The following is a 62,841-nucleotide window of genomic DNA, read 5'->3' as shown; positions in this document are numbered from 1 at the left end:
CGTTGGCCTGCGCAGAGGGGATGAGTCTAAGCCTCGGCACTACGGGGTAGACATGATAGTCAGAAATCATTTAACGGCAATATCTACGGAGTAGTCAAGAAAGCCAAGTCCAGAATGGGTTGTATACAGGAGTTATCTACTATCTACACGTGACAAACTTTCCGGTCATTTCAAATCGGTTTCAATTCAATATATTAGAACAGGATACATATATATTTCTGAACCTAGAATATATTTTGAACTCTATCTAATAGAAGGAGCAAGGGTATCTATCTATCTATCCTAAGAGAAAAATTCATAAAGCAAAAAAGTAATGAGGGACGGGCCGGGATCGAACCGGCGACCTAAAGATAGTTTGCAATGTTAAGCGACCAATGATAAGTCATATATTGCAATCTTCCACTCTATCCACTGAGCTACCGCCCCAGGACTGTGGCAATATTGGCTTTCTATAGATATATAAGTCTGAGCTGTACACATATCACTTTCTTCTCCACGACCATGGTTCTTTCTATACTAAGACAGCCACATCCCTGGCTTTCAAGTCGCCTAGTGTTAGGTTTTGGAACACCTACGCTACAGGCAAGCGCCCCTTGAAACGAACGAAGTAACATCTCCCACATACAGTCCCTTTGCCTCGTATAGAAAACTTCTATAGCATATCTGCACGTGATCACGCGTACCACAAACGCGGTTGCGAGCCCGTACTTTCAATAAGGCGAAGGCGACGATTGGATTCCTGTATCAGGCAGGATATAGCTCTCCTGGGACAAAAGTCAGGGAGCAGTGACATGGGCAGGAAAAGCTCTATGGATCATCCTGTACTACTTTTCCAGGGGAAACAATTCTGGTTATCACACAACATTCCCCAACGAAGTAGATTCAAAGACCTCATTCAGGTAATTACCTTCAGTTGCAATTATAGGGCGTTTCTCATCTGATGGATACATATAGCAATATGGTGGTGTTGTGAGGCTCCATGAGAAGGATGCGGATATCAAGTTGGTTGACCATGCCAGAAAGAATCTTCCACCGGGCACGTAAGTTGACAGTATATTTCTTGAGCTTTTCCTATCCTAACCTTTTTTCTCTTTGAAGTTCCCTACTTATGCTGACCATCTGCCAGGTATTCGTATCGGTACGTTGAATGGTCCGTTCGTAATGGAAAGCTGGAGGAACTTGAGGATCATAGAGCTGGACCATCCGCAGCTCGCCCTGTTGGGGCCACAAATATTCCGACTAGAAGCTGTCCGACCCCATACACTCTGGAAGATGACCAGTGGCTATGGGATCAGATGGCACCGTATGAGAAAGACCCCAAGGCCTTCGTAGGAGGCAATAAAATATATCAGGAACTAGCTACACAGGTAATTTACCCTTGATACCATACCCATGTGAATCCCATCTTTGCAGTCTTACATTTCATCCTGTACAGAACCCCCGCCACACCTATCAGTCATATCGTGACCGATATCTAAGAAGGCTTCGTGGGCGCCCCCGTCCGGGGGGTATGCCGAAACCAAATCCTCCCACGTCCACTGAGAAGGACGACCATCAGAAAGTCACACAGAGAGAGCAATCCCAGGACGATAATCTAGTCATCCATGAGCTAGGCGATAAGAAACGAAAACGCCCACCGGAACACAACTCTGATCTCGAGTTGAACGGAGCGCACCTTGCGAGTCAAAAGAGGAGAGCGATTGACAAGACACCCAAAGATTTAATTCCTATGATACATGCACATCAAAATAAATCTCCACATATTGAAAGGACTCCAACACCCGCAACTTCAGTTGATAATGAGGCACATATCACTCACAGCCCTGCCACGAACATATCAGAACCTGCACAACCTCAAGAAACAGAGTCGCCAGATCACGATCCAGAAACCGCCATTGATCCTTTGTTTCTAGAACTGCCTTTCCTACCTTCAAGCCCCGACCCCGAACCCGAAGAGCCGCCAGAGCAAGACATCGACACTTGGATTGATCATCGTCTCCAAACAGGAAGAGCAGAAAACGAGGAGCAAATAATCGAAGCTTTACGCTGCACTAGCATGGACCCGTATCTTGCCGATAAGGTCCTAGACTATCTGACTGCAGGAAAAGGCATTCCCAACAATATGCCTGGAGTGTGGACGGCCGAAGACGACAGGTGTTTTGAGGCGAAAGAGACACGAACCATCGAACAAGTCTTGAAGAAGCATGGCTCGGATGCCTTTAACAGTCGGTGGGAATATTTTGGAATGGCAAGAGCTGCTGGCCTCGATGAGACAGACAGCTAAATTCTGACAGCATACATACATCGAGCAGGCTTAAAAAGTACAATAATCGTCGACGGTGGAATAAAGCGTTGCTAGTTCGGAGTGATGTGAAGATATTGGGGGGAACCCTGAAGTGTTATGATGACTTTTTTTGCTTTCTTTTCCCCTCTCTTTTCCCTTCATGTTATTTTCCGTTTCCCAGAGATACCAATTTCCAACAGACTTCATAGATAAATTGAAAACACCAACGGAACACCCATTTATGCACTGTGATCAAACAGTACTATCTAGAAAAGATACTGTCTCTCACCACCGGACGATATTAGACAGGGATCTTAAATTAAACCAATTACACCGAGGCTAGAAAGCACGAAAAAAAAAAAGTTGGCGAAGAATGTTAGTACAAAATCAACCTTCCTTAAAAACCCTAATAACGGTTAGAATTAGGCGGATTTTCTCATAACCTGGATTAGACAACTTACAAATGCTCTTCGTAAAATTTAAGCATCTTTAAAAACATTAGTATTTCAAAGTATATATAAGACCAGTAAACTTTACCTTTCTGGGGCATTTCTCATAACAGGTCTCAAGGGAGACCTTGGACTTCTTTCCGTTCTTCCAGTGGAGATATGCGATTAAACTCGAAGTTTCCGCATCACGCAAGATTGTGTCAACAGTTTGCACCTCGTTCTCCCAGTTCTTGGACCGGGGAACCCAATCAGGCAAATCTCCATCATCGTCATCTGGAGTTTCGGTGGCAGCTTCCGCTCGGGACTTTCTTCGCCTTTTAGGTTCACTTCTCTCTGGTGTCTGCTTTGGCCCAGTCATGGACTTGCGCTTCCCCCGTTGAGGTTTCTCAGGCCGACCACCTTGGACACGGTAGTATTCTTCTACCAGATCTTTTGCGCCCTCCCTAGTAGGGATCAATTGGTATATAAGCCGAACTTCAGGAATCACGTAGAAACATACAGCAGGTTCTCCTCCGGTTCCATGGTCTCATCTGCAGGGTCATCGTATCCTTTCCATTTCACTTGCAGGAGGAGAGTTCCCTATCTCAGCATTAGCCATGGCAACTCCATTTGGGACAATGCGATATGAGAAGGTATGATTGTGCGCACATTCTTCGCGAAGTCATGACCGAGGATCTTTTCAACGACATAGCTGCTCCTGTCAGCGCTGATCGTCAGTGGTCGCTGCGCATAGTAACTCACACACCCTCCTCTTCATCCTCCTCCTCCTCATCATCATTGTCTTCCTGGTTTTCGGGGCCTGAGTTATGGTCTTCTTTCGCGTCGTTATAAGGAATAGATTCTCCGGTCGACTCGTCGTCGGAAAGGTTCTCCACGGGTGCTATGCGACTGTCAACTCCACGGGGTATCTCAAGTGCGACTAAACCAACCTATCACTTACGCGGCATTGTCTGGCGAAACGAAGATGTGAGTGCGAGAATTCGAGAAAACAGCTTGGCAAATTTGATTCACAGTGTGCTAGAGTAGATTGCTATCCCAACCTTACGGAAACTGGCGCTCAAGAGTAATTGGTGATAATTATTGCTTTCAGTGCTACTTAGAACGGGCGAGTCGCGCAGTCGCGTGAATGTGAATTGGCGCTATACCCGATATGGAAAGCAGCTCACTAGCCCGACTGGGACATCAGAACATCTCCAGAATTTCTAAAAAAGACCCCGTTCAGTGTGAAAGAGTGTCCAGGCCCCTGAACTCCCCACGTCGCTTTGATAACGTGCTTTGGGGATCCCTTTTTATATTACCGTTGTGTTCCTTGCATTTTCCAAATTTTTGAATTTGGACTCCTGCCGTGTGGCAGACCGACAAAATGGCGATGCGTATGTCTTCCGTGCCCCTCATTGGAAGTCGATGTACTAACATTTTCAATCTCTTCTATATAGAGCTTGATTTGTCTCAAGGTAGGATCTTGCCGTGATATCCATAATTGTAAGCCTTCGGAGCCTCCGCTGACAGTCCGATAGCTTCTGTGATGAAAGATGAACAGGGCAGGCCGTTCATTGTCGTTCGAGAGTACGTTGCGGATCAAGACATTTATTATGCGGGGGGTTACGATCCTCTCAGGGCAAATAGCTGATATGATGGATCTTGATAGCCAGGGAAAGAAGAAGAGACAACATGGCACCGATGCTGTGAAATCACATATTGTTGCGGCCAAAACTGTTGCAAACATTGTCAAGACTTCTCTGGTATGATTTGGACGTGGTCTTGCCTTTTGACAGCATCTAAGAACGATTCTAGGGTCCTCGTGGTCTCGACAAGATCCTCATCTCCCCAGATGGTGATATCACCGTGACCAACGACGGCGCAACCATTCTGTCCCAGGTTCGTCCGCAATGCCGCCGCCGTCCACTGGAACATGGCTAACTTGGAGTTTTTGAAGATGGAAATCACAAACAATGTTGCTAAGCTGCTAGTGGAACTTTCGAAGTCTCAAGATGAAGAAATTGGTGATGGAACAACGGGTGTTGTTGTCCTAGCGGCAGCCATGTTGGAGCAGGCGTCTGATCTGATCGATAAGGGCATTCACCCAATTCGAATCGCAGATGGCTATGATCAAGCGTGTGAGATTGCTGTTGCACAGCTCGATAAGATTAGTGACGAGATCACTTTCAGCAAGGAAGACACTTCCAACCTACTGAAGGTTGCTAAGACTAGTCTGGGTAGCAAAATGTACGACGGTGATTCCAGCTTTGTTATACTGCCTATCTCCGGTACTAATGGTCATCAGTGTCTCCAAGTCTCACGATCAGTTCGCCAAGATCGCTATCGATGCCGTCCTCTCCGTTGCAGATCTCGAACGTAGAGATGTCGATTTCGAGTTGATCAAGGTCGACGGAAAAGTGGGCGGAGCTCTCGAAGATTCTCTGCTCGTCAAGGGTGTCATTGTCGATAAGGACTTCTCTCACCCTCAGATGCCTGATGAAGTCAAGGATGCCAAATTGGCAATCTTGACCTGCCCGTTCGAGCCCCCCAAGCCGAAGACGAAGCATAAGCTTGACATTACATCGGTCGAGGAGTTCAAGAAGCTGCAAGATTACGAAAGAGAGAAGTTCACAGAGATGATCCAACACCTGAAAGACTCGGGAGCCAACTTGGTCATCTGTCAATGGGGTTTCGATGATGAAGCAAACCATCTCCTTCTCCAGAACAATCTTCCAGCCGTCCGCTGGGTTGGTGGTCCTGAAATTGAGCTCATTGCTATTGCCACGAACGGTCGTATCGTTCCTCGATTTGAGGACTTGAATGCAGAGAAGCTGGGAACAGCAGGTAGTGTCCGGGAGATGACATTCGGTACCACCCGCGAGAAGATGCTTGTCATTGAAGATTGCGCCAACAGCCGTGCTGTCACCGTCTTTGTGCGTGGTAGCAACAAGATGGTCAGTTCACTGTACTATTACCTACACTTCATATATACTAACGTTCTCTCAGATCATTGATGAAGCTAAGCGATCACTACACGATGCCCTCTGCGTTGTGCGTAACCTGGTGCGAGACAACCGCGTTGTATATGGTGGTGGTGCTGCTGAAATTGCCTGCTCTATTGCCGTGGAAGATGCCGCCGTCAAGGTATGTCACTCACACATCGACTTGGGTTACGTCTAGACTAATAAATTCTACAGAGCCCTGGAATCGAGCAGTATGCCATGCGCGCTTTTGCTGATGCCCTGGATGCCGTGCCATTGGCACTGGCCGAGAACTCCGGTCTGAGCCCGATTGAGACGCTTGCCTCGATCAAATCTCGCCAGGTTAAGGAGAACAACTCGAGGTTGGGAGTTGACTGCATGATGACCGGCAACAACGGTACGCTTCCCGATCGTTTGGAAGTAGGAATGATACTAATGCCCTGGTCTTAGATATGCGGGAACATTTTGCTATTGATCCCCTGATTGGAAAGAGGCAACAGCTTTTGCTCGCAACTCAGCTCTGCCGTATGGTCCTTAAGGTGAGTTCTGTGTCTCTACAGCATGCACAACAGCTCAAGAACTAACGAAAAGCAGATTAACAACGTCATCATTTCCGGTGATGACGAGCAGGAGTTCTAGATTTCTTGTATACAATTCGATTTTGATGGCCAAAAGTGAGACTTTCAGTTGTGGTTGTTGATATCACACAATTCATGCCATGGGTAATTAGTTGGTTGGTGTCTATGTAAAACATGGCAAATACATAGAGGGTCCGTTGCAACGAATGAAAGAAATGAACTTAAATGATGCTCCTCGCTTGTGCTATATACCCTGGGTCCATCAGATCCTACCGACTTCGCAATATGCACTTACCAGCCAGCGCCCTTCACTTGCCCCGAGAAAGAAGGCACCCATCTAATCGTATCCTACTCACTGCACTATTCTAGGAGTGAAGCATTCGAAACCACCTGTCCCAATTCAGATGCCACAGCCACCGCGAGTCATAGCCAATCCAAGTCAATGATCCTCATAAAGTTCCAATGTCCATCACCTGAACCTTTCTAGATGCCTAACAAGGATCCAGCAGCCTCCACAGCATCACCAATAACCATCATTACTAACTACCCTTATCAAAACCATCGGCTAACACCAAAACCTCCTAAACCTCCTAGACACCCCCACACCATCCCCCCAACTCACTGACGATCGACCGAGAGTGCTTACCACCGCCCATGAATCTCAGCGACATGCAATAAAGTAAGATAGATAGAGGCATTCTTGGCCCCAGCAGAGTCATCCGACTCCCCTACGCCCCACACTACAGTACTTCACTCGCGTCCCAGCATCTCGGGTACCGTCACCTCGGAGAATTAACTAGGACTGCTGTCCCTTTTTCTTTTCGCTCTATTTCTTTTTTTGGCAATCCAGGAGTCAGATGATGGTTCGGTAGTAGTTTTCGCTGTAGTCGGTACCGTGTAGTACAACGCGCCGACGCAGGGGGACCAGGTCTATGAGCTGAGGTAATAGCTCATGTTCATTGTCGACCGGGGATCTCCGATGCTTACATTTCACGTAGTTTCTAGGTGCAGGGTACGTACATCTACCTTTATTGTATGCGACGTCATACTCCGATGCGGTAGATTCCGGGTCGGGCCCCTGAACTTTGGATACCCTACCACTTAGTAAGGATGAGGGCGCTAAATTTACTTCTGAATGGGGAAGGACGGGGCGGGCCGGGATGGAAGTCTCTTCTTTATCACGATACTGTGTATATGATAGCATAACTCATGGCTCCAAGCACTAGCTATTTGGCGATGGCGATGACTGTTTAGAAAACATAATCATGGGGTAACGTGATTCAGGGGCAGTCAGGTCACATGGAGTGCTGCTTCCTTTCATTCCGCTTGTCTCGGCTTTTCCGGTGTGAGGGGAGAAAAAAAGTACCTTTTCTCTTTTTTTTTTTTCTTTTCTTTTCTTTTCTTTTTTTTGCCTTTTGTATTCAGGTTGGTATCTATTGTTTAGCTTGTCCCGCCATCGAGGTTTTGCGTCGCGTGGAATTGTACACCCTGTCCCGCGGACTCGTGGTCTTGATCCACTAGGGACATGTGAAGGGGTATCACAATATGTGGAGGTAAAAGAAAAGGTTCATATTTTGGGAAAGAGGGGAAAGGGGGGGGGGGGGGGGGGGGGGGGAAGGCAATACGATGTTGCATACGGAGTACTACTGTACAGATAGACGGACATGTTAGTGGGATCACTTGTCACGATGGACAGATCCGCTGTACCATATCCTCGGGTAGATTGTCAGTCGATTCGTCTTTGTGAGAAACGAATTGACAGCTCAGAATCCCGGTAAGTCATTTGAGGACTTTGTTGTCCGAAGTATTCGTTCTCAGAATAGTAGTGGATAATGAATGATTATGCAGGAGAGAGTTGTGTAACAGAACTGATGACTGTATATACGAGTTGTGCTATTCTAATCTTCTTTTTCTACTACGAATATTCACTGGACGGATAAAAAGGACGGTACTAAATAACACAGACATCAATATATTTAGCTGTAATCTACACACCACCCAATCAAACCCACATGGTCAATCAGGACGGACGGATTTCATTTCCTGGTCCGAATCCTGAGCCTAAGATAAGCCTATTATTAGTCTAGCCCGGGAAGATTTGAGAGGAAAAGCGGTACTAATCATGATCATCATCTATGAAACAGCGAGTGAGAACGACCCCTGGGGACAAAGTCAAAGATTCAGATGACCCGACGTTGGCTGATGCGGCGGCTTACCATGTGGTAAGAACAACAATTTGACACCTCTCAACTCATTCTACGACTTGCCCCCTCCCCATCCCCACCGCCTGACTGGACTTGCATGATACTTAGACGCCAATTTTCATTCTAGACCCAGCCGATCCATAATAAACGCAGCTGATTCATGTCCTTCCCCCAACACAGTACCGAAATCTCCACCCGATCAGCGCAGTTCCTTTCTCCCCCAGATATCCTGCGCCTGCCTGCTGGTAAGCCTCGCTCCATAGCTGCCTATCTGGCGCTGCTAGCACCGCCTTTAGCCCCCCTTGAAAATAGCCCTCCGTGATTTATTTTTGCTTCCCCCATATCACATGGATTGGGGAGGAGCATTGACGTGGCCGGAATCTGTTCGCGGTGCTTAAGACCTGATCCCGTCCCGCGGCACAATAAAGAGTCCTTTGCGCTTTCTCGTGACAGCAAGAAGACAAAGGCGTCAAACGACGCTGTGCGCAGGGCAATCGACAGGCGAAACAGTCGGGCATATTATCAGCAATGCTGGTGCCATTCTATACCGCTACTTCTTATGTTGGTTGATCGCTGTTATCACACGACTGCGGTGAGTTATTCTATCGGATGCATCTCGTCAGCATTCTGATTTACTTTTTTTCTAATGGTGTCCGCCCCTTTGAAAGTCTGCTATCGTAGTTTACTCGGTATGAAATGTTTGGTACATAGAATACAGCTTTTCTAGTTTCTTGTGTCTTGTATGTTTTGTTACTGGCCAAAAGTACGTGGTAAGATTGGGTTGTTCTAGTTCTCATGATCAACGTTTAGTATCTCGATGGAAACGCATGAGCTTATCCATGCATTTCCAGATATAGACCTGGACGTTAAATATAATGGATCAATATCAGCATATATTGGCTAAATAAAAGGAGTTCTAAGTCGTAGCTAACCAACACCCTTTCTATGTTTATCGGTACGATATATTCATTGATCTCTAATGACAAGACCAATTTGTAGCATCAAAAAAAATAAACCAAGCTCTACGGGGGTATTCTACTTCTATGATTGGCGAATCTAGCCCCCATACTAGTGGACAAGCGCTTATCGAGTGAACTGGGAATCAAAGTTGGTCATTGCTATTTGCCCTTTATTTCCCTCGATTATATCTACATATCCAATGAAGAACTGAAATGCCGAAACAGGCAATGGTATCAGATCCAATCACAGCAACCTCCTAGCTTTTGACCTGAGATGCTGCTATAGTCATTGGTACATAGATACTAGATACTAGCATTTGCGCCATTCGATGATGGATGACGTCCGTCAGTAAACAGATACATAGGTAGATATACACTTCTGGGAAAAGTCTCATATCGTCATTAGTGCATTAGTGAGTCCAAGACTTCGTCATCTAACAAGAAAAAAAAAAAAAAAGTTTCGGCCACAGTATCCACTCGATCTAATGCTTATCGAACTTCGCTCAGCCCAGTGCTTATAAAACTAAATGCCGAGTCATCTCCACATGATTTCAACGAACAAGGACCTGACTCATCGGCAGTACCATTCGTACGACCCAAAGAACTCATAGACCCTGGTTATCGAATATTCCAGGCCTATTAGATGGCAGGTAAATCTACGACTCTGACCATGAAAGACGACGCTACCCAAGCATAAGCTCTACGGACAGGGACAAGGTATCTCTAAGGTTGGAATACGTGGTATACTACTGAGTCATTCGTACAACCTCCAATATATGTTTAGTCCAATAATCGACAATCCTCCCTGCATAAACATACGAACCTCCAACAGATCATTACCCACTGACCTCATAGACTCACCCGGCAACACTGTAGTATAACTATAAACCCGGAAATGACTCTTGAACCTGCATATAATATATTGAATAAAATGCATAGGAAACCCCTTACTATTCAATTCCGTAAACGTACATATGATCGACACGGCGGGTCTATCAAATCGACCGACAAATCGGTAGGTACTCGGGAGGTAACAGAGCATTCCTGTGTTCCCAAAGACCAGGACACAGTTCAATGCAACGAAGTTAAGTTCGTCTTTCGGACAAATGAGCCTCCCAATGAGGCGCCTAGAATTAGATATGTGGCATGTATGTATGTATGGTTGTACGTATCATGTATGGATACACAACCGTCATTTTCTGCTCTGCTTTGGTGGTCGTTCCTGATCCCGCAGAAAGATCGAATGAATCAAGGGATTTTTTTCCCATCCCACCATACCTACGCCGATATTTGATTTACTCGCCGACCAGCCAGCTAAATTTCCCATGAACCAGGACGAGGACTTGTCCTACATGCGCCATTTATGGGATGCATGCTCGTGCATTTTACGTCCGCTTTCTCCAGACTCTGTAGGTTGTAAGCGGTGTGAGACTATCGTGGGATCCATTTAGCTTCATCGAAAAAAGAAACCTGGGGTAATTATTTTAAATTGTCCGTTAACGTGCAGCACATATAATTACACCGACCAACAGCTCTTACCTAATTTACCAGCCTATGCATTATTAGCTGAGAGACCGGCAATTGGGAAAAAAAAAATAAAAATAAACAATCCTTGCGGTCATCGATGTCCGTGCCATTCATCAAGGAGTGAATGAGATACGTTAGTTACGACGAACGCGGCATGGCAAAACGAGGACACGGCCCTCGATAGTGTGCAAGGAGCAGAGCACGACACAATACTACGTAGTACCTAACCTTACTATTGCGGAATATCAAACAGTCGTCCCGAAAATTTCTTCCCCATTTCTACAACCCTATCCCTGTTTCAAGGATCATGGAAGTTACAGACCAACGGCTCCCCTGACTAAGATCGGACCTTCGTTCGGGGTTTAGCCCGCGATCCGCGTAACCCTTACATCCGCCTTAAGGGAGGAGACGAGGGTTAGAGCGAACCTGCAAGATCGCATAGTTGACCACTAGTCCATTTTCTCGAACAAAGGACAGGTTGCCAATCGGTCTATTTGCTATGTGCTAAGACCTTTTGGGGTGTGGGAGTGAGCTACATAGTTGATGTTGATCATCGCAAAAAAAAGTTGGCCGGGGATGCGGGCCCGAGGGCAAATATGTGGAATGTGACTGCTCGAAGGTACACAGCTGCTTTTGTTGTTTTTGTTCGGTCCTATTTTGACTTTGGACGTTACGCTTGGGTGTTTCTGAAGGGATCCAGACCATTTGTGAATAAGGCGAAACACATCTAGCGTTTTGGATAATGAAGATCTACGTACGTAGCCCTTTATTGTTGTTGTTGAATATCTGAGAATTGGGGTACCTGACACAAGTATCCTTCTCCTTGTCACGCTTGTATCCCTTCGGTGCTGAAGACGGTTAGACCCCTTAGAGCTAATGACACTGCTACCTGTGCGCCAATTCAAGCTTTAAGCTATGCATATCAGGAATGCGAAGAGAAGGGGCATCTGAAACCTCTTTTATATATATGTAGGGCTAGACTAGCCGGGATCAACATGAGAATGGATGTACGTACGCGCATTCATGCCTTCTTCTGATTCCGGTTCCCTCGATGCTACCTCGTCGATCAAAGATACACCAGTTGGTTTATGTTCTATTCAACTAGAGTAATGGTGGCTATCAAGCTCCTTTGTTCAAGTCCCGAATCCTGCCCAGCCACAACAATACCAAATTGGCCGGCGCGGTCCAGACAAATTCTCTGACCGACCTGTCGAGAGCACCTGATGCTGCAGCTGTATATGGGTACTCTGCACGGAATACCTTGTTTAGTATACTGCGTTCTAGAGGTGCACTATGTATGCAAGTATGCAAGTGTGCACACGAGTTCGTAAGAAGGTCGGACTGAAGTCCTCCGTTATCTATACAGGTACTATTGTCCATCCCTCTGCTGCAATTGGGATGTCATTGAGGATGGCTATTGAGAATACCGGTGAACATATCGGGACTATCACCTGTTTGAACGATAGCCTACATCGGTCTCCTTACTCTTCCGTACAACACCATCGTTCAAGATATCCTGGAACACCTGACTCTTGAGCGAGCGAGCGAGTGAGACAGAGAGAAGATACTCCGTTCCCTCAACCGCGCCGCGGCTATGATGAAAGGGGGGTGAAAAAATATTGACGTCTTGTCAACAGGGATAATGCACCTGTCTTCAAAAGCAAACGTCATCAACTCTCTCCCGTCGCCATAAGTCTAATTGATCATCTACCGTCCCGGTGACAGGCGCTTTTGCCTCCTTCTCTCTCGTAATGCCGCGGACCGACCCCACATCATGTGACAGGGACCTGTTCTTGTGACTTTCTTAAATTTTTTGCCACTAAGCCTCTTCAATCCTTCGACCTTTGCCCCCACGTTAAAGGGGCAGGCAATAGAGACGAAGAAGTAGGATCATGGACACAAAAAGTCGTACGGGTTACGCGGTACTAATGTACCTGTACCGAGTAGTTACCGTCTGGTGAAGAGGTAATCCATGTATGTATACCTGGGCCTACATGACCCGTTGTTAATTGCCAGGTTACTTCCCCCCCAATATTGACTCCGCCCCTTCGCCACATCGATAGTCGTCTCCATTCGGACCAGAATTACACTCTATATCTCTTAGTGAGGCTGGATTTGGTTGAGGGTTAACTTAGGGATAGCTAAGTTTTGAGACCGTTTCTCTCATACAGAGCGAATTGAAGAGGGTTCCAATTTTTATTATCAAATCAAGAGAAAATACCTCTAACCGTTGAGTTTTCGGCAACTTTCCTCGGATCAATGGGAGATGAAATATTCAGTAGAACCCATGCAAGCGATTACTCGATTTAATTATTTTTACCTCGGATCTAAAACAAATCATAAACATTCAGTTGTACCATGAAAACCCACCCCATCGGGCGCAACTAGGGCAGTCAATGGGTAGAACTTATTCCCTCAGGACGAAACAACCTTCTACATAGACTCTACACCGGACACATGGAAAAAAAAAAAACCATGTCATGGAAGGGTCACCTGAAGCCCGAAGAGTGGTTGGTTGAGGAAGCCCGACTCTGCTTTGGTCACCGAGTTCCAATTGTATTCTCGAAGGTTGCCTTTTCCCCTTTGTCCAGACCCTTGGGGTTATGGGGACTTGTCCGGTCGGGGGTTTCGACTTGTTTAGGTTATGATAGAAGTTAAACTGTGTGAACTTTGCTTTTACCTTCCCTCTCTCCATTTCGTGGTACGGAGTCGAGGAAGAGTATATCTATATTTTCGAGGGATTGAGACATAAAGTAAAATAAAGTACGGATTTAAGAAATACGGGGTCGCCGAACATCCCCATACTTTCTCCATCTAAGCTTAACTAGGTTCTATAGTACTCATCATGACTACTGCTATCCGGACCATTAGTCCATTAACCCAATAGTCCAACGTAATAAATCATATCCCCCCAAAAGGGCGAAACAAATAAAATTAAAACAAAAAGCTAGATTGACGAAGAGGTAAAAGACAAAGTGCTCAACCGAAGTACCTGGAAACGCACCAAGAATGTCAAATGTAACCATCATACGTATACTACTAATTCTTCTGGAAGAGAGGGAAAAAAAAAAATCTTGCTTGATTCTACACTTCCCGGTAGACCCTGCAGCATACACTACACCTGATACCCTTTGAACCTGCTCAGCGGATTAAGGCGCAGCTACGTGGCTCGCTCTCTCTCGTCACCGTGGAACGATTACGTGCATGGATGATGGGCAGCTGAACAGCTTTTCCCGACATCATCTTCATCACCCATTCTTCTGTCGACCGTCCCACGAGTCTGGTTGCATGTATGTAAACAGTTGGAAGAGGCGAATGTCCACAAAACGGGAAGTTTAAGATCCTGTCCTTGGTTGAAAATGGCAGTGAGGTAAATTCTAATTTATTTTATTTGATTTAAATTTTTGCTTTCGGAGGTCTATTCTCTTTGGATTTGCTAACTGCAAGGTTTGAAGTCTAGTGATGTCGACGCTACTTTGGCAAGAATGGTGTGCATGGGATATGCATGACAGACGTGGAGATTTTAATTGTGGATTCAGGAGTTAGCACTAGTAGTTGATGGTAGGTACTACCGACTACTACGTTGATAGTAATACTTGGGATGAAGCCAACTATCAAGCTTCGAAACATGACAATGCGTATGTACGCCCGTAACTGCTGTACTTACTACCTATAATAATTGACGAACGCGACTATTGGTTTCCATTTCCGGTAATTTCGAAGGGACAGGATGTGCTATACGAAAAGCGGCATTAATATGAGCCCATTAGCATCGTATAATGCCCTTTGGGGCCCATCTAGCGAAATTCCCGGCAACTGGGATGAATGGAGGGAAAAAAAAAAAAAAAAAAAAAGAGGGCGCTGGGTGAGAGGGTTACAGGGCTTCTTAAACGTGACAATAAGCCGAGCCACCGGCCCTCCTTCCCCGTCAATTATCTCTTCCATTCCCATTTCTGTTTTGTGACTCTTGTCACTGTTTCTTTCTACGCGGAAATTACACATACGGATCCGGTGCATTTCTTATGGTGAAGCTGAACCGAGACAGCATCGCATCGCCAATACAATCCGACAGGCAGGAATCATGTGGAGGACTTTGCTGAGATGAAACTGAATCTTACAACTCATCAATCAGGTGTTCCTTGGAGCTGGTGCCCTTGACGTGGATCATCACATGATTGATAAAACGTGCGAAATGTGTTACTCTGGGGCTGACGGGAAGTTGAAAGAAGGGAAAGGGCAAAAAATTAAAAATAAAAAAGGGAAGAAAGAGAGGAGACTTGAAGGTGACAGTACGAATAGGTTTTGAGTGATAGGTGACGAGTGGATCGGGGAGATCTCCTTCAACCCAGCGCCCCGAACCACTTATCTGGGGAACTGGGGTTATAGATCAAACTGTGGCGTTTCCGTTCCAGTATTGTGCAACAGGGGATTAGGGAAAGAACAAGGGAAAGGAAAAAGTTTTTAGAGCCCCGTGACACTCAGAAGTAAAATAATAATAATATTATTATTAATTTAAAAAAGAAAGCTAAAGGTAAAAGCGCGGCTAAAAGCTAAAGTACCAGCAAAAAAGAGAACATGGGGTATGGGTCATTCATGTCCAGCGGTTATCGTTATGGATAAGCCTTCAATATGTATGTTGTATGTATGTACGTACTCTATGATCAAAATTCCAGAGTTGTCCCGAATCCTTGGGTTATGTTGATCTCATTTGACTATGCTTTACTGGTGACAGCTGGCAGCCCTCACACCTTGTGACTATTGTTAGGATATGAAGGAGCAGTTGTGACACTGCCCTTTGACAGCCCCTTCGTGTTGCTATTCACTACTGGGGGCCAATACAGCATCCCGCTAGGGATCTAGGCGGAAGTGATGCTTTGTAGCACTAAGAAATGCTTCATACTCTAGGTGGAAAGGGCCCGCATGATAGGTGAAGGTGAACCGGGAGATTGAACACTGGATTGTGCTCGCTAGGATAGCTACATAGCAACAGAGATCAATCAAGGCACCGATAAGACCCATGCATAATTGAACATCCATAATTGAGATGATCAGCAAGATCGGAAACTGAGTAGCGGTTCCCCGGTATGCGACTCGATCTGGGGGGAAAGTTGATGGTACATACCACCGGTTAAAAGCCATACAGGCAGGCATTGTTTGGACCATTTTCAGCCGGGATGTGTCAACCAAAAATGCCGACGTGTCAGAAGGATGGAAGTACAGCGAGAATTCGCAAGGGTAGGGTGATGACGACGGATAAACTTCAAATTAAATTCAACGGCCGGGGAAAATGGCCTTACGCTAATGAAATCATCTGGCAAGCAAAAAAGAAAGCAAAAAAATGTGGCTTGGGGAGTAACCCAGAACATGGACCCGGGGCAATTAATGTATCGAATGTGGCCGAAAACATGCCCGTGGCGAACATAATTGCATCAAGACGGCTCCAGCAAAAAGTCAGCAGGACTCTTGAAGTAATGCAGGACAATTTAATAGGGTGGCACTTGGGGAAAATGGACTGAGACCAAACAAGCCGGTTTGGAAGCTTGCAGAAGTACTGTATGAAGGTACCTAAGGTATGGACTAGACCTGGATGTCAGTATACCGAAAATTAACATGGATAATGGCAGTAGCAGTCAGAGGGGTCTGCGTTCAATCATCATAGAATTCCTCCAGACATAAGTGGAGTGATATCAACAGCAACCAGTCTGCGCCAATCATTACGGCCCCGTTTTTGAGGAGTCAAGTGACCCCGTGACCGATGAAGTGAACTGCAAAGGGATTCCATCGCCCTCTTAGTCAGCAGCGGCAGAGGTCACAGGACAGTCGATCTTTGTCTGAATGTTTGTCTAGAACCAATTGCTTCCTTTTTCCTCTTTGCAGCTCTCGGTCTGTTTGTTATGGATCTGGATATTTTTAGGTCCTGATGCCCATTCACTGCCATTCAGTATCAATGTTCATTCAATTTCTATATTGATGGAATGGTCAGCAAACAGCTTTGTGCACTGTTGATGTACAGTACATCTATTTTATACTGAAGTTATACTGCCATGTAAAACCCGCAAGATGGTTGCGGTAAAGTGGATCAATTCGTACAGGAAAGAAAGTCTGTCGGCTTCTTTTGGGGTAATAGTACAACCACCAATGTGTGATGATTACCCCCAAGTTCCGTACTTTTTTCTTGGGTGGAACTCCGGAAACAGGCCGGTAATCTTACGGAGCGTTATGACATTGTATGAAATACCAACCGACCCACGGGGGTACTCCGGAAGTAACACACTAGAGAAAAAATAAAATTGAATATTATTAAATAAAAACTAAATTTTTTTTTTTTTTTTATTTTTTTTTTTTCTATTTTCTGAAAATCCAGGTCCGGACCATGGAGAAGACGAAGGCGCGACTAGGATCCATCCTTTTACTTACCGCCATCCCATCCCCATACCTTAGAACCTGTCCCTCGGTACCCTCGTTGGGCTTTTACTGTGGGTGGCCACCCTCGATATCCTTTTTCTTTTGCGCTCCTCCCCTGGTACCGTTACCACTCTCATACGCCTTCCCTTCCCACCATCTCCACCGACCCGTCATTCACTACGATCTATGCTATTCTCTCTTTTCCTCCCTTCTTAGTTCGCTCCACCTACTAAGTCTCTCCTCCCCCATATTCCTCTTTTCAATTTTTCACTTCTGAATTTTCCTCTTTTTCTCCTCCTCACCCCAATTCTCCCGGCCAGAAACGACAGTCATCACGGACCTTCTATACTTCCTCGGTTCCGGCACATATACATCCCTCGACTACTAACTCATCAAACTTCGACTTTTGCTTCCGACCGTCGTTCGCTGTTGGCCGATCTCTTCCTCCGCACCGTAATTTGTTTAGTGCGGGTCTAGAGGATTGAATACCGTTACGCCCTGTTCAACCCTTCGACATCACTGTCATTGCTAGTTAAACCTCAGGACACACTGTACCGGAGGCCCAAGTTCAACTCGTTGCATCCGATAGCTAGGGCGCCATTTTCACTCGGACAATTGCAAGACGCTGCAAAACCAACAACACCAGTGTGTGTCTTCTGGGTGGATCCTGAAGGACTAGAGAGATTTCCCGCATCATCACTTTCGCGCCGTACGACCACGATCGGGGGAGACGGCGACCCCGAACTGAATTTCCGCGAGGAGAGAGTTGCTAGGAACATCATTGTAAAGCTCGCGTTGAATTTATATACGAAATGCCTTCACGTTTAACTACTCCTGTCGTCACGGTGGACACAGCGAAGATTCACAAGGTGGATACGGCAAATGCGCAAAGCCTTCATGGGATGTGGATGGGTGAGTAATATCTTTTTGCAGGTTTGTTGTGATTGGGAATTCAAATTGACCGTGTCTTTCAGTCTTCTCGAAATGTGCAGATTACATGGAAGAGGGCCGTCGTCTTGAAAACCTAAGTTGGAGACTATGGACACGTGAGACTTTCTGTGTGGAGCCGGCGACATCGAGCGATGCCTCGGTTTTGCCACTCCTTCGTCAGGAGTCGGCAGACATGCCAGAACTTTCTGCCAGTGTTGAATCTGCTGCGTCTGAGCAAGCGGAGAGAATTGAGCACCATATCAAGCGCCCTAAGTGTGATATCAAGCCTGCCGTTGTCCGTGACGATTCTTTGGCAAGTCTCGGCCGTGGAAAAGAAAAGCACATTACATCAATGGGTCTGGAACGCATGGTACTGAACATCAAAGAGAAGAAGAACCTCGAACCTATCCCTTCCGTAATGGCTACAGTCTCGCCCCCTGTCGTTGATATTACGCCTCGGCCTTCTACTCCAACTCCTACCCCTCCCTCTGAATCAACTGCGAGGCGAACGCCCTCGCCGTCTCCGTCGTTTCCTGTCATTCAACAGCCGAATCATTCTACTGAGTCCTGTTCGACTACTGCACCGGATTGCAACGACAGTGATGCTGCTAATGCTAATGCCTCCGATACTAGCGTGTCTTCCTCAGGAATCCTTCCATCTCGATGCGAGTTGATCAAATCTCCCAGCATCATCCGTGGATTTTCTCCTTCCCTGATCTCGTCGTCTTATCGGTCGCAGCCTAGAATGGCGGCTGAACCCAGTCCCGCAAAGGCTTCCGCCCAGCTAAAGCCGACACCGTTCAAGAAGAAAGGTGGAATGTTTACATTGGGTGGTTCTTCAGGTGATGACGACGAGAGCTCCTTTGAGGACCGCATGGCTTTGCGTGGTCCCCATCGCAGTTCCCTCTCCGACGAATTGTCCAAGTCGGGGACTATGCAACCCAGTCCTAAGAAGAAGGTCACTTCGTTCAGGGAACAAGATGGCACGATAAAGCCTGTTAAGGAGCCCTCTGGAGGCAATGATGAAGATGCTGTCGAGAGCGAGGACGAGGTCGATGAGAGTGCTATTGAAGATGAAGATTCTGACTGGGAGGATTCGATTACCGAGAGCGGACGCTCGAGTCTCGACGAGAGAGACATGTTTCAGCGGGTCGATTCAAGGCCCAACCTTGTCTCGCGACGCTCCCTGTTGACAATGATGATGCATCAACCGACTAAAATGGGAGCCCCTACCCGCTCCAGTCCAGCCTTGCAACGGTCGCGTTTGACATCACCAAACGGTCCATCCATCCCCGCCTCGCCGCCCGAAGACGATGAGGATAACTTGACGATGCGTGGCCCTGGTGTCCCTCGATCGAAACCGATAGTCATGAAACCTACTCCGCAGTCTGTCGCTCACTCGCCGAGGACCACGCGACGGAACATGCTTGCTACTGAACTCACAGAGTCACTTCGACGTCATTTACTTTGGGAACGGCAGCAGAAGAGTGCGACTGCCAATGCCTTCCTCAAGCGACGACACACTGCACATGACATGGCGAACTTGCAGGAATATCCTAATCCTAAGGGCGCACAAAAGGGACAGGGTGTTGGAGTGTCCAACCCTGGCGCAGCCAATCAGAACAAGGATAAGGATATGGCGAAGACAGCTTCTTTTAATCAATATACTGACTTTGGTCCATGGGAGTACCATGCCAAGGGTTGGTAACCGATTTCGGAGCGACACGACCATTTGTCCTCGATAACACCGAAAACAACCTGTTTTCTTTATCTTTCTACTCCTCACCTTTTATCTGTCATGACATATCCTTCCTAGGATGGGTAATGTTTACTGACACTATGATAACCGAACTTTCAACGCGTTTCTTTAACGTCTATGTAAAGCCGCCGATTGAATATCCTTGTGACACGTACGATCACGACTCTGCATTGCATTTTGGCGCAACTATGGATCATATGGTTGTTATTTCGACCTAATTCTTTCTTTCGGGTCTTTGATTTTTTTTTTTCTCAGCTCCTTTTCCATACCATTTCTTCTCATGGCAATGTGTGGCTATCCGTTATGTTGATATTATACAAGCCATATTGAGGACAAAACCTCAAGCGCGATTAATCATGTACAGATGATCTTCTTTTACCTTCCATGGCGGGCGGAACTGTTGCGATTCGAATTTGGCATGGGTTCTTATGTGTTTCTCTTTCCAGTACGGGTTGGGCGGAATTCTAAAAGAGGCCTTTTATGGATGTCATTGCTGCGTCTCGTGACTGCATCTTAGCAGAAAACGTCATTGGTATCATTCGATGCATTTGAAGCCCTTGTCTTTCTCTATTTTTTTTTTTTTTTTTTTTTTGCTCTGATACCAGATACCATACATATGTTTTTGATTTTGCTCCGCGCCTTTCTACTGGGTCCTATGGAGGGGGTTGGCCCAGTCTGCACATGCCATGTACGCTAAATTGTGATTTACGAAAAAAAGTTGAAGATTACTCCAATAGAATCCAATGACCAAAACTTATCTGAAAATATACATTCTGGATTGCATAGTAGTCAAACTTATATACTAGAATAGAGACTTCGAACCTTCTGGCCGGCCCAGGATGAGGTGCACTGACACGTATGCGCACAAGCCATGTATTAATTAAGCGTCAGCCACCAATATTATGAGCAGGGATCGAACTGACCACCTAGGGCTGGCTTTCTGAGTGGTTGGAAAACCATCCGCGGCACCGGCGATATCTTCAGAATTCGTACCTCTTGAGATCTAGAATCATCGCACTGATCCCTTCACATGCACTGGGCCATGCCTCTCTCCATATGGCGATTATCAATTATCTCATCGATTCTCCCCTATGATGGACGGGGATGCCTGATCGGAGGGTCCCCTACACCATCTCATCTCGTTTTCTTTATTGATTAACTTTTTCCTGTTTGTTTCCCAGACTCCTACATGAACTTTTAATTTTCTAAATTTGTCTCACCTGTCATACAAAGTGGGATGAATTGTCATCGCCTTGAGGTATGACGGGAACGAGGCGGCGGAACCTTTCGGTTGAATGAGGTAACCTGAGAAAAAACTGTATCATCTGCCACATCAAGTTGAGGTATTCTTCCTCTCCTGGGAAAGGAAGAACAAGATCATTGGAGTTATGATCTACTGGTGATGCTTGACACCCCTCCTCCTTGGAAGAGGGTTGAAGGAGGGTCAAATGTTGGGTTCTAGTCCGTATTGCAATTGTGATTCGCGTCGCCTTGAGTTTCCGGGTGACCACATTATGATATTTTTGATGAGAGACTGGGTGGAAGCCTTTTGCATCCATGAGTTCGGATCTGGCATGATTTGTCATTTGGGTTCGATTTCCATGGTGAACTGTAACCTTGACCTAAATCATGCTTTGATTTTTCGTCTTCTTCCCTCGATTTAGGTCCAGAGGTAAGTGGCAGAAACAATCTGAATATCTTCGCTAATCTGGAACTTAATGGTCTATGATGTCTTGGTCACTAGGGCTAGGATGAAATCTCTCCAGCATACGGGGTAAAGCACTACAGTCCCCGCAATTTCCCTGTTTACACTTGAGACTAGAATGAGGCGTGTGCCACATATAGAATGATTCAGGATAGATCATCCTCTTATCATGGCGAATGCTGCAGATCATATGCTGCCCGGTACATGTGCAGGATTCTTCAACGGAGAGTATAACCATCTCTTGGCGGCTGATCTACAGGGAAAATGCCTGCGATTGGAAGCATAATTCTCCGCAGGCTGAAATATTGTTTTCTTTTCAGTTATCTTTTATATTTTCTTCAAGTGATGGTCTGAATTTTTTATTCAATGGGTGCCGTTATGGAATAGAGGAAATTAGAATTAAACTACATAGCCGTCATGATATCAATCGAATTGTTTGATTAATTTTTGTATCCGGTGCGCAGTGCTCCGTAAGCCTCCAGCGGTATGATGTAACCGATATGTTGCATTTGGATTGAACAAGATCAACTGCAATACTACAATGGGGCTCAATAATGAACCAACCCACTTGCAATGCAGTCTCTAACACAGGAATCCGCAATACTAAACTAGTAATGTGCAAGAAACCGATAATACATGATTATACATCCCACTTAGGTGCAAAATCCAGACCTTGGACCCATCACCCTACTGCAGAGCCTCCCCACAGGCGAAACACGCGCATTCCTGAATTTCCCGATTTTTTCCCAAACAGGCCAAGCAGGGGAAAATTTGACATCCGGTCGTGCCCGAGAAAACGTGGAGCAAGACATGCCAGCTGTGACTGGTAGCCTGGTACGCATCAACCAGGCCTGGACGGTGGAGTCGATTGGGGGTTGGATTGGGGGAGTCTTTGCCTAGAAGAGTCTACCGCGTGATCAGGTGGACTGGACTGACCTTACAGACTTTGCGGTTCTCATTTCTGCCTGAGTCATCTTCAGCTTGGAGAGATGCGCGGTTGCGGGTCGCGTGTGGGTCGATTGAAAGGTCGGGCAGATGACTGATTCGTTGGGTGGAGTGTTGCTCTTTGAAAGTTCACCGGTACTGCTGTTATACTGTGACCGTGTATGGGGATGACAAGTATCTGGTACTCCGATCTGTTTTTGGTGAATAGCTGGAGATGGTAGTTTCACCTCAACTCAACTCAATTTTAATAATTATGGTCCTGTTCTGTGCCTTGTTTTTGATGGATCAAATAGAGTTGATGTGTGGAGAAGGGGTTGAAATTGGTAAACAATTATGACGATATAGATATTATCCGCCGGATGCGGTTTTGGGATCGTTCTGAACCTGTTGTCGCGTCTATGCCTGCAAGCTACCAAGTTTTACCCTGTGGCTCTGCACATGGAAATGCTAAGGTGGCCCGGTCGATACCATATCTTCAGCTCGGCATGCCGATGATCTCGGGATATGGTGGAAGACTGTCGTCCGGTTCCCGATTATGCTTTTGCATCAGCTAACCACCTACCATGACTCTGACATCTCGTGAGATGTCTTACACTATGTGTGCCACATAGAATTTAATACAATAAAGCAGTGGCCATACCGAATAGAGTCTCATGACTCTGGTCTGTTGAGATCTAGAACATCTATCCAACAACAACAGTATGTCTCTCTATTGGACAGAGTCTAGCTGGTATCTAGAGCCACAGCGCAAGTCAAGGTTAGTACCTGGGCCTAATAATACATTTCTTTATCTGTATGCTTACTAGCTCTTTCTTGAAGGCGGAAGTTCAGCCTTTGTTGCCTCTCGGTCCGTGTTTCACACTATCTTAGACCATTCCGACAATTCGGGATGAAGCCGAGCTTGGGCACCGCCGGACAACGGTCGGGTCTAGACACGATACTTCAAAAAAACCTTTAGTGCTAGTTATTATGGATACTCATATGATGGGCAGACGTTGAGAAATATCAACGGCCGAATGTGTGGAGCGGTAAAGCATTTTGAGACTCATAACCCATCGTAACGGACTTGATAGCAGCAATGCAGCATTGCTGACTTGGTTATCAATGTGGAGATACACCACTGTGAAAAACCAAGACAGATACCCCATTGCAGATATTAAATCTACCGAACTAAACTATACACGGTCCTCCGTGCTACAGCTAACCCGCGCAATACATCAAAACCCACTTAGCCATATCTAATGCCGCTGTTCTAATTGGTGCCATAACACACTTAAATATAACCTCCAGTAAGTGCGCCCTTCACTTCCTATATAAGGCTATACACCCGATGCGACCAGGATTTCGAACAGGGGCAATGCCAATATGAAGTAAGAGCTTGCGACAGCGGCGTACAAGTCCACCCTTGGTTTGGTCACATGCCACACCCGTGGTCTTTTACGGCGAAAAACAAGGTTTTCAGGACGTGGCTTCGAGAAGTGTTCTAGAAGGGAGAACTGCATGGGCGTGGGATGGCAGCAATAGTGTGCTAGTACTATACAGGCTTAGTGTAGTATTTTATCCATTACCGGAGAAAAAAAATTTCTTCTCACTTGATTATATACACTCATACATTGGATGGCGGTTCCCGCGGGCTCTGGGTGTACCCGTGTATTTGGTAATAATATCCACTCTATAGGTATTTGAAGGGTAGCTTATGATTGTAGCGTGAAGAATAACCAATGGTGCCCGAGACTTGGTCTTGTCGATGCCCAATTGCATTTCATTGAGTCTATTATTATCAGTGTACTTGTTTTTATTTCTATTTTTCTGTGTTTTTATTTTGTCTTCGGCTTCGTTGTTCTCGTGGGGGATACTTTACCAAGTGGTATCCCTGTGTCGTGAATTGGCGCTAGTGAGGTGATGAACAGTGCTATTGGCTTTGAAGCGGCTCGTGATCATGGCTCTGTATGGTAAGGTACCTTAGGGCATGCATATAGGTGCAGATTGTTTTGTGCCTTATTAATTGCTCTTTTTCCGTGGTTGTTCTTTCTTCTGCGTCACTTAATTGTCATATTGATAGATTGGTATGTATGAGAACACGAACCACAGTTCAAATGTATTACCGATATTACCCCGACAAAAAACAAAACCAGATAACAAAGATGTAATTGTATAACTGCAACAAGAGCAACAACGGGTGATTGTTCATTTTCTGATGGCCACATCCCGACTGCCAAACGGCTGACACTTGTTTACTATTTATTATTTATTAGTTACTCGGCTACTCCGCAGAAGCGGAGTATATCGCAAGGTGGCGCTCGTCAATCAACGGTGGCTGTCGCTTACAGTAGACTCGAACTAATTTACTAGTTACATAGATCACTCGGAGGACTTTGCTCCGTCAGACACGGGCCGAATTGACTCCGTACTAATCTGTGTGCGTATGTATAGAACGCTGCTAGACTTTCGATGGAAAACGCATAAACCTTGAAAGACAGAAATTCAATTGCTTGCTGAGTTGTTCCTTATTTTTTTTTGGGGTATTCGGGGATATTATTCGGAGGAGAGGTTTATTGTTTCTTTGGTTGGGCGGGACGCTTATTGGCGGGCTAGGCTTCCTGTTTCTGGGATCTGAGATCCTTTCGGCTTTGGGAACGGAGTAATCACGGAGAAACTTGTTCTTTATTTTTATTTTATTTTATTTTTTTTTAATTCTTACATTTTTATTCTTTTTGCTTACTGCGTTGGTTGTTGCTTTTGGGTTGTATGGAAGAACGCGTATGCTTCGTGTAGGTATAATACCAGGATTTATTGGCATTACCTCTCTTAATTCTATTATACCTAGTTCTTGGTGTACTTGTACTTTGTACTTCACATCTTGTTGTTATTCTAATTTGAATCGAAATCGCTCTTGTATGGCGTAATAAAAGTGAGCTTCTTGTAATAGAATAACACGCCCTTGCTTTACAGTCGCTTTTCGTTACATGTAACTTTGGAGATAGACTACGGAAGTACATAAAATTGAATAAGCATCACATGACCCTAATTATCACGATATTTTTCTGCCCTAAATGATTTGTTAAACGATGAGATAAGATATGTTCAATAGAGCTTATCTTCGATGCTGAAATGTTATATAGGCCCATAGGGACCTTGTATCTGATATATTATGGCGTACCAGGCATCACTCATGTCAAACTTATGATGTTGCCTTGATGTTTGCAAATCAGGTAAATGGCTCAGCAATTCCTTCCTACTTGTAAATCCGGTAGCTTCAAAGCGGTGTGTTATCCTTTTCTTAGGCTACATGTGTGGGCATTATATGGTTTGATTTAACTATCGCTTCTAAAGCAGGTGATCTTAGAACTCTGGGCCTTGCTCTTAGTGTTTGTATATCGACTCCTCTCCTCAAGTCGTTCAATGAACTGTCCAATAAATGCCATTTCCAAATGTTTCTTTCCCGTGCTTCATGCGGACTTGCAGTATAGTAGTGTCTGACCGGCTTGAAGCAACTCAGAGAAGTATCGAAGAAGGGATGGCAATTTACGGGAAAATCGAAGTCAATGCAATAACTTTGTCCACTCGACTAGGTTTAAGTTTCAATGAAGCAACCTGTGTAACATGTTGAATTAGTGGGACAGCACTTATTAGGGCCGGTTCTTCTGGAACTTTGGCCTCTTTCTAAAGACTCCAATATTAAGATGCACCAAACCCTGTCGTGAAACCATTGCAAAGTGATGATTACTGCTCACTTGAATATAGTGGCCAGGAGATGTGAAGTAACTTACGTAGCGGCTCCATGCCAACCCGAAGAGGGATTATTCCACTAGGACAAATAGTCTAAGTTTCGACCTGTTTTGACCATACCAAGAATGACACCCCAGCTCTATCGGAGCAAGCTTATACAAGAGGTAAGTCATTACTGACCTAGACAATGACGGGTAAACAAGGGAAAGCTTATATCGATTTCGAAAACACCCGCCTTCAGTCGGTATATAGCGGATAAATCACCCATCTACCACTCGAAGCCGAAACAGTCCTTATTGTTCAAACTTTGGTCTGCCTCAGTCTCCAATTGGAACGCAGCCATGCCCTCGTATCCTGTTCTAGTGCAGACGCCAGAAGTTTCCTGATCTGAACTCCCCGTCGATAACGCAGATCTGAGCAATAGCTTCGTTCCTTGGGGGTTGCGAGATGCCACAGAGGGTTCCAATCATTATTCGCTTAATGTTGCATATATGGCTCATTTTTGCCTCTAGCCTACGCTCGATCGACCTACGGTCTCATGATGTCAACAAAAGTTATTTACAACGCCTGTAGCCTTTCATGAACAGGGGTATTTTGGGGTGAATCCCTGTGAGTGCTGGAGGTGACCCATTAGGGTTTGCATAGCCAAAACCGATAGTCTCACAATGACGCCAAAAATGGACGACTTGTTTGAAAGTTGGTGCACAACCTAAAATGCTTCCATGGACGGGAACGAGAGGAGCAGTTCCTGATAGTTTTCGTGTAGTGGATCGAGGTTGCATCCCGGGGCTCTTCGGCCTCTGACTCGTGCGTTGGGATTGCGAGCGGCCCGAGTTAACAGGTTGAGACTCATGGCGGAGATTTTGCTGTGTTCAGCTCGTGAGGGGTTGCGGGGAGGAAGGAGGAGAAACCCGGTGCCGGTGGGTCAAATCTGGCGGGGAAATGTTGGAGGGCGGAAAAGAGAAACGCCATCCCCCTTTCCCCTTTGTTTTCGCGAGCGTTCCCGGTTTGAGAGCACTCAAGGGTTAAGGGTTTCATTTGAGTGATTCTTATTTTACTAAAGGGCTTGATTGTAGGTTTATAGCTTTCTTTTCATAGCGATTTCTTTGGCGGAAACTTTAGCAGCTTTGGAGGGTTGTCGGGAAGTATAATAAAGTGGTTTGCGTGAAGGATCTGGATCGGCGTATCCTCGATGCGTATTTTCGTTCCGGTTTGGAGTCGTATCGGAACTTGGAATTACATACGGTGGTACTTATGGTGTACGCGAGAAGGTACCTGCGAGTACTTTGTTTCTACTTCGACTAACCTATTAGTTTATGATGGAGTCCTTTGGTTCTTTGAGACAAATGAGGGTAACTCCGATGTACCATAATATAATGAATACGGTTAATTCTCCCAAGACGACATGGGTCAGGGTGATGGCCGCATTTGGGAAATATTCAGCCAAAATTCCACTGCAGGTGTAGACCGGAGCTGCCGATAGCCAGCTGCATGTCATGGTGAGATGCATACCGCTATCAGTAAACGATCACAAAATCCTGATCCCACTCAATGTGGCTGGCATGTAGCTGGGAATATAGAGGTCTAACCGTCGGATACGTTGAAAGCCGATCCAGGATAGTTTTCGTCTCTAATAATAAGGTTGAACGGCCTGCTTTGGGAGGGTGAACAACTCGAAACGTTCCCAACCAGGTGTCCACAGTTGTTCAAGTCATACTTATTGTCTCAATGCATAGTATCCACGGTGTCAAAGTAAAATTATCCGGTTTTGTGTTCGGTATCTATTGGTGTCCTGAGCAATTGCTGGATCTCGTGAAACTCATGGAGTTAACTCAAGGCTCTGAGCAATTCGTTCAAATTATCCATAGGGAGATAAGCTTGACGAGTGTACTGTACGACTCGGCAACGTAGTGTAGTCATACAGGAGTCAGGCATTGGAAAAACCCAAGGGTTCTTCTGGAGATCTGAAGCATCCCTGATATTTGGCCCTGTCGGTGATATCATCAGGCGCCGATCGACTCTCAGGTTGACATCTAGACCATGCCAGTGACAACAAAAAAAAAAAAAAAAAATCTGCATCGCATCTGACAGTTAAATGATCCAATTATAGAAGAACTGATGTATGCCGTCATTGACCGCGCCGTATGAATCACGTGGCGAGAAGACAGCAGTACAAGCGACGTGATCGTTCTGCTACACATAGCTTCATTTCAACCCAAGAACAAAACAAAGATATGTACCGGTGTTGTCAGGAAGCGATCATCATTTCCAACCAAGTCTCTTGCTAACTCTGCCCCGACCGGTTCGCCTATTTTCTTTTCCTATTCAGCAGATGCAGGTCTGGGAACAGGCCTTGTCGCTTGCGTTGGTCGTTCAATCTCATTGGGCAGGACCTGAGCACTGTCGATCTCAAGGTCACCAGGTCTATGAGTTGGCAATTTCATCACACTTCGAATTCTTCCCCTGCCCCCAGACTCCAGGTTAACCTACTGACAAGTCATCCGTGTCCCTTGGTGAATCTCGCTTTGTTGCTTACCGGAAATACCGCAGATCGATGTAGTTGACGGCAGGTAAGTACTCCAGCAGTGTACCACCCTCGCATGATCCCCAGCTTTCGACCTTACATGGAAAGCCTTACAGTGGGCATGGCTGACGGCTTCAATAGGCCTTAGCCCCACCTGGCGAACGAGGCGTTTGACGTTATCAGTCGACCCTAGAATCGTATTCGAAGGTCAGATCACTCCACCAGGTCCACCACGGTGCCACGAACCTCACCCCATAGTGGTTGGCACTTCATTTATGGGGTATATTTTCTGTGCTCCGTATTCTAGACCCCGGGCCATGTCGATCAGCGCCTCAAAACTGCTGATGGTGTGCTATGATTATTCCGGATGCTTGCACGCGCAGAGGTTTTGCTTTTTCTCCTCCATTCCCCCTGAAACTGATCCAACGGCCCGTAAATTTTCTTGATCACACGCTCACCATCATTCTTATTTTGACATAAATCAATATCCGTCGCTGAGCTGGCAAGCCCTCAGCCTCAACTTGTTGGCTTGCGCCACCGCTCATTGACCCGTGGGACAGCATATCCCGCTTCCTCATTGCCAAATCGTATGTATTTGACCTTGTTATACGTAATCTAGTCATGAAATAGGTGCTGAGCTCTGTATTACCCTCAATGATAGACTGAAACTCTGGTATCTTACATACACGGTTTACTGGTTACGCGAACTTGGTATTGACGCAGGTACTTACTCTCTTGGGATTTTTGCTACCATCCAATTCGGAGGCTCCTGTCTTTCACGCATTCATAAATAACCATGTGACATTATGACTTCTTCTTATCGTAATCTCCCATTACTGCAACATTGTCAGCCCTTGCTGACAGTTCTACTAGGGCACTTGCTTACCATGCTGTGGGCATAACATTATTAATAATAGTTTCTAATGCTAACATTATACATATCCTTTTCAGGGTGCGGCGCCAACTATGGTTGACTCTAGATAGGTTTCAGAAAGATGACCATGTTACACGGCGGTAAAAAAGCCGACGATAGGGGACTGCTTTGATCGAACAGATCGACTTCCCAGGGAAGGCTTTAACTAGGGCTCATGACTTTTCCGAGAAGCGACGCTCCCAACCAATAATCGCTGGTTTCGCAGGACCGGAGAACATAGACGAGTAGTCTGTGGCAGGTACCCCTTTCTTGCCGTCTACATTGAATAGCTTCATGTGCCGCGCCATGGTCGCCACAATTACTCCCAGGTTAACGTAGGCAAATTTCTCTCCAATGCAGCGATGGCGGCCAGCGCCAAAGGGCAAATAAGGACTGGATGTTCCTTTGGACACAGTGCCATAACCGTAGTCGACCATGTCCCCTTCATCCTCCTTTTCAACACGGTTCTCCCAGCGATGGGGATCCCAGCGGGATGCGTTGGGGAAGTATTCATCACTGAGAGCGGTCACACCGGGAGATGCTAGTAGAACGTGGTCTGCGGGGACGACGTAGGGTGTGCCAGGAACTGGCATCGGGTTCTTGACCTTGCGCATGAGAGAGTGAATGGAAAGGTGTAAGCGTAGAGTTTCCTTGATGAGATTCTGATGAAGGGGCAGAAGGTCCAGATCGCGGTACTGCAGTGGCGGAAGGGTACTTCCATCCGGGCTGAGCTTTGTAATTTGTTCCTGATAGAGTTCTTCCATGACTGCGGGCTCAGAGGCTAGTCGTAGCATGATCCAAGAGCTAATGGATGACGATGAGTGCTGACCTGCCATTAGTAAAGTGATCATCATATGGGCGATCTCCTTGTCCGGCACAGGCTGTCCATTTTTGTAGGTACAATGCATGAGGTTCCAGATCATGTCCGACGTCTCCCGGTCCGGGTTCTTGCGGCGCTCGTTGATGATGTCCATATAGATCTCCCTCATGCGCACATGGGCTGCATCCCGCTTGCGGTTACGCGGCAGCGGTGCCCACGGAAGCATGAAGTTGATTGGAGTGAACCCCCGATCAAGGTCATGATACAAATCTGCGAACTCCGCAGTGAGCTTTTTGCGAACCTCCTCGCCTTGCAGTGCCCGACCGGCAGTGAAGATAGTGATTTCAGCCATGGCACCCGTGATTTCCACCCTGCCAGATGTCCCCTTGAAGTTGGGTGATGTCTTGAGGTAATCAAGCACTTCTTTTTCAATCAATGGTACATGCGACTCCAGTGCAGCCTGAGTGAGGCCAAATTTGATGAATTTTTTCTGCTCCATAAGCTTTGAGTTTGGACAATCATACACAATGTCAGAGCCAAAGACTGGCGTAGTGAGCGGGCTATAGATCTCCTCGGCATTGACATCCTTCAGCTTGCCATTGAGAATGAATTCGTTGCCTTGAATGCCCAGATATACTGTGATCTTTCGACCAAGCAATATGAAGGTAAAGATGTCGCCATACTGCCAATTGGATTAGTAGTGGGCTCCGTACAAGATGGTGAAATGAACACCACGGCGGCCGACTAACCTTTTGTCTGCAAGAAAAGAAAAACGCATAAGGGTCCATCCCATAAGTAACGGTACTACCCAGGAAAGGGATCCAGTGGAAAACAAGGGGTGGATCAGTCTTGTTACGAAAAAGGAGCTGACGCAAGACATTTAAGACGATGATTGCCAGCACGCCAGCAGCCGCGTAGGCGCTGACAAGAGTGAAGGATGCCATGCTGCGAGGAGAAGATCACGAAGACCAGGAAGAAGAGGAATAGGAGTGCGACGATTCAGAAGATTACTGACTATAATAAGGAAATTAGAGAGGCCATTTGGATCTACGCTTCACAATGTGTATGCCTAATCTGGATGGAACCCTAACCCATAACCATGAGGAGTCAAGGGCAGCCAGACCATTACTAAACAAAAGCACTGCCCCTTTACTAGCAATCGGAACCACCCCAATTCTGCTGACACCACCCGGACATACAACGCGATGTACCTGGCAGTGGGCCCTCATGTTGGAGTACTTGGCATCGGCGGGTGGGTTAGCATCCGAATCGGACCACTCCAGGTATCCTAATTGATCAGCAACCCCTTGCAGCTTTAACGACGGAGAAACCCAGCCTCAGTGACTGTATACATAATATGTACACGGCAATGGGTTGATTTGAAACACTAGTGTCATTTATTTTATTTATTTATTTTTTTTTTTGGCGTTGCTATTCTACTAGTTTGTTTTTGTTCTAGTCTAATATCCAGATCTCAAAGCCTAGAAGTCTGCAAGGTACTGCGTCGACTGTTGGCATGTATTAAGCTATAAAGCTGGGAGTGTTAGATATATTGTGTCGTTAATAAAGTGCTGACACGCGCTGCTTCATGAAGCTTATTGTTGGATATAGTGGCTGAATTGAGCGTCTTGTTTTTCTTCTGTTCAGACTGTTCTTGAACCACAGAGGCTGGTAGAACTATACTCTGAAGGGTGTCCAAGATACTATTTCCGTGTATGAATACTGCAAGATTGACTTGGCTGGAGAGATAGCCATCCAGCCACAAGGAAGCATTAAATCCAATGCCGATCGCCCGTCAAGTAACGGATTATGATTTCTTGTGCCAGTAGTTGAAAGAGCTTCTTTTGATAATCGTTCATGTGGACTTTCACACGAAGATCTTACACTCCGTGATGCTGGCTGTCTCAATGATGACCGAGAACATAAACCTATTGCAGCCACTGGGTATTCAAGTCAAGAATTCCTAACCTCTATGATGTATAGAGTTTGTGATTTTGTGGTATGGTACAGTACGGTACATGCGTTTTCTACAATTCTTATCTCTCCACTCACCATGGGACGATTCCTGTCAGTCCATGTTCCTACTTCAAGAGCTACTATACTCAGGGAAGACAGTTTTCTAGACAAGAAACGATGGTTAGATACATCGCGGGATATCGGCTGAAAACCCCTATAGTATTGGATGCAAGCTCCACCTAGAAGCTAACGATATACTTCTGTTCTAGAATTGGTAAGTAATCTGACCATCATTCTTCGTATACTGGTGGCTTGATACGCTGGAGGCATCTAGAATGTAGACTGCAAGTGGCGTGATCCCGTGGGTGGGTTGATGATAGTAGAAGTCATATAAGGTATCATGGCACGCCTATGTTCAGTGGATTCTACAATGGGCGAAAGGTGAGAAGGCTAGAGTACTCATTTGGACCCGAGTTTGGAAATCCTTACTGGAGGCGAAACAAGGTAAGACCGTGAGAATTCAGTTGACGGGTATTGACTGGCTAAAAATAGAGTAACTCTTGAGTTACTACAGTACTAACTACTACTTGATGGGGTCAATCATTCCTTGGGATAAGAGATGCACCACATCCAAAAAATGGCATCACCAGTGCCGTGGAAACTGATGGGACTTAATTGAGAACAGGAGTTCCTGACATGGGACTAGTTCGTATTCTGCAGCCCATGTGGCACTCACTGTTGGACCCTGAGTCATATTGCACTGAATCATCGGGAGTCACGAAGAGTCATGGTGGCGCTTTACCTATTTTAGGACTAGCGCCTGAGGCCCACCTTCAGCGGCAACGTTAGATGACTAAGCTCATATAGCTTCCTTTCGCAAACTATCTAGTCCTCATACTCAAAGTCTAGCACTATTTATCCAGACCTATTGTCCGGGTCTGTAGTTGTTCCAGCTCACCGTACCGTACCATCTTTGTTTCTGTGATACTCTGGCTGCCATTAACTTTGAATGAACGACCCTTCACTGGCAGCCAGCAACATGACCAACACGAGTTCAACCAGTGGCCAGAGGCCAATCTCGAAGGCCGAAAGCTCAAATCCCCGCGAATTCCAGATGAACCAGCTGAGGCGACGTTTTCGTCCGACGGAGAGCACGGATAATGTGGGCACAACTCTGACTTTCGGGATGGCCCCTTCGGATCCGGACTTTCCCTTCGAAATGGACAAGCTGCAATGCATTTTGCATGTGCCGCTATCATATCCTAACCGCGAGAGACCCACTTTGAAAGTGACCAATTCCGAAATGGGCAGCGCCTTTCAGGATAATGTTGCACGGGGATTCGACGACATTGTCGACAGCACCCTGAGGAGTAGTGGCCATGCGACCTTGTTAACTTGGATGAATACGCTAGACCGACACCTTGAGCGTTTACTCACGACTACGGAAAGAGGCCCCACGCTGAAGTTTGTGCCAAATGTGGGTAGCAAGCAGAAGCCAGAGAGCCAGGCGATTGTGGAAGGGGTGAAGTTCTTGACCGTATCTACCCCAGTCAGTCAGCAAGACTCGAAACCAAAGTCGTTGTCTGTGCCGAAGGCTCCCTCTCGGGTATATACCGCGGAGGAGAAATCGCAGGCTGAGAAGAGGCGATCTGTTGAGACTAAGCAGATTGAAGCTCGTCTTGGAAGACTGCCTTTGTTTCAGAAATCTAAAGATGGGCTTTCGTTTGTCATTCCTATCCAGCCTCCCAAACCTGACCGGCTACCGATTTCGATCCGTTCTGTGAAAACAGTCAAGCTATTGGTGCCGCTTTTGTACCCACTGGAACAGAGCTCTGTTGAGCTCCAGGGCGTTGATCGTGCAGAAGCGCGGCCTGTTGAAGTGGGGTTTGCGCAGTGGGTTGAAGGAAATTCAAAATTGAACCTGATGTCGCAAATCAATTACCTGACGGCCAATATGCATAACTTCGCCAAAATGCCGCTTGAGACTCCCTTCCAGGAGACTGCTCTTGATGTATCATCTGAACCGTATACAGATTCTAAAGACCCTGAAGATATGTCGACAACGACAAAGGGCACGACACTAGAAGACAAGCCTCACGTCCATGTCGTTCCACGGCCTCCAGAATGGACAGTGGGTGAACGCAGCAGCGAAAGCGAAGATACGGACATGACCGAGTCTGAAGATGACTTTACAGGCGAAGATGAAGAAGATGGAGGAGCCCCAGTACCAGCGCTCCCAGAAACCACCGTTGAACGTGGCGTTGCTCTTTCTTTCCCCTTCTTGGAATTATATGGAATTGAACTTTTAGAGCTTGTTGGCCTCTCAATCACGATCAAATGTGATCGATGCAAGGAGCAGATGGACATAAAGAACGTCCCTCAGGTGAAGGACAAGGCTGATGCATTGTCTCCTAAAATTGAGTCATGCAAGAAATGTGCCAACACTATGAGTTTTGGTAAGGCCTTCTCGAACAGGACAACATATGGAAGACTCAACTAATTACATTCAACTAGGTTTCCGTCGACAGTTAATACATTCTAATGCGAACCGCGCCGGCTACCTTGACTTGGATGGCTGTACCATCGCTGATCTGCTTCCTAGCAGCTTCATTCCAACATGTGCTGAATGTTCAAGCTCCTTCCCTGCACCCGGTGTTGTTGCAGTCCGCGGTGAGAGTGCATCGGCGTCATGTCGCCAATGTCATCGCAAGATGGTGTTCAAGGTTCCTGAAGTCAAATTCCTCAGAGTAGGATCAGCCGCATTCACTTCTCGTAACCAAGCACTGCCACGAAGGAAGCCAAAGGAAACTCTCGGCATTGTTGCTGGTCAAGAACTCCCCCGCCGTGGTCGCTGCTCGCACTATGGCAAGAGCTATCGCTGGTTTCGATTTAGCTGCTGCGCCAAGGTATATCCTTGCGATAAATGTCACGATGCGGAGACAGACCACCCCAACGAACACGCGAATCGTATGATTTGTGGCTTCTGTTCTAGAGAGCAAATCTACCGGCCTGAAAACTGCGGAGTCTGCCGTGCAGTTCTAATAGGAAAAGCAGGAAGTGGATTCTGGGAAGGTGGAAAAGGGACGAGAAATAAAGTATTGATGAGCCGGAAAGATCCCCGGAAGTATAAGCGCCGACCGGGCTCAACTCCAGGAGGTTCTTCTTCGAAGAAGAAATGATAAGGGCATCGGCGTGGATCGTCATATGTGTCCCAAGTTTTTGGCATATCTCGTCTGCCGATACCTGGGTGCACTGGGTGACCTGTATGCATAGAAACAACGAAACGAACATAATGTCGCACAATGAAAATACGATTAGATGCTTCGTATGCTTAGAATTTACAATAACCACAACCTTGGGCAAACAGGCCTTCAAAAACAGTAAAAGGCAGCGTGTACATACGAGACTGTCACATTCATAGAAACATTTTTTGATATAGCATTAGAGACGCTAATCTAACATGCGCAGCAACTTCGCAAAAATACACTTGTAGAGATGTAGGGTAGGTATCAAGCAGAAGCAACAATACAAAAGGCATAAGTCATTGGCATCATCATCCCCGAAGCCCTAAACAAGATTACCACGCAGCTCCTGCTCCCGCTCTATCGCCTCGAACAATGACTTGAAGTTTCCAGCTCCGAAACCCTCGAAGTTGTGTCTCTGGATAATCTCGATGAAAACAGTCGGGCGATCCATCAAGTGCTATAACCATTAGCATACAGCCATATTACAGAAGACAGCAAAACTGATCAACATACCTTAGTGAACAACTGCAGGAGATAACCATTTTCATCAAAGTCAATGAGGATATCCAACTTCTGGATCGTCTCGAAGTCTTCGTGAAGCGTCAGGCCGGCCTTCTTCAGTCGGATCTTCACGTCGTCGTAGTAAGTGCTGGGGACCTTGATGAATTCCACACCGCGAGCCTTAAGGTTCGTGATGTCCCGGATGATGTCGTCGGTCAGGAGAGCAATGTGTTGTACGCCAGCACCGTTGTAGAAGTCGACGTATTCTTCGATCTGAGATTGTTTCTTGCCCTTGGCTGGTTCGTTGATGGGCATCTTGACGATCTCGTTTGGCGAGGCCATCACAATACTCTTTAGAGCAGAGAATTCACTTTTCAATTGTTAGTCAAATCACCTCACAGAGCTGATGGGAAAAGCTAGACTCACGTGCAGATTTGCTTGTCGTCGACGGACCAGAAACGGTGGAATCCGAGGGCCTTCTCGTAGCTGCGATTGGTTAGCTCTTGAATACATAAGATGAATAAAACCAAAGGACAACGTACTATTCGCAAACCTTGTCCATCTCATCCCAGTCCTGGTTTCCGACACAGTGGTCGATGCGGTTGAGATGCACACCGGGCAAGAATTTAGAGACGGGATCCTCTGCAGTCTCGAGCCGGTAGCCTGGGAGGAAAGCACCGCGGTAGTTGCTCCTCTCAAGCAGCGTATGTGTGGTCTGGCCGTAGGTCTGGATAGTAGCCACTCTGACCTCGCCGCTCTCATCCTTCAGTGTCTGTGGGTTCGACACGGCCTTTGCGCCATTGCTCACTGCCGCATTGAAGACGGCATCGACGGAGTCGACTTCGAACGCAACATCCTTAACACCGTCACCGTGCTGCTCCAAGTGGTGGTGGATTTCTCTCAGCTGCTCCTGTTCCTCGGCGGAGAAACGGTCGATCTGGTCGAGGGAGCGCAGAGGCGAAGTGAGGATGAAGGTGATGTCTCCGTTGCGGACGACGTGGGAGCAGATGTTTCGGTTGCCGGTTTCAAGGCCACGGTAGGCGACGCGCTTGAAGCCCATGCGTGTGATGTAGTACGTAGCGGCTTGTTTGGCGTTACCTACATACCAGTGTACATGGTCGTAGCCTCTGTAGCTGGCGAGGGAGTTTCGGTCGGTGGGAGGGGGGCTGGTGGAGATGGGGGCCATGGCTGTTGTCGTTTTCTTGTTCGTGTTATGGTTTGACTTTGGTTCTTCTGTCTATAGTAATGCAAGTTCTCTGATTGAGTCTGAGTTGAGCAGTGTAGATTGAGCCAGTCGTTGGTGCTGTCTTTATATCAACCACGTCGAATAATAATCATCTTAAATACAATTCGACCCCCAGACCGTGGATTGGTCACCGGGTATCTTGCTAGCCCACCATTGCATCGAACCAACATCTATATCGCCTGTGGATAATGATGATTGCATTCTTCCCAATGATACATTACCCAATTCGGTCAGCGAGATGATGGCAACTTGGGGCTTGCGTCGGATGTGGACGGGTGTTGCATGGAAAGGGCCGGCTGGGCGCGGGTATCTCGAAATAGCCGGCGTGCAGATGACCCTGGGTAAAACATCCGCCACAATGACGATGAAGTTTACCACGGCTTCAATCGCTTGAATGGTTGGGACTATACCGCTTTCATTCTTCATAGATATACAATATCCGTCATACAAACATCTGAGACATACAATCTTCTACATCAATTCCTCCTACATCACACTCACGACCAAAACCAAACTATCTTATCCATATCTATACTTCAAATTCACACAAACCAAATACCTCCAAATCAACAGAACTCCAAAGAAAAAAAAGACAAAAGTAAAAAGAAACGAAAATGGCCTCAACAACAATCTCCCCCACAAGACCAAACCTAACAACCAACGACTCAGCCGTCCTCCAAGCCCTCTTCGACGCTGAATCCTCGCCTTCAAACGGCATCACAATCAACCCATCTCTGCCCCCCTTCCCAGCACACCTAAACATCGACCCCAAGCTCCACGAAACCCTCAAAGCCCGCGAAATAACCATTGTCCGCACCCTAGCATCACCCAACCCGACCCCCGAGACCATCCAATCCGCCATAGACCAGCTCTCCACCCTGATAACAGAACACCCAACCTACCCACCCGCCTACGTGAACAGAGCCCAAGCTCTCCGCATGCTCATATCCACCCACAATGGCGACCAAGCGGAAAAAACAGATACAGATCTCTTCCACCCACAAAACGCAGAGACCGTATCCTCCCTCCTCTCTGATCTGGGTGAGGCGATTCGTCTTGCCACGCCGCGGTCACCAGCGGATCCTGTTTCAGAGGTCCAGGCGCGTTTACTGGCTGATGCGCATACGCACCGGGGGTATTTGTTGCTGAGGTTGGCGAAGGTGAAGAAGAGTGGTAAAGCGTTTGAGGGACCGGGGAGATGGAACCAGTTGGATGCGGATCGGTTGGAGGAGATGGCGAGTCGGGACTTTTTCTTTGGGGGGAGGTTTGGGAATAAAGTTGCTCAGCAGTTGGCGGTGCAGACGAATCCTTACGCGAAGATGTGTGGGGCTATTGTTAAGGAAGCATTGAGGAAGGAGGTTGAGGGGTGATAGTATTTTTTTTTTCTTGTTGTGTATATGTGTGTAGTTTTAGCGTTGTATGCTTAATGTGAATTTTTTTTTTTTTTTGTGTGTGTGATTGAATGTGAAATACAGTTATTCTTTCTTCAGCTGGGATAGATGAATTCTAGCGATCAAGGCTTACCAAGAGTATGTATTAGTCCAATTGCTGGCGCAAAGGTTGTCAATGCGGTAGTACTACACCATAGGTGCAACCACAAAGCTACGGCGTCGGCCAAATCGAGGAAGTCGATTTTTCTAAGTCCGAGGGATGGCCATTATAGGTTTGTGGATGCAAGATTCTTATGACGGGTTGAATGTGAACATAATACGCGAATAAAATATTAAATCAAGTATGTCTTATTTCTGTAGACCAGGTATCAGTGCTAAATTGCTAATGAATGTTTACACAATATGCAGTACATCGTTTTCTCATCACAAATGCAGCTTCAAGCCTTATTAGGGTTCTTGAAGTGTCTCTTCAATGGCCGCCAGCTATGCTCGTTGTACTCTTCCTGCACCTTCTGACATGTCTTGAGACCCCATTCGGATACTCCGACCATAAGAGAACTAATAAAGTTAGTGATTGAACAATAAAAGCATCCCGTAGCGAATACGAACCTTTCGAACATGAATGCCATGCTTCCGTCGCCGACCTTCTGCGGCTTCAGTTCAGCATTACTGGCCCCCTCGAAAGCATCAGTGTCAGGACCGTGCGCGCTCATGACGTTATGCAAACTAGCTCCGGCTGGCTGGAATCCGCCACCGGTCTTCGCATCATAATTACCGGAGATCAGGCCCATGAACTCGGACATGGTGTTGCGGTGGTACCATGGCGGACGGAAGGTGTTCTCTTGCACCAACCAACGTGGTGGGAAGATGACGAAGTCGGCGATGGCGGTTCCGACATGGTCGGAAGGGCCAGTGAGGACAGTGAAAATGGAAGGATCGGGGTGATCAAAAGAAATAGAGCCGATGACGTTAAAGCGACCTAGGTCATACTTGTAAGGGTAGTAGTTGCCGTGCCAGGCGACAACATCGAATGGAGTGTGATCCTGACGAGCGGAGAAAAGGGTGTTGTTGAATTTGCTGTACAGGCGGTACTCGGATGGCTCCTCATCATCGAAAGAAGCCACAGGGGCTTGGAAGTCACGCGCATTGGCGAGGCAGTTCGAACCAATGGGACCAAGCTCTGGGAGTTGATAATGACCTTGGTAGAGCTCGCAGATGTACCCTCTTACCGGGCCAGCTGGCAGAGTTACACGGTATCTTGAAATTGTAGCCGTCAGGTTACTGCTGGAACCATAGCGGGGGAGGAGGGCTTACCGAACACCACGGGGGATGACACAAATCTCATTCGGACGGACAATAAGTCTTCCCAATTCTGTCTGAATGTCTAGCACACCATGCTGTGGGACAATCAGGAAATCACCATCCGCGGAATAAAAGGCCTCCTTTCCCATGTCTTTTCCAGCCGCGTACATCAGAATTCCCAGTCCCTGTTTCAAGGTGGGATCTCCGGACCCTGCGATGAGATGCAGCCCATGCACCCAGTCCACAGTCTCATCCAGATCGAACGGGTTCCATCGGAGCTGATTGGGAATGTGGTGAAGCTTAGTGGTCTCGGTGGTCATATGAGTGTGATAGGAATCTCCATCTTCGACCTTGAAGTTCTCATGGGCAGCCGCGGGGATGATCCTGTAAACCCAGGTTTGCTTGTTCTCATGTCGAGGAGCGGTGAAAGCTGTTCCAGAGAGCTTTTCGGCATAGAGACCATACGGAGCCTTCTGGGGAGAGTTCTGGCCTACGGGGAGGGCTCCTTCAATGGCTTCCGATCTGCGAGACAGTTAATTCCGCCCATCGCGAATTCCGCAGTCTGAGATACATACTCATGATAGGAATCGAATCCGGTTTGGTAGGAGTAAGGGTCTGGGTGTGAGAATTTAGTGACTGGCATGATGTCAATGCCTATTATCGATTGTGTATGTTTTTACTTGCGTTCAATGAGTAGTACAGGAGTTAGACTTGGTAGAAAATCGCAACCCTAGAGATGCGGTGCCCCTCGTTTTATGAGAGTATTGGCGGTCGCGACTTGCCGTTAGTCACGGACATGATCGCGGGAATTCAAATCATTGCGCAACCTTTGACAATGTAACCGACAGTCCAGAGCCAAGTATGAATTGCGGGGAGGAACCGCGGAATTGGAGGGCAGCAGAGCTAGTGCGAAACTGCCGGGGATAAGCGGCATTGCGGTTTGGTTCCGCGGCCACCCATCGGAAATCGTCCCTCTCATGCAAAACACGCAGCTGTCGCAATCAAGAGATGAGGGGCAGATAAAAGTCAAAGCGACTTGTTTTTAACGTCGCTTTCTTCACGGTTGGAGCTTCTCACATGAACACGTCGCCGTGACTGCTTTCTTTAAATATTCGAGGTTTCTCATCCCTTCCAATATAACCAGAAACAATGGCATCGTGGCTCCAGATCCCTAAGAACTCGCCATTTTCGCTGGCGAACATTCCTTTTGGAATTATCTCCTCGACTAAAAGTACCTCTCGCGTGGCTGCGATTGCAATCGGTGAATATGCGCTGAACCTGAGCACTTTTGCCTCATCGGGGGGCTTCGCGCAACTGCCTGACTTCCAACCACATCTCAGCGTTTTTAACCAGCCCACCTTGAACGCATTCGCTGCTCTGGGTCGCCCTGTGCACCGCCAAGTTCGCGAATATATTCAGGATGTCTTCCGTGCAGACACCCCGTTTCCTCAGGTTCTCAAGGATAATGCGTCCTTACAGAAGGAGGCCCTCTTACCGCTGTCAGAGGTGACCAACCATGTGCCAATGCAAATCGGCGACTACACTGATTTCTACGCCGGTCTGAACCACGCTTACAATGTCGGTGTACTGTTCCGCGGACCAGAGAATGCCTTGCAACCCAACTACAAGCACCTGCCCGTCGCATACCACAGTCGTGCATCGTCTGTCGTGCCTTCTGGCACGCCTATCCACCGTCCCCACGGCCAAATCCTGGCCAACCCAGCTGCTACACCTAAGCTCCCCACCTTCTCCCCGTGCAAAAGACTGGATATCGAACTGGAGCTGGCTGCATTCGTCAGCAAGCCCAATGATCTGGGAAAGCCTGTTAACATCAACGAAGCCGAAGATCATATCTTTGGATTGGTGCTCATGAACGACTGGTCGGCCCGTGACATTCAAGCCTGGGAATACATCCCTCTGGGTCCATTCAACGCAAAGAACTTTGCCACTACGATCACCCCTTGGGTAGTTTTGTTGGACGCATTGGAGCCCTTCCGCGCCACGGGTCTGGAACCTGGCGACCGGGACTCTCTACTCCCCTACCTGCGTGAGAAGCGCGCAGCCAACGTTTACGATATCCCCCTCGAAGTCGAAATCACCAACGCAGGCGGAAAGCCAACTCTCATCTCCAACTCAAACGCAAAGAACCTTCTGTACTCGTTCCCACAGATGTTGGCCCACCATACCATCACAGGCTGCAACATGAACCCCGGTGACCTTCTCGGAAGTGGAACGATCTCTGGCACAGAACCCAAAACCCAGGGCAGTCTCCTCGAGCAGACTAATGGAAAGAACCCTCTTAAGCTGGCTGATGGATCTGAACGCCTGTTCCTGGAAGATGGCGACACTATTGTCCTGCGTGGTAAGGCCGGCACGGAAGGAAACTATGTTGGGTTCGGAGACTGCACTGGAACCATTCTTCCCGCCATCAAGCTGGAATACTAAGTCCTAGCCTTTATGTTATTTTTCTGTTTGTAACGTTCCAAAATAAGTGAGATTGTCTGTCACGAGATAGCTATGAATAAAGTATCCAAGAACATATGAGATCCCTATACATTCTGTCGTTATACCCCCGTAAAATCCTTCAAATCCCCAATATCATGACCAAGATAATACAACCTACGAAGACTCCTTCAGCCGAAACTCCTCAGGTGTATCACTTTGCGTCCTCCAATGCGCCTTCTTCACCGCATCCTCCATCTCCAACCGTTCCGCAATCCGCTGTATAGTAGGATACTCGGCCAAGTTCACACCAGAGCGCTGCGCTCCCCACACAGCAGGAAGCAAACACACATCAGCCATAGTGACAGAATCACCAACACTGAATACTCCCGCCGTCCGCGACACAATAGTCTCATAAGCACGGAACCCATCCTCAATAAGCTCCTTGGACCACGTCTCCCGATCGAATCCCAGCGGGCCAACTCGCTTCAGAATCTTCAGGTTCGTGACCGGCTGTACATCACAGCCAATAATCTCACAAAGGGTACGGACGACCGCACGGGACTCCGGGTCCGAGATCGGTGGGAGGAGAGCGTGGGATGATGCCGGGGTGATTTCTTCCAGGTATTCGAGCGCGGCGATAGATTGCGTGATGGTCACCGTTGCACCCTGGGATGCTGGGCGCTCGACTACGAGGGTCGGGACGGTGCCGGACGGGTTGAGGGCGCGGTTGGTGGGGGATGACTGCTCGCCTTTCAGGAGGTTTACGGGGATGGAGTTGTAGGGGATTGACTTGAGATTGAGAGCGATGCGCAGACGGGCTGCAGAGGAAGAGCGGAAGTATGTGTATAGGGTGATTTTGGGGGTTTGGTCGGTCATTTTGGGTGTTCTTGTCTGTTAAGTTGATCCTTGGTTTAGGGCTCTATTGTAACTTGTAGGTATTGTATATAGGTGGTTTCTCAAGAGGGGTATGTTATGTCAATGTGGGAGAGATGGGCTACCCAAGTAGTAGGGTTTCTACGCTACAGCAAATTAATACTCTTTGGGGGATATACATAAACGTAACAAATTAATACTGGGTTTAGACTTCCGTTACTGCGTCTCATCCTTGACCACGGTTGTTTATTATACTCGATGGTCTTGTCTAAAGCAGGCGGAACCGTTCCGCTAAAGTGATATCCGATTCTGGGCGCCGGAGTTTCCGCTATTTTCCGAGGTCAGTTTCTCATGCCCTTTTTTTTTTTTTTTTTTTTTTTTAAAAAAAAATAAAACAAAATAGAAACTCCGGGAGATGGCATCTCTACATTGCTGTGGGGCACTGCAGTGCCTGGCCATCTGGAGAATCCTTGAGTATAATATGTTCTGATATGGTTGCGGCGCGTAGTATGCAATGACATCATGGGCTGTTAACTACGGACATACAGTTGTGGTTAATATTAAGCACACATAATTGAGGGAAAATATTGTGAAAATTTAAGGCCATTTTTTCCGTACTTTCAACATTTCACTGTTCTTCTAGCTAAGAGTGCGTTTTTTAGGGTTCGACACATCAAAGTTAGCAAAGAATGGAGTGGTAAGAAAATATACTTAAGGCTCTATAGCCGCATCTTTTACTTACGTTTGACTAATTAGTAGTTACATCTTGGTATGAAAGTACCTGACCCTAATGCAAATAAATTACATGTGATGCATCAATCCTACAGAAGTTTATGCTCTCTGCGCGACATTGTAGGTCTAAAAGGGGAACGATGCCACTTGTTTAGGTGAAGCTAAAGTAGGGGCGGGTATTTCCACCTTCTTCCTCGGCAACTGACGGCTATTTTGCCAACCGCATTCCAACATCCGCAATATCTCGAAAAACCAAAAACCCGGGCCACTTAGCCATTTGCCTTTGGCTCCTGCGTCTGGCCCATTGTTGCCTCATAGCCATAATCAATAACTATCATGTGATTGGTTGATTTGCTCCCTGTGAGAATGGAGGTCAGGAGACAGTCCCGCAACGGACATGCCACATACCAGCGTACCTACAAGGCATGTCTTGCCTGCCGGCAGCGAAAGGCGAAATGTGAATTAGGGACGGGGCCGGATGGTCTTCCATTAGGGCCGCCGTGCGCGAAGTGCAGGAGGGAGCAAAGGGAATGTGTGTTCAGTGAGAAAAAGGCATGGGAAAGACAGAAGAAACGAGGTGAATTAACCCGTCCTCCTTCTCCAGGTTAGACCATGTCTAACATCGCATAAGGGCAATCGGAAGAAGATACACCGCTGTCTGCAAGGACACGTCCTAGACTATCTAGCAATCCCGGGATTAGTAGGGAGTCACACCACGTTTTAGGCCACGGTCCGAGTCCACTTAGCTATGCGGAGCATGACCAGGATAATGGTGATAGTACACTTCAGTCGTCCCCAGCAGAGGGTAGCCAAAGACGGCGACAATCCACCTCTACCTTGGCTAATTCTATGATGCGTACCGTGGTGTCTAGTGGGAACGATGCTCTCAATATCCTTTTCGAGGCCGCGGCCGCTCATAGTAAGGAGCATGGTAATGGTTTAAGCGAGTCGAGTACGCCGTCGCGAAATGCGCGAAGCTCTACTGGTCGCTCCAATAACTATGACAGCTCATTAAACCAGTCCATTGTTCCTCCCGAGGTTCTGGCGAAAGCAGCGCAGCCCGTAGAAATCTCCCAGGCGTCCAAAGAAGTCCTTAGTGTCTGGGGAGCATGTCGCTTTGTTCGGATGGGATGGTTCACTGCGAGAGAAGCTGTCACGTTCATCGACCTGTTCGTATAACCAATTGTTCTAGTACTACTAAGTTGTCAAAGCTGACTGACGGTTCAGTTTCTTCAAGAACATGTCGGACCTGTCCCCGATATTAACTGATTTCTATGCAGACCATAAGAATCATCGCTGGCTTGTGTCGCACGATCCAGTTTTATGCTGTACTATCTTGATGATATCCTCTCGTTATCACCTGTTGCCTGGTGCAGGTGGTGGATCAAGGAACTTTTTCATTCACCATCGGCTTTGGCAGCATTGTCAGCAACTGGTCATGCGACTTATGTTCGGGCAGGAGAAATCTTCGCAGTCTAAAGTTCGGAACATAGGGACGATCGAGGCTCTCATGTTAATGTCAGAATGGCACCCTCGATCACTCCATTTCCCCCCAGAAAGTGATGGCTGGGACTTCGACCTCACGTCAGTTCCCCCGGAGCCGCAAGAGCTAGAGGATTCGTCCTCTACAAACCGATGGCTGGAGGATATGATCGAGCCGGCACGAAGATCAGACCAGATGTCTTGGATGCTACTGGGTTCAGCTTTGTCTCTTGCGCACGAACTGGGTATCTTCGAGCTTGATGAGAAGAAGCTGGGTTATGCGTCTGGTTACGAGGGATTTATATCTGGGGAGCAGATCAAACTTCGCAGGCAGCGGGTGCAACGGTTGTTATATGTATACATCAATCAACTCGCATGGCGAATAGGTTGCGTATCGCTTATGCCACAGAGCCTGAACCATGCTATCCTAGGGCGGCGGGCGACAAAAGAGCTAAATCAATCCGGTGATGAATGGCTGATTTTTATGGATTCCTGGATGGATCTGACGAAATTGGCAAAATCGGTCACTGATATGTTCTTTCCGACCGTCTCGTTTGCCAGGCAGCAATTGCATAGTGGACGGTATATTGAATTGCTGGATCATTTTCGTCCGATACTGGACAAGTGGAAGGAAGAACATCTCCAAGTACGATGTAGGTGAATCTGGCTAAACCTAGAATTTAATCCATGACCGGAATAATTCTTGCTCGTATGAAACTAACGGAATACACACAGCACTCAAGAAACAGTACTTTGATATTCTCTTCATCGAATATCATTTTGTCCGAGTCTATACGCATTCCGTCGGAATGCAAGCAGTGGTGGAGCGGGTGCTCGCGGACAGCGATCCTCACGCGGAAGAGGTCCGCGCTCTGAACATTGACCCGATTGACTACGAATATATTCAGGAAGTTATTGATGGATGCTGTCAGATACTACAAAAGGTAATCCAACTGGCTGAGAATGGGGTATTACGATTCTGCCCCGTCCGGATATTCCTCCGTATCACGAGCTCGTCCATCTTTCTCATGAAGGCTCTTAGTTTGGGAACACGCCAATCGACGCTGCGAGAGTCATTGGATGTTCTCGAGCGAAGTATACAAGCGCTAAGGTCAAACGCCTTGGATGATATTCATTTGAGTACTCGCTATGCTGCGCTGTTAGACATGCATGTCGCACGTTTGCGGCGGAATCTACTGGCATCATCAAAGACTGTCAAGAGTAACCAGGGAACAGCCTCAAGACCTTCCATGGGTGTCCCATCGAGCACAGATCACAGTAATAATACCCCCATGATGGATATTCCGATGTCTCAAAACATGTCTGATATGGGGTACATCCCTTCCCTAAACGATGTCGCGGCTGATGATTGGCTTTCTTTACCATTCGACCCATCGATGGCACCGTTTGGTATCAGTAGTGCAGGACAATTCCCTGCATATGAAGGAGGAGCTTTGAACTTTATTTGGAATTTGCCGTCTTGAGTTCTCTCAAGATAACGCTTGCCACATGACGTGGAACGTATGTACATAGATGTGAACATCCTTCCTTGAGTTTTGGGATAAATTTTTGAACCATGGGCTGTTCTAGCATAATGCCCAATAGAAAACAAGGACAACAAGGTTTTCTTTTTCCATTGCTTTGCCACAGAATATCGAGGCTACGGGAAAAGTCGTAGTTCTTTCATGCACTGCGAGAAAAGTTTGTTTTGATACGAGCGGAAACCGGGGGTGTTATCTGCACGTGACCGCATTCCCCATCCGAAGTCACGTTTTCCGGGCGAAAAAACGCCATCTAAAAAGATTGCTGCGATCCGCCAACTTGCTCCATCGCCGACCTCATTGTCCCCACAAAAGACATCCCCTTCCGCGATTTAACGATTAGAAGACGTTACTTGACGACAATTCATCATCGTCAATACATACGCTTTCGATCCCATCTTCCCTCGAACGAGCCACAACCTATCCGGGTCATCAGCAACCGCTCGATCCATTGACACATCGCATCTCACAGACCGTGTAGCCTGTCAGGACAGTAGCTACTCGTGCTTACGGATATACCGCCCGCTTAATATCATCTACTCGTCTCTTTATCTCTTTTCACATTCGCTATGGATCACTCCAGAGATCCCTGCCCCTGGGTGGCCCTGAGTGATTTCGGTGGTGCTTTCTGTATGGGTGTATGTATTCGAATCCAGGTCCGATCGCGCTCATTTACAGGACTATCGGGCTAATAAGATGAAACTATAGGCAATTGGTGGTGCAGTATGGCACGGTATCAAGGGTTTCAGAAACAGCCCCTACGGAGAGCGTCGGATAGGAGCAATCACAGCCATCAAGGCTCGCGCGCCTGTCCTCGGTGGTAACTTCGGTGTGTGGGGTGGTATGTTCTCGACATTCGACTGTGCAATCAAGGGAATCCGGAAGAAGGAGGACCCTTACAATGCTAGTATGTGTACCTTATTTCGCGATTTATTGGATATTTGGGGTGTCCAGTTAGTGGAGAGCGTCTGACTAATCGATGCTCTTTGTTACAGTTATCGCTGGTTTCTTCACTGGTGGTGCTTTGGCTGTCCGTGGTGGTGTGAAGGCTGCCAGAAACTCCGCCATCATGTGTGCTGTTTTCCTGGCTGTCATTGAGGGTGTCGGTATTGGTTTCCAGAGAATGATGGCAGACAACACAAAACTAGAGGTGAGCTTGTTCTAGCGTCTTCTTTCGGGAGCAGTCTGGTTCCGGACTATCCGTTGGAATGAGTTTAAGCTAACTTGGCATGTTTTAGCTCCCTCCTGCTCCCCCATCTGGCGACAAGGTCGCTGCATAAATCAACCCCCAGCTACGATCCCTCCTTCCCGAATCCGATCCATATGCTACATTATTATCACGTATCTCTCTTCTCAGGTGTTGGGTGTGGTCATCATTTCTGGGGGCATACTATAGAGGTTGCTATTCCTATTGTGCTTCTATCCCTGCTCTTAATCCTCTTGTATTGTTTTAGCCTGGTTTGTTGGAGTGCACAGCATTGCATTCGCATGTTCATTACGTTGATGGGGGGAAAAGAATCTTCGACGCCGGTCTTGGGGTTTCCAAGGCTGGACTTTCTTGTATATTAACTTCCGATAAATGGTATAATGTGATATCAGTCTCCTATACACTGCAGTCTACCAATGATGATGCTCGGATGTTTCCCTCTAGAGTCCGATGAATACATCATTATAAATGAGGAAGAACAGGAACAAGAAAGAGATAGATGCATAAGACCAGCGCCATGCTTATCTCTGGTTATCGGCGGGTAAGTCATTCCTTCCATCCCCAGATTATTCCGAGATAAGAAAACAAGAAACAAGAAGACTCCATCCTAGAAATCACCTCTAAAGAATCAATTACTCATTATCTATCAGGGCAACCAACATCCATTCCAATCCCTCTAAGCCAAAAGGACCAACCAAACTTTAACCCCAAACCCTGTCTCCAACCGCCCAAAACCTGCATATAAGAACCCGCCCCCCGCAGCCAACAAACACTGCCCCATACCACTTCCAACAACACCAACATCAACACAATAGATAAATTCAAATCCAAAATGTCCCAACCCAAACCCAATTCAAAAAAAGGAAAACCTCTCTTCAAACCAACCCTAATAATCCACGGCGGCGCGGGTGCCCTCAAAAGATCCACCCTCCCCCCATCCCTCTACGCCCAATACCAAACTTCCCTGCTCACTTACCTCCGCTCCACGCACGCCCTTCTCAAATCCGGCTCCACAGCCCTCGACGCCGCAGTCCACGCCGTAACTCTCCTCGAAGACGATGAGCTCTTCAACTGCGGCCGCGGAAGTGTCTTCACTTCCGCGGGGACCATTGAAATGGAAGCCTCTCTCATGGTAACGTCTCTCGTCTCTGATGATTCCTCTCCCGATTACCCAGGGTCGACCAAGAGGGGCGCAGGCGTTATGGGGTTGAAGAACGTTCGACACCCGATTCTGGCCGCCAAGGAGTCACTCTTACGGACCGGATCTAGGGTGAATGGAAGTGAGGACGGGGGCAGCATGCATTCGCAGCTTGTGGCGCCGTATGTGGAGATGAAGGCCAGGGAGTGGGGACTGGAGTTCATGCCTGATGAGTGGTTCTGGACGCAACGACGGTGGGACGAGCATCTCCGGGGTCTGCGGGGCGATCCTGAGCCGGTCAGTTTTAGTCAGGGGACGGTGGGGTGTGTTTGTCTTGATATGTGGGGTGGGGTGGCTGTTGCGACTAGTACCGGGGGGCGGACGAATAAGTGGCCTGGACGGATTGGGGATACGCCGACTTTGGGGAGTGGGTTTTGGGCGGAGGGGTGGGACGTTCAGTGTAATGCTGTAGAAGATGGCGAGGAGCGTGAAGGGGGAGGGTTGTTGGATGGGGTGTTGGGGAGTTGTTTGTCGTTCTTTAATAGCAGGGAAAGGGGTAGGGGCTATGTGTCTTTGCCTATGGAGGTTCCTTTGGAGAGGGGACTGGGGGAGAAGATGGTGATGTGTTCTAGTCCGGAGAATAGAGTCAAGAGACGGGCTGTTGCTGTTTCGGGTACTGGGAATGGGGATTCTTTTCTGAGGGTTGCGGCGGCGAGGACGGCCTGTGCTATGGTTCGTTTTTCGGGGTGGACGCCTACGCTGGCGGATGCTGTTTCTGCTGTTGCTGGGCCGGGTGGTGAGTTGCAGCGTTCCGCTGGGGGGCGTTGGGGGGTTACCGGGGAGGGTGAAGGGGGTATTATTGGGATTGAGGCGGAGGTGGAGGTCGATGAGGATACGGGAGTGCCTGTGTCTGGGGTGGGATTGGGACAGGGGAAGGTGGTGTTTGATTTCAATTGCGGAGGGATGTGGAGGGCGTGGGTGGAAGAGGATGGCGTTGGGAACGATATCGAGAATGTGATGGTCTTCAGAGAGCCGTATTAAATGAATTATTCAGACCAGACTCTTTTTGGTGGATTTGTGGTACTATTCTGTCTCATTCTTGTTCAGGTTTGATGCTGGAGCCTGTAGCTTGATAGCGTGAAATTTAAAGCAGAAAGATGAGAAATACAGGAAGTGATATCATGATAGAAACGAATGCTTCAACCGCCAAAGGAACACCAACCACTTCCATAGTGAGTTGCCACAGCTAGATCCCTAATTCCTAGATATCCAAGCAGTAAGTAGATCGACATTAATGTACAAAAATGAATTCAACAGGGTCATTTCGTCACCACCCCTCTATAGTAGTAAACTTAGCAAGCACACCGTCTTTAGGGCAGACAGTCGCTTGTTGTCGGACTTCGAGTAGAGCATGGGGATTCTTCAGCTCCATATGGTACTTGCCCACAACGACCGCCACCATGCAGGCCAGCTCTGCTTTAGCGAATCCCTGGCCGATGCAGCTCCGTGGTCCGTGTAAAAACGTAAGGTTGGCATAATTGCTGTCAGCACCACCATTGTTGGCCCGACCAGGGCCTAGCCAGCGTTCTGGGTCGAACTTGTCGGCGTCGGGGCCCCAGAACTCTTTGCTCTTATTGATGATTTCGGGGGCAATCAGGAATAATGTGCCCTTCGGAATGGGCTCTCCAATGATCGTTGTGTCTCGACTAGCACAGCGAATAGTGGCAGGCACAGACGGGTGAAAGCGAAGGACTTCATTACAGAATGCATTGAGATATGGGAGATTATCGATATCAGCAGCAGCAGGCGGCTGGGGGTTCTCCGTCGAGATAGACGGGAGGTTTGCACGGATCTCTTCGCGGAGTCGGTTCTGTATATCGGGGTGTTTGCATAAGGCGTACACACACCACTGTAAGGCAGTTGATGTGGTTTCATGTCCGGCACCCAAGAAGGTCATCATTTGGTCTACCAGCTCCTCCTCGGTGAAATTCCCGCTCCGCAGGGCAACAGAGACAATATCAATATCTTCTGAGGTGGAGGACCCACTTTCCCATTTCGCTCTCTTCTGCCGGATCATCTGTCGTGCCACATCTCGGATAGTTTCAGAACTTCGCTCAATACTCCTGTTCCTCTCGAGGGGCAGGTCATGAACGAAGGCAGGGTCGCCCAGGAGCAGCGTTAGGAGGAAGATAATCTTCATGTACAATGGCGGTTCACTCATAAGGTTCTGATATGTTCTAACCAGCTTGTTGTTAGGGTCACGAAGAGATTGAAAGTCATGGTCCATCCCGGCAACCCCAACGATATCGAGCGCCGTCCTACTGGCGTACGCTCCCATGCGGAGGACATTGTCCGTTAGGTCAGCCTTTTTTCGAAGGTCTTCGTCCATTACCCTCACCATTTCGATACTCTTTGACCAGAAGATCGGATACATCTCTTTAACATGGCGATAGGCGAATGCCGGAAGAAGGTTCTTCTTTGATTTCTATTGCAAGTTAGCCACAACAGGAGAGATAGTAAATGATGGTCTATGTCCGGACCTTATGATCGTCCCCTTCTACGAGGAGCAACCCATGTTCCCCGGCTAAACGTTTGAGGCTTGCTCTGATGAATTCAGGTTTCGGGAAGTCATACGACTTGGTGACCAGAATCTCTTTCAAAGCTCGTGGGCCCACTGGTAAGATGCGCTCTAGATTAATAGAGACATAATAGCGGATCAACCCGTCATTTGGCACATTTTCCAGCCATTTGTGCATATGCTCATAAGGCGCCTCCAAAAAGACTGTGTCGGAATTGCCTGTGAGCCACGATCGACCCTGCGCCACCATTCATTAGAAATCCCACAGCCACCGGCGTCGGTGATTGAGATAGAAGACTTACGGGAGGCGATGGAATTTTCTTGATCGGCGTGAAAAAGTCTGGATACAGCACCCAATTATAGAAAACCTTGAGCAGAGAGACCAGGATTGATAGAAGGATGAAATTGCCGAAGGTCGATTTGACGATTGCATACCCAGCGATCGCGATATAGACCGTCGCCCAGGGGAGTCCCGTCATTGTGAGCAGAGGCTGCGGTCACTCCGGAGTCTGAATTAGATCAAAGAGAGGTTTTGATTGTCGTAGAGAGGTGTCACGGGGCGACTTCATGGGGCTTTAAATAGTTCGGAATAGAACAATGGTTTACAACCGTTAAGGAGAGAGTTCAGTCACCTATTGAAATCGATATTCACGATGTCTTTGTTGCTGACAGACGATCTGCAGCCCGACCACTGGTCAGTGCGGTTGGCTGAAAGTTACCTAGGTACACAACAATGAAAGCCAACTTGGTCTCCACCGCCGCACCGAACTAAATCAATCGGGTTTCAAAGCGACGCGATGCGTTGCTGATCTTTTTTTTTTGTGGTTTTTTTTTTTTTTTTCTTCTTCTTTTTTCAGGGAACAGTCTCAGTACTCGTGCTCGTTTTATATCCTTGAGGAACGAGACCCATTGCGGCTCCTTCAAACCATCTCAACTCAAATCTGAGGCCACTGTCCGAAATATTATATGATTTATCGTCGTGACCTTTCCGTTGGTTGTGATGTGGACGATGGAACGGGGGAACTAAATCTCAAAGCGAGCACCACCATTGGTTCCTCAGGCACGGATCATCTTATCTAAGTGCTACAGTAGGCCAATAGGAGCCTCCCTCATCGGGTCCACCCTATGGAAAAGGCATCGAAAAGAGAGGCCTGGCAGAAGGCTCAAAATTAGTTCAAGAAACCTATTATATAGAATGGACCTCAATGCTCGCTAGGTTTCACTGCTGTTGCACATGGCCGGTGGCGATTGTGAGATTCTTACAGCATTCGAAACAGCGCCGAATAAACGGAATCTGCGGGATCTCGAGTTTCACTAAAATCCAATAGTTTCCTTTGTGACACTCCTTATGTTGATTCAGTCAACTTTCAAGGCAAATACGTAGGAGATGTCTACGAGTCAAACACAAGCAGCAGGATCCAGATTGAAGGAATTGCCAAAAGCATGGATGTCCACCCTAAGCTTTGTGTCTCCTCCCAGTTCGGCCGGGGTTCCTGCAATACAGTCTTAGCTTTTATGTACTATATTCTAGCACACCTCGATATATTGATACCGAAGCGACTTGGAATGCTCACAGAGAGTACGCTGATTATTATTATCATTATTTTTACCTTTCTTCGTTACCTTTTTCTTTTATTTTTCTCCCTCTTCCCGTTCTCATTGTTTAACATGAGCTTCGGATACCCCCAAGTGTACGCAATCCGCCAAGCATTGAACAATAGAACAATAGGTTAGACGTCCAATGACCATTCAGGGCATTTCTATTGTACAGAGCATACTGCTCTAAACCGACGGTAGCAAGAGCTGCCGCTTTCAGACATGTGTTGCCTGTTTATTTTGTGAATTTGAAATTATCAGATCTTTTCTCATTCTATGCCGAGGTGAAGATGAGTGGTATAATCAGAATCAGTCGATACCCGTTGCATCCGAGGACTCTACCAGGTGACATCATCAGTTTATCACAACTCATTGGACATATTATTAATGCAGAGACCAAAATAGACTTTACTAAGTCAAAAAAGCATACGATTGAGAGTCCAGACATGATACCATCTCGTCTATTGTTCCACCCTCGATCGCAGCGGCACCCTCGTCCACCGAACCATCGAACTTTTCTTCGTTGAGTCGAACATCATGAACTCGCGAGAACTTCCGGATATTGTAAACAAAGCTGCACCCGGAATCTCCTACTTTACACCCGCTCAAGAGCCTCCCGCGGGAACAGCAGCCAACCCGCAGTCAGATGGAACGGCCCCTCCGAAGCTGTTCCAACCCCTCTCCGTGCGGGGTTTGACCTTTCATAATCGCATCGGAGTAAAAGAACCAGAATCCCTGATTATCAAACGGTTATGCTGACAATAATTTGAAATGTACAGCTTTCGCCGTTGTGTCAGTATTCAGGTGACGATGGCCATATGACAAACTGGCATATGGCCCATCTCGGGGGAATTGCCCAGCGTGGACCAGGGTTCCTCGTGGTTGAGGCAACTGCGGTTGAACCCGAGGGCCGTATCACCCCCGAAGATCTGGGATTGTGGAAAGATTCGCAGATCGAACCTTTGCGTCGCGTCATTGAGTTCGTTCACAGTCAAAACCAGCTGATCGGGGTCCAAATCGCCCACGCCGGCCGCAAGGCAAGCACGGTTGCCCCATGGCTATCCATGAATGACACTGCCTCTAAAAATGTAGGCGGCTGGCCCGATCATGTCAAAGGTCCGACTGATGCTCCATTCAATGATCGGAACCCTACGCCCAAGGAGATGTCAAAGCAAGATATCGAAAACTTGAAAGTCGCATGGGTGAGCGCAGTCAAACGAGCTGTTAAGGCGGGTGCGGACTTCGTTGAGATTCATAACGCACATGGGTATCTCCTCATGTCGTTCCTTTCCCCCGCCGTGAATAAGAGAACGGATGAATATGGCGGAAGCTTTGAAAATCGCATTCGCCTCAGTATGGAGATTGCCAAACTGACCAGAGAGGCGGTTCCCGAGGGTAAACCCGTGTTTCTGCGCGTGTCTGCCACCGACTGGTTAGAAGAGTCGAGGCCGTCAGAGCCCAGCTGGAAAGTAGAGGACACCGTCAAGTTTGCCCAAACGCTCGCCGAGAGCGGCTACATTGACTTGATTGACATCAGCAGTGGTGGCACTCACCAGGCGCAACACATCCATGCGAAACCAGGCTTCCAGGCTCCATTTGCTGTCGCTGTCAAACGGGCAGTTGGGGATAAGCTGAAGGTAGGGTCAGTGGGCATGATCGACTCGGCCCAGCTGGCTAACTCCTTATTGGAGAAGGAGGGTCTGGATTTCGTCATGGTCGGCCGTGGCTTTCAAAAGAATCCGGGATTAGTTTGGACTTGGGCTGATGATCTGAATGTGGAGATCTCAATGGCTAACCAAATTCGATGGGGATTCTCTCGCCGTGGCGCTGGACCTTTCCTGAGAAAGCGACAGGAAAAAATATAGCGCTAGACGGTACATGGCTCGTGAGGTTTACACATAGATATATGATGGCTTTAGATGATATATACACAAACTAGAGATCCATCAATCTAGATAGAACTACTTTAGCTTTAGTCCAAGCTTATGTGTCTCTCATTGATAGTACTGAATGCTTTTAATCTATAATCGTAATATAAATCATGTTCCGACCATATTTACATAAATCCGGTCCTCAAAGTAGGAACAGCTAAAGAAACCTCGGTATATACATGAGTCGAGCGCTGTATAAACATGAAACCAATCGCTTAATATATGTGGAAGTAGCCCTTTGTTCACTTAGAACATGGTGCTGTACGGCGCACGTGCGCCTAAGCATTTAATCCGACCACTGGGTTGAAAGAACCCCACTACAAGTGATGACGCGGTTCAAGCACACTCTCATCGCGTATTTCTGCAGAATATTTAAGTTAGTTTAAGGTTTCATCTTTTTCAATGATAAAGAAAGGAACTGAAGTGAAAAACATTGGGTATCTTACCATTCCAGGCCTCCAGGGCAGCTTTCTCGGCATCCCATCCCCATAAGAAATTCTGCGTCTCACGATCAGTCCATCGATCGGGATTAGACCCTCCGGTCATCGATAGACGGAACTGCTCGTCTCTAGCCTGCTGTTCTGGCCCGTCAGGAAAATGCAGCGTGATACGGTTCGCCGAGCCGGACTGCTGAACTGTCTCCGCGCGTTGCTTCCGGGACTTTTCGTATGCCTGGAGGGCCATAGGTATTTCATTTTTGGATGAAATTGTTGATAAAAGGACACCCAGGGCGGCAGCATCTTCGACAGCCTGCGCGGCGCCTTGAGCCACGTATGGCCTGAATGGGACGTTAGTTGGATAGGCCTCTCGTGAGTAAATAGAGGGGGACTGACAGCATAGGATGGCAAGCGTCACCAATTAACGCCACACTACCTTTAATCCAAGTTTTCAATGGAGAATGCAAACAGAGCTTCCACTCAAGAACTTCATCTTCCGCAACTAAGTCAATGAGCTTCCGCACCCTTCGATCCCAGCCGCGGTAGTTGTCCACCATTTCTTCCTTCGATCCTTTGGTGGTCCACGACTCCTCCACGCCATGTCCATCCGGATGAAGTAGTACCACGTTGAAGAGCTCATGCTTGCGAACGGGATAGGCAATGATGTGGCGCTCAGGACCGAGCCAACGAGTTGCTTGTGGCTCGTCCACTAGTTCTCTCAATTCTGGATCTTTTTCCATCGCGCTTCGTGGCAACATGATCCGATAGGCTGCATCACCTGTTGGGATGACCTTAGAGGGCGCGTCCTCGCCAAGTAGGTGTCCGCGGATGGTAGATTTAATGCCGTCAGCAGCTATCACAACATCCCCTTGAACAATAGTGTCATCGGCTAACGTCACAGATGCTGGGTCAAATTGAACATCGGTGACGGTCGAGTTTACTCGAAGTTCCACATTTGGTAGCGCCAGCGCTCGCTCAATTAGGGCGTTATGGAGATCTGCACGATGAATAACTACCTGCTGACCGTATGTCTTGTTTACGGGCATCGTCCCTAAAAGGCTACCGTCTTGCCACCGGCGGACATGGATATGCTCCAGGGCAACATCTTTAGAGTGGATTAACGGAGATACGCCCCAGCCTTGTTTGGAATCAGCAACATCCTCAATTCGAGAGTAACGGAAAATACTCACGGTCAAAAAGCCGTAACATATTCGGGGAAACTTGAATACCGGCACCGACCTCCAGGAGCTATACATGGGTCTGATTAGCAAATATTTCGACAGCAGTGGGACCTTGGCTGCATACTTTCGGAGCAGATTCCAGAATTATGACATGGTGTCCTTTTGACCCCAAAGTCAGGGCTGCTGCCATGCCACCAATTCCTGTATCCATCAGCGTCAGAACTTTCTTCCAACTTCCAGGAAAAGTGGAAGCATACCGGCCCTATACTAAGATTAGCACGATCATTTCGACCACATCAAGAATGTCAAATTTCCAACCTACCCAACAACAATCACCTGGAGAGGTGTCTTCGCCTGTGCTACCATGGTGACAAGAAGTCCGTGGAACGTCAAGTTACCAATCTAAAGGATCGACTCTGGGGAACGGAGGCCAGGCTCTCGACGAATGACCTTTACCAAGAAAGCCAAGTTAAGTGTTGCGTGAAGATAAAGGTCACACTATGAATTCGCCACAGACTTGAGCAACATCGACCATGGACAATGGACTAAATAAGAATGATGGATGACGGGGACAAAGATGTTATTTAGTCCCACGGACACCCCGATCTGTTCTACCGGAACTAACGGGAGGCTACTAAAACTAGAACTATCTCCACCATGGGGAGTACCAGGAAAAGAAAGCGGCTGCTAGCCATTGATACCCTGCCAGGGGTTTGAGTGTAAAGTACGTATTGCCAACCCTCCCTTGTGGTCTGACTCGTGCGAACAATGCAAGGCGAAGGCGCCATCTCCAGCCTTCCTGAATCTTTAATTTTCTTCTATAACGAAGGGTACCCCGGTCAACAGATAAACGCCAATTCTAAATCAGAACGCTATACACTCCGGATTGTAGTACAGAAAAAAAAAAGGGACAAAAAATATTATGAGCCGATGGGTGGCGCCGCTCGGTAAAGGGCGGTGGATAACCCCCACGAGTAAGCGGCGACGGGGAAGGACATCAATCCCCAAAGCTTCTACTATGCCGGCTTTCCAGCGACCCTCCATCTGCCGAGGCTTCGCCCGCTCCCCCAGGGCATGCGCAAGAGGACGTTGTCTCTAACCCCAAAATCAGTCTGTTTCCGACCCACATCGCTGCACTGTTGACGCAGACGTCAAAATCTGGTGTTTAGCACAATCGCATCTCCGGCAAAAATTTGGAGTACACATTGCCGATATCGCTGTACACCCATAGCTTTTGCTAATCACTTTGTTACATTTCCAAGTCAATGGTTACAATGCCTTGCAGGAGATTTGTCGGTCAAACCCGCCCACTGCTTTTTAGTTATCTGAAATGGATTGTTTGCGCCATTTCTTGTCACTCGCGTGGCTTTCTTTTTATTTCTTTTTTTTTTCTTTTATCTTTCTTTTTTGATTTTGCTTTCCCTTCAGCTCCTCAATTCAATTTGTATTTACTATCAACGCCTTCAGCTTACAATGAGGCAGTGTTGTTTTCATAGTCCTGTCATGATAATGGAGCAAGGGCACAATATGCAAGGAGTTGAAAAAGCTCCTAAAATTGCCAACCAATGGGAGTTTTGCTGATCTGCTGAAGACTGCTGTGGTTGGCTTACTGCAGATCCTTAACCCTAGAATCAATCCCCTTCTGCCGTATGGTCTCCACATACGGCCTCGAACCCATGAATTGTCCACCACCGGCCCGGGCTTCTCTGACTGCTTCCCTTCTGGGAAGGTAATATTTATTACCTATCATGCTACCTCCTTGTCTGACCACCACCACCCAGCCAACGGCGCTCTAGGCCCTTGTTACACGGTTTGGAAGAGCACCTGTTCGTCATACAGTTGATCATGGGACCTTAAATCCTCGTTCTCGCCTGCATTATTGCCATTGATGCGATCCATGATTACTAGTAGAAGATCCCGGTCCTATGACCTACAGCATTTGCACTGATCTTTGTTGCGGTGATGGCTGAAATATTGCCCTTTTAGCTCGAAATACGGATATGGCGCACGGTGTTCAAGCACGCCCTTCAGGCCACCCAAGGAATTCCCGACTCAATGATAACGCTGAAAAGGTTCATTGACAATGAATCTCACATACAGAGATGCATTAACAACAATTGTCCGTGTTCCGTGGGAAGAAACGTCACCGTGCATCTTAACAGAAGCAGGGTCTTCATAATACTATCAAATATAGATTTCCGGCGAGGTATCCCTGCCAACAGCATTGAGGGGTATTGTTTGATCAGTTCCCCGGTTTTGGCGGGCGGTAATCGCGCGTCAGAGTGGGATTTCTCAGTATCCTTGGTATATCGGCTGAGGCTGTTTTGTTCCCTGGGTCCGTCCAGGTGGAGGCTTAGGCACTCGTAGTATGTTGCCATTTAGGGAGCATGTTCATCTTATTACGGGTCAATTAAGGTTGCATGCAGGGATCTTATCTTCGATATCAATGAGTCTCAAAATTTGGCTGCGACTGGCTGTCCTAAATAGATCCAGCCAAAAGAACACCACTGATAAACCCAGTGTAGGAATAATTGGAATGACTGTGGACCTCATGCTCTATCAAGTGATTATGACACGAGAGTAGGTAGTCCATTGTTGATGATCTGAACCAACCATGTACCTACTGCTTACGCGAGTTCTTATCAAGAATTCGCGTGAAGCATGTGCTTTTGTCCTTTCGTAGAGCAGAAAGCTCGTGATCTGTCAGGCTGAATCTAAGATTAATGGACATCAGGAAGCTCAGCGCTCCCTTTCCATATATCCCACGCCATCAGCGGGTCATTAAGCGTCCGTCTGTTACGTTAACATCTCAAACCACTGTAATGGACTGTAGGCGTACGTAGTAGTAGCACATAACTTCTCAAAAGCACTATATAAATCTATAAATCCTGTAAAGCTCTTCTTCATGTGGAAAGGTTCTGAAGTAAGGAAAAGCGACGATACGACAACATGTTTGGGAGGCTAATCAATTTGAAGGATTGCCCGGATAATTCTCACTCAATGACCCTACTTACACGTATGATATACAGAAGCACCCTGATACGCCAGAACGATGATCGCATACGACAGAATAAGCTCCGACTCAGTATGGTCTCTCTGAGAGTGTATTAGCGTGAGGCGCCCAGGCTCCTAACCAGGGCCACTGGAGTATGAACCCCCCCCCTCCTCCTTTCCTCTTCCTTTCGTTCCTCACAACTCGTTACGCCGTTCCACACTGTGCCAGGGTGAGTTATGCTATTGAAGAAGATCTGCTAATAGACGCCTTCACTGGTAAAACATTCTCTGCTTACAAGAGAAGCTGCCGTCGATGGAGAAGAAACGCCCGCGGCAAAGACTACTTGAATCACCATCACCTCAGTTCTCGCTGGCCGCCACCCTTCACGATGCAGGCTGTATGGGCACATCCCAGGTCCCCTTCCAGAGGTGGCCTTCACACTAATCCAGGTGAGGTCGAGGGGATCTGGATCGTGGTGCGGAAAGAAACGCCTGAACAGTCAGGTTTCTTGAGCGAAGAGATATTTATTTACTATACATATAACCCTTTTCGCACTCATTCGTAGGGTCTCATTTGTGGAAGCCACGGATGGGGAAAGCAGGTCCTCCGCGGTAGTCCGGTCCTCGGGCCTCCAGCGCAGCATTTTAGAAATAAGGTCTAGAAATTGGGCAACCCCGCCGTCATCATTTATTTCTTTGGCCATAGAGAACAGGTCCTTTTTTCCGATGAGCTCGGGGAATTTGAATTGTCCTATCAAAATAGTTAGCTTCGTCTAGTTAGGACATGGCCAGCATACCTTTATCGTCAAAATACCGAGATGTTTCTATTTCCCCGGCCGAGAAGATCAGGTTGAGGGGGCCCCAGGAGGGAAATTATCTGGCCTAGATGAGCTTCGTCTGCAGAGCCTGAGCCGCGCGAGTCCGGTGGCGTGTCGAATGGTCCGCGGCCATAAAACAGGTCCCAAAGCTGATAGACTATTAGTAGTGATCCACGATTATAGTAGATAACGAGGTCTTTACCATAACTCTCAAGTTCCAAATGTCAACACTGTAGCTCCACTCGCCCCCGAGACAAACTTCCGGGGCACGATATCCCTCTGGCTGGATGGGGTGGCTGTTCGGGGGGCCATCACCACGCACAGCAAGCCCGAAGTCGGTTATTACCGGTCTACCCAGGTCGTCGGGCGACAGTCCCCAGAAATTGCGGGAAAGGCATATATTCCGACCATCCCACTTGTTTCCGTGGGGAGGGATTGTTCATCTCATCTAGTGCGACCATTTCCAGGGTAGACGAGTTGCGTAGGGCCAGTAAGATGTTATCGGACTTGAGATCTTGTTTTTCCGTTAGCTGTGACCGATCCTAGAAATAGATCGGTTGAATAGCTAGTTACCTGTGTGAATAACGTGGCATTCGGTGTGGAGGTACCGTAGTCCTTCTAGTACGAGTTTAGATACGGGTTTCAAGACGTTGAGAGGGATGGTGTTTCCCTCGTAATGATGCTTCATCATCCATAGTGGTTCACAAAGCGCATCGAAGACCATGCAAATATGAGTGCTGCCCCGGCTAGTAACACGAAACGAGTCTACTAAGGTGGCGACAAAGTTGCGGCCTAGATGCTGGGGATTTGCTTTGCTTATATGCTCAGTTATGCGCAGCTCCTTCTCCGTAGACTCTTGAGATGCATAATTATTTGCCTTAACTTTAATGGCCACATATCGGGGCGGAAAGCATATGGAACTATGACATAGTGAGACAAGGCTTGAATCTATTATCAGATAATCGTCACATACTGGTGGAGATCACGCGCTAGCCATACTGTCGAACTTGTTCCCCAGCCTATCTTTGGCAGCGATTTGGTATCGGTGATTGAGTATCTTATAAAGACGTACAGGATAAAAGTGCTGCGGCTTGTAATGGGACGTGTGCTCTTCCTCAACCAAATCTGCCGTAGGAAGTATCTTTGCCGGGTTGGGGGAGGGTTTCCAGGGAATGGACTGGATCTTTTTTCTTCCAAGGTACATAGCCACAAACAGATAAGCTACTCGCTGTCCACTCTGGCGTTGGCTCTTCTTGGTCGTGTTGAAAGCAGGGGAGGCGGGTTTATATACATCGTTGAATAGACCTCGCCCTAAGGTAGGGTGGGTTTCGTTCGACCGAGGGCATTTTCATAGGCTTGGACCATCATCCGGCTCGGTTACATCTGTCTTGTAAGTGGTATCTTACTCCTCGTCCGAATCGGTGCTGATACCGATGGCATTGTCTTCTTCACTGAAGTCACTTCCTACCAGGAGGGGTCGATTCTATTGCACCCGGGTACGTTTCATTGTAGGGTTCAAAGGAAAATTAATGAAGGATACATGAAACAAAAAAAAA

General features: G+C 47.4%; 23 protein-coding genes and 1 non-coding gene across 24 annotated transcripts; 13 read left to right on the top strand and 11 right to left on the bottom strand.

Moving 5' to 3' along the window:
- Positions 1–316: 316 nt before the first annotated feature.
- BDV27DRAFT_t182 lies at positions 317–426 on the bottom strand. Its single transcript has one exon. It is a non-coding gene; the product is annotated as a tRNA-Cys (tRNA).
- Positions 427–748: 322 nt separating this feature from the next.
- On the top strand, positions 749–2,364 carry BDV27DRAFT_38081 (putative transcription factor Rap1). The gene is made up of 4 exons (XM_032076487.1): positions 749–899; positions 955–1,040; positions 1,127–1,367; positions 1,436–2,364. Exons 1-4 carry the CDS (start codon positions 792–794, stop codon positions 2,282–2,284), a joined length of 1,284 nt encoding a protein of 427 aa, XP_031923736.1. The 5' UTR covers positions 749–791; the 3' UTR covers positions 2,285–2,364.
- Positions 2,365–2,649: 285 nt separating this feature from the next.
- BDV27DRAFT_38073 (chromo domain-containing protein) lies at positions 2,650–3,840 on the bottom strand. Its single transcript, XM_032076486.1, has 7 exons — positions 3,674–3,840; positions 3,475–3,613; positions 3,382–3,424; positions 3,233–3,312; positions 2,822–3,176; positions 2,746–2,771; positions 2,650–2,690 (listed from the first exon to the last, which is right to left on the bottom strand). Exons 1-7 carry the CDS (start codon positions 3,678–3,680, stop codon positions 2,672–2,674), a joined length of 669 nt encoding a protein of 222 aa, XP_031923735.1. The 5' UTR covers positions 3,681–3,840; the 3' UTR covers positions 2,650–2,671.
- Positions 3,841–3,928: 88 nt separating this feature from the next.
- Positions 3,929–6,487, top strand: BDV27DRAFT_134185 (chaperonin-containing T-complex subunit CCT5). Its single transcript, XM_032068248.1, has 11 exons — positions 3,929–4,106; positions 4,170–4,187; positions 4,251–4,299; positions 4,382–4,475; positions 4,528–4,611; positions 4,670–4,959; positions 5,018–5,666; positions 5,719–5,856; positions 5,910–6,090; positions 6,144–6,232; positions 6,288–6,487. Exons 1-11 carry the CDS (start codon positions 4,097–4,099, stop codon positions 6,330–6,332), a joined length of 1,647 nt encoding a protein of 548 aa, XP_031923734.1. The 5' UTR covers positions 3,929–4,096; the 3' UTR covers positions 6,333–6,487.
- Positions 6,488–7,466: 979 nt separating this feature from the next.
- Positions 7,467–7,864, top strand: BDV27DRAFT_38045 (uncharacterized protein). Its single transcript, XM_032076485.1, has one exon. The coding sequence runs from the start codon at positions 7,571–7,573 to the stop codon at positions 7,790–7,792; it is 222 nt and encodes a 73-aa protein (XP_031923733.1). The 5' UTR covers positions 7,467–7,570; the 3' UTR covers positions 7,793–7,864.
- A 7,945-nt stretch (positions 7,865–15,809) lies between these two features.
- On the bottom strand, positions 15,810–16,112 carry BDV27DRAFT_161472 (uncharacterized protein; the record flags this gene model as incomplete). Its single annotated transcript, XM_032073232.1, has 1 exon — positions 15,810–16,112. One exon carries the CDS (start codon positions 16,110–16,112, stop codon positions 15,810–15,812), a length of 303 nt encoding a protein of 100 aa, XP_031923732.1.
- Positions 16,113–17,911: 1,799 nt separating this feature from the next.
- Positions 17,912–20,351, top strand: BDV27DRAFT_38013 (uncharacterized protein). The gene is made up of 2 exons (XM_032076484.1): positions 17,912–18,278; positions 18,341–20,351. The coding sequence occupies exons 1-2, from the start codon at positions 18,179–18,181 to the stop codon at positions 20,002–20,004; spliced, it is 1,764 nt and encodes a 587-aa protein (XP_031923731.1). The 5' UTR covers positions 17,912–18,178; the 3' UTR covers positions 20,005–20,351.
- A 3,294-nt stretch (positions 20,352–23,645) lies between these two features.
- BDV27DRAFT_134166 (uncharacterized protein) lies at positions 23,646–24,448 on the bottom strand. Its single transcript, XM_032068247.1, has 2 exons — positions 24,058–24,448; positions 23,646–23,994 (listed from the first exon to the last, which is right to left on the bottom strand). Exons 1-2 carry the CDS (start codon positions 24,205–24,207, stop codon positions 23,944–23,946), a joined length of 201 nt encoding a protein of 66 aa, XP_031923730.1. The 5' UTR covers positions 24,208–24,448; the 3' UTR covers positions 23,646–23,943.
- BDV27DRAFT_134163 (uncharacterized protein) lies at positions 24,446–24,894 on the top strand (the record flags this gene model as incomplete). Its single annotated transcript, XM_032068246.1, has 2 exons — positions 24,446–24,739; positions 24,792–24,894. A coding segment is annotated over exon 1 (151 nt), but the record flags the coding sequence as incomplete, so codon positions are not given.
- Positions 24,895–29,844: 4,950 nt separating this feature from the next.
- Positions 29,845–31,854, bottom strand: BDV27DRAFT_134154 (cytochrome P450). Its single transcript, XM_032068245.1, has 2 exons — positions 31,441–31,854; positions 29,845–31,373 (listed from the first exon to the last, which is right to left on the bottom strand). Exons 1-2 carry the CDS (start codon positions 31,633–31,635, stop codon positions 30,045–30,047), a joined length of 1,524 nt encoding a protein of 507 aa, XP_031923728.1. The 5' UTR covers positions 31,636–31,854; the 3' UTR covers positions 29,845–30,044.
- A 1,230-nt stretch (positions 31,855–33,084) lies between these two features.
- Positions 33,085–36,012, top strand: BDV27DRAFT_134153 (uncharacterized protein). The gene is made up of 2 exons (XM_032068244.1): positions 33,085–35,103; positions 35,162–36,012. Exons 1-2 carry the CDS (start codon positions 33,657–33,659, stop codon positions 35,824–35,826), a joined length of 2,112 nt encoding a protein of 703 aa, XP_031923727.1. The 5' UTR covers positions 33,085–33,656; the 3' UTR covers positions 35,827–36,012.
- A 30-nt stretch (positions 36,013–36,042) lies between these two features.
- On the bottom strand, positions 36,043–37,915 carry BDV27DRAFT_37833 (4-hydroxyphenylpyruvate dioxygenase family protein). Its single transcript, XM_032076483.1, has 4 exons — positions 36,936–37,915; positions 36,820–36,879; positions 36,406–36,763; positions 36,043–36,349 (listed from the first exon to the last, which is right to left on the bottom strand). The coding sequence occupies exons 1-4, from the start codon at positions 37,577–37,579 to the stop codon at positions 36,215–36,217; spliced, it is 1,197 nt and encodes a 398-aa protein (XP_031923726.1). The 5' UTR covers positions 37,580–37,915; the 3' UTR covers positions 36,043–36,214.
- Positions 37,916–38,124: 209 nt separating this feature from the next.
- On the top strand, positions 38,125–39,087 carry hmgX. The gene has a single exon (XM_032068243.1). The coding sequence runs from the start codon at positions 38,254–38,256 to the stop codon at positions 39,007–39,009; it is 756 nt and encodes a 251-aa protein (XP_031923725.1). The 5' UTR covers positions 38,125–38,253; the 3' UTR covers positions 39,010–39,087.
- Positions 39,088–39,404: 317 nt separating this feature from the next.
- hmgA (putative homogentisate 1,2-dioxygenase (HmgA)) lies at positions 39,405–41,125 on the bottom strand. The gene is made up of 4 exons (XM_032068242.1): positions 40,908–41,125; positions 40,345–40,854; positions 39,640–40,287; positions 39,405–39,588 (listed from the first exon to the last, which is right to left on the bottom strand). The coding sequence occupies exons 1-4, from the start codon at positions 40,973–40,975 to the stop codon at positions 39,468–39,470; spliced, it is 1,347 nt and encodes a 448-aa protein (XP_031923724.1). The 5' UTR covers positions 40,976–41,125; the 3' UTR covers positions 39,405–39,467.
- A 204-nt stretch (positions 41,126–41,329) lies between these two features.
- Positions 41,330–42,859, top strand: fahA (fumarylacetoacetate hydrolase FahA). The gene has a single exon (XM_032068241.1). It carries the CDS (start codon positions 41,482–41,484, stop codon positions 42,775–42,777), a length of 1,296 nt encoding a protein of 431 aa, XP_031923723.1. The 5' UTR covers positions 41,330–41,481; the 3' UTR covers positions 42,778–42,859.
- Positions 42,860–42,939: 80 nt separating this feature from the next.
- On the bottom strand, positions 42,940–43,762 carry maiA (maleylacetoacetate isomerase MaiA). Its single transcript, XM_032068240.1, has one exon. The coding sequence runs from the start codon at positions 43,651–43,653 to the stop codon at positions 42,952–42,954; it is 702 nt and encodes a 233-aa protein (XP_031923722.1). The 5' UTR covers positions 43,654–43,762; the 3' UTR covers positions 42,940–42,951.
- A 958-nt stretch (positions 43,763–44,720) lies between these two features.
- BDV27DRAFT_134146 (putative C6 transcription factor) lies at positions 44,721–47,499 on the top strand. The gene is made up of 4 exons (XM_032068239.1): positions 44,721–44,959; positions 45,014–45,551; positions 45,610–46,517; positions 46,600–47,499. The coding sequence occupies exons 1-4, from the start codon at positions 44,749–44,751 to the stop codon at positions 47,346–47,348; spliced, it is 2,406 nt and encodes an 801-aa protein (XP_031923721.1). The 5' UTR covers positions 44,721–44,748; the 3' UTR covers positions 47,349–47,499.
- Positions 47,500–47,687: 188 nt separating this feature from the next.
- Positions 47,688–49,015, top strand: BDV27DRAFT_134145 (protein transporter TIM17). Its single transcript, XM_032068238.1, has 4 exons — positions 47,688–48,043; positions 48,114–48,312; positions 48,401–48,555; positions 48,644–49,015. The coding sequence occupies exons 1-4, from the start codon at positions 47,975–47,977 to the stop codon at positions 48,683–48,685; spliced, it is 465 nt and encodes a 154-aa protein (XP_031923720.1). The 5' UTR covers positions 47,688–47,974; the 3' UTR covers positions 48,686–49,015.
- BDV27DRAFT_37800 (uncharacterized protein) lies at positions 48,510–49,015 on the top strand. The gene is made up of 2 exons (XM_032076482.1): positions 48,510–48,555; positions 48,644–49,015. Exon 2 carries the CDS (start codon positions 48,729–48,731, stop codon positions 48,972–48,974), a length of 246 nt encoding a protein of 81 aa, XP_031923719.1. The 5' UTR covers positions 48,510–48,555; positions 48,644–48,728; the 3' UTR covers positions 48,975–49,015.
- Positions 49,016–49,256: 241 nt separating this feature from the next.
- On the top strand, positions 49,257–50,934 carry BDV27DRAFT_167691 (isoaspartyl peptidase/L-asparaginase). The gene has a single exon (XM_032074567.1). It carries the CDS (start codon positions 49,445–49,447, stop codon positions 50,789–50,791), a length of 1,347 nt encoding a protein of 448 aa, XP_031923718.1. The 5' UTR covers positions 49,257–49,444; the 3' UTR covers positions 50,792–50,934.
- Positions 50,623–52,962, bottom strand: BDV27DRAFT_134142 (cytochrome P450). Its single transcript, XM_032068237.1, has 3 exons — positions 52,631–52,962; positions 52,291–52,566; positions 50,623–52,235 (listed from the first exon to the last, which is right to left on the bottom strand). The coding sequence occupies exons 1-3, from the start codon at positions 52,805–52,807 to the stop codon at positions 51,078–51,080; spliced, it is 1,611 nt and encodes a 536-aa protein (XP_031923717.1). The 5' UTR covers positions 52,808–52,962; the 3' UTR covers positions 50,623–51,077.
- Positions 52,963–54,346: 1,384 nt separating this feature from the next.
- BDV27DRAFT_134141 (NADH:flavin oxidoreductase/NADH oxidase) lies at positions 54,347–55,927 on the top strand. Its single transcript, XM_032068236.1, has 2 exons — positions 54,347–54,641; positions 54,704–55,927. The coding sequence occupies exons 1-2, from the start codon at positions 54,462–54,464 to the stop codon at positions 55,787–55,789; spliced, it is 1,266 nt and encodes a 421-aa protein (XP_031923716.1). The 5' UTR covers positions 54,347–54,461; the 3' UTR covers positions 55,790–55,927.
- An 11-nt stretch (positions 55,928–55,938) lies between these two features.
- BDV27DRAFT_37749 (putative salicylate hydroxylase) lies at positions 55,939–58,010 on the bottom strand. The gene is made up of 6 exons (XM_032076481.1): positions 57,792–58,010; positions 57,598–57,674; positions 57,483–57,540; positions 56,689–57,430; positions 56,302–56,633; positions 55,939–56,216 (listed from the first exon to the last, which is right to left on the bottom strand). The coding sequence occupies exons 2-6, from the start codon at positions 57,661–57,663 to the stop codon at positions 56,173–56,175; spliced, it is 1,242 nt and encodes a 413-aa protein (XP_031923715.1). The 5' UTR covers positions 57,664–57,674; positions 57,792–58,010; the 3' UTR covers positions 55,939–56,172.
- Positions 58,011–61,272: 3,262 nt separating this feature from the next.
- BDV27DRAFT_167688 (putative protein kinase) lies at positions 61,273–62,489 on the bottom strand (the record flags this gene model as incomplete). The annotated part of the gene is made up of 6 exons (XM_032074566.1): positions 61,273–61,434; positions 61,488–61,581; positions 61,694–61,799; positions 61,859–62,205; positions 62,259–62,308; positions 62,358–62,489. 6 exons carry the CDS (start codon positions 62,487–62,489, stop codon positions 61,273–61,275), a joined length of 891 nt encoding a protein of 296 aa, XP_031923714.1.
- Between the last annotated feature and the right edge of the window lie 352 nt (positions 62,490–62,841).

The sequence above is a fragment of the Aspergillus caelatus genome (assembly GCF_009193585.1).
Source record: "Aspergillus caelatus strain CBS 763.97 unplaced genomic scaffold BDV27scaffold_203, whole genome shotgun sequence".
Lineage (NCBI taxonomy): Eukaryota > Fungi > Ascomycota > Eurotiomycetes > Eurotiales > Aspergillaceae > Aspergillus > Aspergillus caelatus.
The sequence above is the reverse complement of the archived record's forward strand: the minus strand, read 5'-3'. Positions and strand labels throughout refer to the sequence as shown.

Bases quoted from the DNA above. Each gene is read 5' to 3' on its own strand.
- BDV27DRAFT_38081 (XM_032076487.1), top strand. From the start codon at position 792: ATGGGCAGGAAAAGCTCTATGGATCATCCTGTACTACTTTTCCAGGGG. The intron at 900-954 runs GTAATTACCTTC...GGATACATATAG, and splicing joins GATTCAAAGACCTCATTCAG to CAATATGGTGGTGTTGTGAG. The intron at 1,041-1,126 runs GTAAGTTGACAG...ACCATCTGCCAG, and splicing joins AAGAATCTTCCACCGGGCAC to GTATTCGTATCGGTACGTTG.
- BDV27DRAFT_38073 (XM_032076486.1), bottom strand. The intron at 3,313-3,381 runs GTGCGCACAATC...ATGCTGAGATAG, and splicing joins GTCATGACTTCGCGAAGAAT to GGAACTCTCCTCCTGCAAGT. The intron at 2,772-2,821 runs GTAAAGTTTACT...ATGTTTTTAAAG, and splicing joins ATGAGAAATGCCCCAGAAAG to ATGCTTAAATTTTACGAAGA.
- BDV27DRAFT_134185 (XM_032068248.1), top strand. The intron at 4,476-4,527 runs GTATGATTTGGA...GAACGATTCTAG, and splicing joins ACATTGTCAAGACTTCTCTG to GGTCCTCGTGGTCTCGACAA. The intron at 6,233-6,287 runs GTGAGTTCTGTG...AACGAAAAGCAG, and splicing joins TCTGCCGTATGGTCCTTAAG to ATTAACAACGTCATCATTTC.
- BDV27DRAFT_38045 (XM_032076485.1), top strand. From the start codon at position 7,571: ATGGAGTGCTGCTTCCTTTCATTCCGCTTGTCTCGGCTTTTCCGGTGT.
- BDV27DRAFT_38013 (XM_032076484.1), top strand. From the start codon at position 18,179: ATGCCTTCACGTTTAACTACTCCTGTCGTCACGGTGGACACAGCGAAG. The intron at 18,279-18,340 runs GTGAGTAATATC...CGTGTCTTTCAG, and splicing joins CCTTCATGGGATGTGGATGG to TCTTCTCGAAATGTGCAGAT.
- BDV27DRAFT_134166 (XM_032068247.1), bottom strand. From the start codon at position 24,207: ATGCAGTTCTCCCTTCTAGAACACTTCTCGAAGCCACGTCCTGAAAAC. The intron at 23,995-24,057 runs CTGTTCGAAATC...GGGCGCACTTAC, and splicing joins ACTTCATATTGGCATTGCCC to TGGAGGTTATATTTAAGTGT.
- BDV27DRAFT_134154 (XM_032068245.1), bottom strand. From the start codon at position 31,635: ATGGCATCCTTCACTCTTGTCAGCGCCTACGCGGCTGCTGGCGTGCTG. The intron at 31,374-31,440 runs GTTAGTCGGCCG...TCCAATTGGCAG, and splicing joins TCTTTTCTTGCAGACAAAAG to TATGGCGACATCTTTACCTT.
- BDV27DRAFT_134153 (XM_032068244.1), top strand. From the start codon at position 33,657: ATGAACGACCCTTCACTGGCAGCCAGCAACATGACCAACACGAGTTCA. The intron at 35,104-35,161 runs GTAAGGCCTTCT...ACATTCAACTAG, and splicing joins TGCCAACACTATGAGTTTTG to GTTTCCGTCGACAGTTAATA.
- BDV27DRAFT_37833 (XM_032076483.1), bottom strand. From the start codon at position 37,579: ATGGCCCCCATCTCCACCAGCCCCCCTCCCACCGACCGAAACTCCCTC. The intron at 36,764-36,819 runs GTGAGTCTAGCT...ACAATTGAAAAG, and splicing joins GACGACAAGCAAATCTGCAC to TGAATTCTCTGCTCTAAAGA. The intron at 36,350-36,405 runs GTATGTTGATCA...TAATGGTTATAG, and splicing joins TCCTGCAGTTGTTCACTAAG to CACTTGATGGATCGCCCGAC.
- hmgX (XM_032068243.1), top strand. From the start codon at position 38,254: ATGGCCTCAACAACAATCTCCCCCACAAGACCAAACCTAACAACCAAC.
- hmgA (XM_032068242.1), bottom strand. From the start codon at position 40,975: ATGCCAGTCACTAAATTCTCACACCCAGACCCTTACTCCTACCAAACC. The intron at 40,288-40,344 runs GTAAGCCCTCCT...TACAATTTCAAG, and splicing joins GTCATCCCCCGTGGTGTTCG to ATACCGTGTAACTCTGCCAG. The intron at 39,589-39,639 runs GTTCGTATTCGC...TAACTTTATTAG, and splicing joins ATGGCATTCATGTTCGAAAG to TTCTCTTATGGTCGGAGTAT.
- fahA (XM_032068241.1), top strand. From the start codon at position 41,482: ATGGCATCGTGGCTCCAGATCCCTAAGAACTCGCCATTTTCGCTGGCG.
- maiA (XM_032068240.1), bottom strand. From the start codon at position 43,653: ATGACCGACCAAACCCCCAAAATCACCCTATACACATACTTCCGCTCT.
- BDV27DRAFT_134146 (XM_032068239.1), top strand. From the start codon at position 44,749: ATGGAGGTCAGGAGACAGTCCCGCAACGGACATGCCACATACCAGCGT. The intron at 44,960-45,013 runs GTGAATTAACCC...ACATCGCATAAG, and splicing joins GGAAAGACAGAAGAAACGAG to GGCAATCGGAAGAAGATACA. The intron at 45,552-45,609 runs GTTCGTATAACC...CTGACGGTTCAG, and splicing joins GCTGTCACGTTCATCGACCT to TTTCTTCAAGAACATGTCGG.
- BDV27DRAFT_134145 (XM_032068238.1), top strand. From the start codon at position 47,975: ATGGATCACTCCAGAGATCCCTGCCCCTGGGTGGCCCTGAGTGATTTC. The intron at 48,044-48,113 runs GTATGTATTCGA...ATGAAACTATAG, and splicing joins GTGGTGCTTTCTGTATGGGT to GCAATTGGTGGTGCAGTATG. The intron at 48,556-48,643 runs GTGAGCTTGTTC...GGCATGTTTTAG, and splicing joins CAGACAACACAAAACTAGAG to CTCCCTCCTGCTCCCCCATC.
- BDV27DRAFT_37800 (XM_032076482.1), top strand. From the start codon at position 48,729: ATGCTACATTATTATCACGTATCTCTCTTCTCAGGTGTTGGGTGTGGT.
- BDV27DRAFT_167691 (XM_032074567.1), top strand. From the start codon at position 49,445: ATGTCCCAACCCAAACCCAATTCAAAAAAAGGAAAACCTCTCTTCAAA.
- BDV27DRAFT_134142 (XM_032068237.1), bottom strand. From the start codon at position 52,807: ATGACGGGACTCCCCTGGGCGACGGTCTATATCGCGATCGCTGGGTAT. The intron at 52,567-52,630 runs GTAAGTCTTCTA...ATGGTGGCGCAG, and splicing joins AGAAAATTCCATCGCCTCCC to GGTCGATCGTGGCTCACAGG. The intron at 52,236-52,290 runs GTCCGGACATAG...AACTTGCAATAG, and splicing joins TAGAAGGGGACGATCATAAG to AAATCAAAGAAGAACCTTCT.
- BDV27DRAFT_134141 (XM_032068236.1), top strand. From the start codon at position 54,462: ATGAACTCGCGAGAACTTCCGGATATTGTAAACAAAGCTGCACCCGGA. The intron at 54,642-54,703 runs GTAAAAGAACCA...TGAAATGTACAG, and splicing joins CCTTTCATAATCGCATCGGA to CTTTCGCCGTTGTGTCAGTA.
- BDV27DRAFT_37749 (XM_032076481.1), bottom strand. From the start codon at position 57,663: ATGGCAGCAGCCCTGACTTTGGGGTCAAAAGGACACCATGTCATAATT. The intron at 57,431-57,482 runs GTGAGTATTTTC...ATTCCAAACAAG, and splicing joins TATGTTACGGCTTTTTGACC to GCTGGGGCGTATCTCCGTTA. The intron at 56,634-56,688 runs GTCAGTCCCCCT...CGTCCCATTCAG, and splicing joins GACGCTTGCCATCCTATGCT to GCCATACGTGGCTCAAGGCG.